At 48.5% G+C, this 72,089-nt stretch overlaps 1 protein-coding gene across 2 annotated transcripts; it reads left to right on the forward strand.

Annotated features, from left to right (window-relative positions):
- Positions 1 to 3,950: 3,950 nt before the first annotated feature.
- On the forward strand, positions 3,951 to 54,124 carry LOC122937860 (KAT8 regulatory NSL complex subunit 1-like). Of its 2 annotated transcripts, none has more exons than XM_044293007.1 (13): positions 3,951 to 5,075; positions 24,041 to 24,185; positions 30,553 to 30,762; positions 35,710 to 35,825; positions 37,738 to 37,942; positions 40,551 to 40,710; positions 43,273 to 43,431; positions 48,813 to 48,955; positions 49,459 to 49,577; positions 50,279 to 50,330; positions 51,219 to 51,331; positions 51,640 to 51,898; positions 53,083 to 54,124. In XM_044293007.1, exons 1-13 carry the CDS (start codon positions 4,420 to 4,422, stop codon positions 53,386 to 53,388), a joined length of 2,643 nt encoding a protein of 880 aa, XP_044148942.1. In that variant the 5' UTR covers positions 3,951 to 4,419; the 3' UTR covers positions 53,389 to 54,124. The 2 variants fall into 2 exon arrangements, with proteins under 2 accessions (XP_044148942.1, XP_044148941.1); XM_044293006.1 differs by having other exon boundaries at positions 3,953 to 5,075; positions 24,026 to 24,185.
- Positions 54,125 to 72,089: the final 17,965 nt, after the last annotated feature.

Here is a 72,089-nt window from a genome sequence, read left to right on the forward strand (position 1 = left end):
CATGTGCAATACCCGGTACAGCCACTATACAATGGGGGCGCTGGGCTTGGTGAGCTGCTAGGAGGCAGCTTCCTCAGATGATCGGTGAAGGTGTCAGGAGTCGACCCCCGCCGAAGGCACATTCTCAGGACAGGCTATAAATATGAAAATCCTGGAAAACCCCTTTAACCTCTTACGGACACAGGGCGTACCTGTACACCCTGATGTCCGAGTCCTTAAGGACACAGGGCGTACAGGTACACCCTGTGTATTTCCGATCACCGCCGAGGGGCGGGCGGTGAACGGAACGGGGTGCCTGCTGAAATCATTCAGCAGGCGCCGTGACAATGCCGAGGGGGGTCCTGTGACCACCCCGTATCGGCGATCACTGCAGATTAACCCTTTCTATGCCGTGGTCCGTGCTCACCGCGACATAGAAGTTGTTTGTGGTTGAGGGAGCCCATCGAGTCCCCGCGCTGCTGTGGCACCCGATGAGTGACAAGGCAGCCCGATGCCGTGCAGAGGCTGGCCAATGCCTTGCACGGCATAGGGACCTGCCTTCTACGGGTGCCAAGGAGATCCAGCCCCAGGCCTGTCTCCTAGGCAACCTGTTAGTGTATGACTCAGTGTAGTACATGAACAGGCAATGCATTACAATGTAATACAGATGTATTGTAATGTATTGCAGAGGGGATCAGACCCCCAAAAGTTGAAGTCCCAGAGAGGGACAGAAGTAAAGTTTAAAAAAAAAAGTTAAAAAAAAGTGTTTTCAATAAAAAGAAATAAAGTTTCAAGTTAAAAAAAGAAAAAACGCCTTTTTTATAATAACCCCCCCCACACATATTAGATATTTCCGCGCCCGTATCGGCCAGCTCTATAAATATATCACATGATCCACCCCGTCCGATAGACACCATAAAAAAAAAAAACTGTATAAAAACAAAGATATTTTTGTCACCTTACATACTAAAAGTGCAACACTAAGCGATCAAAATGGCGTATGACCCCCAAAATAGTACTAATCTAACCGTCACCTCATCCCGCAAAAAATGAGCCCCTACATACCATCGCCCAAAAAATAAAAAAAATATGGCTCTCAGACTATTAAGACACTAAAACATGATTTTTTTTATTAGGTATCGCCGCGTCCGTAAAAACCTTCTCTATAAAAATATCACATGACCTAACCCCTCAGATGAACACCGTAAAAAAACAAAATGGTGTCAAAAAATAAATTTTTTTGTCACCTTACATCACAAAAAGTGTAATAAAAAGCGATCAAAAAGTCATATGCACCCTAAAATAGTACCAATCAAACCGTCATCTCATACCGAAAAAACATTGCCTCTATATAAGACAGTCGCCCAAAAATAAAAAAAACTATGGCTTTCAGAATATGGAGACACTAAAAAATTATTTTTTTCTAAAATGCTTTATTATATAAAACTGAAACAAACAACAACAAAAAAGTAGTCATATTTGGCATTGTCGCGTCCGTAACAACCTGCTCTATAAAAATAGCTAAGATCTAACCTGTCAGATGAACGTTGTAAATAACAAAATATAAAAACAGTGGCCAAAACAGCTATTTTTTTGTTACCTTGCCTCAAAAAAAGTGTAATATAGAGCAACCAAAAACATCTGTACCCTAAAATAGTACCAACAGCACTGCAACCTTATCCCATAGTTTCCAAAATGGGGTAACTTTTTGGGAGTTTCTACTCTAGTGGTACATCAGGTGGTCTTCAAATGTGAGATGGCAAGTTAAAATTATCCCAGTGAAATCTGCCCTCCAAAAACCATATGGCGTTCCTTCTGCACCCTGCCGTGTGCCCGTACAGCAGTTTATAGGGGGTGTTTCTGTAAACTACAGAATCAGGGCAATAAATATAGAGTTTAGTTTGGCTGTTAATCCTTGATTTGTTAGCGGAAAAAAATGATTAAAATGGAAAATCTGCCAAAAAAGTGAAATTCTGAAATTTCATCTCCATTTTCCATTAATTCTTGTGGAACACCTAAAGAGTTAACAACGTTTGTAAAATCATTTTTTTATACCTTGAGGGGTGTCGTTTCTAAAATGGGGTCAATTTTGGGTGGTTTCTATTATCTAAGCCTCACAAAGTAACTTCAGACCTGAACTGGTCCTTAAAAAGTGGGTTTTGGAAATTTTAGGAAAAAATTTCAAAATTTACTTCTAAATTTCTAAGCCTTCTAACGTCCCCAAAAAAATAAAATGGCATTCACAAAATGATCCAAACATGAAGTAGACAATATGGGGAATGTAAATTAATAACTATTTTTGGAGGTATTACTATGTATTATAGATGTAGAGAAATTGAAACCTTTTTTCAAAATTCTTGGTAAATTTGGTATTTTTTTTATAAATAAAAATTATTATTTTTTAATCCATTTTACCAGTGTCATGAAGTACAATACGTGACGAAAAAATTAACTCAGAATGGCCTGGATAAGTCAAAGTGTTTTAAAGTTATTTACACATAAAGTGACACTGGTCAGATTTTCAAAAAATGGCCTGGTCCTTAAAGGGTTAAGGGTGTTAAAAGTGATTGATGATACCGCTGCAATGGAGTGTGGACCAGGGTGTACAGGTGAGGACCTACCTTGCAGGCAGGGCACATAACTGCAGTGCCACACAGAGAACCCCCTGTTACTCTGACATTGTCACAGCTGAGGTGACCACTAGGGGGAGCTCTAGGCATACAGACTTAGTACAGTGCCAACTGTATAGAGCCTTGTGTAATGACTGCCCCCTGGAGGCAGAGGACAGAATTACCTAGCATATCCAGGCCGGTGAAGACGGCTCCCTGTGTTCAGAAACCATTCATAAAGGACTGGTGGAGTTCAGGCAGCACAGTAACCAAGCAGAAGGTCAGGACAGGATCAGAAGCCCGGAGGACCATACAGCAGCATAGCGGGGGAAAGGCCCCACAAAAGCCCGGGTCAATGGACATTGGCTGGCTTATTGGACCTTGGAGGGCCCAGGCCCTATAAGAGCAGGGAGTCGACAAGCTGCAGAGACGGAGATGTTGGAGGACGATCAAATGGGACGGTCTCTTATGGGAACTTGGGTTTCGGAATGTCAGAAGTCAACGTAGCAGACGGCAGGCCGCCAAAAGATACGGAAAACTAGAAGAAATCCTGAAAATCCTCTGTACTGCTGGAGCAGCTGTGTATGCTACATCACATGACCCACATGAACAGGTAGGTCTCTCGATATTGTAACTTTCCCAGCTTTCCCCACGATTTTTGGAGACCCTCCCAACAGAGAAAGGGACCAATGTGACTGACAACCAGGAAGTTGTCAGGGAAGAGTTGTCAGGCGATATTTAACACTACATTCTATGGCATCTGCACCGTACAGAAGCCTAATTACGCTACTCAGCTCTTATTTGTGGTGAAAAGCATTAGCTGAGGTACCTCTGAAGTTACTGTCAAGCCTATCCGCCTTTAAGCCACACCCCTTTTACTAAAAGGAGAATACTAACATTTCTTAAATTACCAATAATCTTACTTACTATGATAAAAAAAAGAAAGTTGTGAAGAAACTTGAGCAGTTTTCTAAGATTTCTACCTCATTTTGCCTCTGATTTTGTGAGCATCAGGAGACATTATGCCACCTCCAGAGCTGAGACAACCCCTGTGTGGAAATAAAGGCGGGAATTGTGATCTTTCAGGTGATTGGTGGAAATGGGTGTCAATCATATTGATGGAAGGCGGGAAGTGAACCACGCCCATCGACTTCCAAGCGGCCAACCTGAAAGAAACATGTAGGGGGAAAAAAAACACAAGCGGTGAGACAAAAGAGTTCACGTCTCAACCAATCAGGGAGAAGGGCGGGGCGTTCTGTCAGCAGAGGGAGGCGGGAAAATGAGATTAGCCTAGTGCGCAATAGGGGTGAGAGAACGACGCCTCAGTCAGCGTGGACTATACCAACTAGCGGCGCAGAGAGGGGTGGATTATTGTTTTGTTTTTTGCCCCTCCGTCGGCTTTTGTTTCGCTTGCCGCTCTCATTAGTAATATATAGATAATACAGTAAACGAAGAAGGCGACAAACACTCATCTCAGGATTTTTGTTCATTTCTTAAATCGTGTCGGGATGTAGTGGTAGGTCCCGGGGCGCGGAGTGACAGGCACGGCACAAGATGGCGGCGGGCGGGGTAAGCGCGCAATGGAGGAGGAGGCGGGGGGAGGAGTAAAGGAGCTTTGTTCCCCTGGCTTCCCGGGTGGGGAGAAGGCCTTCGCCGCCGCGCTTTGGGCGTTCTGAAGAGACGCGGCTACGAGTTACCGCTTCGAGTGCCGGGGGTTTGAGAAGTGTCCCCCTCCCCCCGGCGGCCGGGCCATGAAGAGCCCGGGACCCCCGGAACCGTGACGCGTGAGCCGCCCCCCTCCTCCACCGGCGCCGCCGCCGGAGCTCCCTGTATGGCGGACATGGCCCCGGCGCTAACCGGAGCCCCACAGGAAGCTCCCCACCGGCTGAAGCTGAGCGCCTCGTCCCCGGCCACCGAGCGAGGTCTGCCCGTGTGGAAGCCGGAGCTAAACGGGGCGGGCAGCCTCCTCCTACTAAACGGGCGAAGCGAGGACTGTGCCCCGGAGCGGCCGGGCAAGAGCAGGTGGCTGCCGGAGGCCGAAGACAGGAGGCCGGAGAATGTGCCTGAGTCCGGGATTACTGCCGTGGAGGACAGGCCGGGGGAGGGCGCGGAGACCGGGGCCCTGTGCGCGCGGAGGGCGGCACGCATGAGCAGCCGGCAGCAGGAGCTCGGAGCCCGGGCCCGCAGGCTCTGCCGGAGGCTGCAGGTCATCCAGGCCAAGCAGGTGGAGCGGCACGTCAGGCAGCAGCTGGCCGGGCTGGTGGAGCTGCTGGCGGAGCGGGGGGCGGCGGGGCTGCCGGGGTCCCCGCACACCGAACTGGACAGGTTGGCGAGCAGCTCCACGGCCCGGCTGCGGGCGGCCCAGGGAGGCTTCGACTCGGACGCTACAGAGAGCAGCTCCGGGGAAGAGAGCGACGGAGAGGAGGCGTCAGAGAGCAGCCCGGAGCGGGGGGAGAGGAGCGAGGAGGAGCCGCGGCCAGCCCCGGGGTGAGTGCTGCACGTGTCCGCAGGGGATGCCCCTCTGTGTGTGTATACAATGCTGACCCCCCCCCCCTGTGTATGTATACAATGCTGACCCCCCCCATAATACTGGGCGCACACTGCCCCCCCCCCTGTGTATGTATACAATGCTGACCCCCCCCCCTGTGTGTGTATACAATGCTGACCCCCGTGTGTGTATACAATGCTGACACCCCCCCTGTGTATGTATACAATGCTGACCCCCCCCCCCCTGTGTGTGTATACAATGCTGACCCCCGTGTGTGTATACAATGCTGACACCCCCCCCTGTGTATGTATACAATGCTGACCCCCCCCATAATACTGGGCGCACACTGCCCCCCCCTGTGTATGTATACAATGCTGACCCCCCCCCCCCCCCTGTGTGTGTATACAATGCTGACCCCCGTGTGTGTATACAATGCTGACACCCCCCCCTGTGTATGTATACAATGCTGACCCCCCCCCCATAATACTGGGCGCACGCTGACACCCCCCCTGTGTATGTATACAATGCTGACCCCCCCCCCATAATACTGGGCGCACGCTGACACCCCCCCTGTGTATGTATACAATGCTGACCCCCCCCCCCCCCCCCATAATACTGGGCGCACACTGACCCCCCCCTGTGTATGTATACAATGCTGACACCCCCCTCCTGTCTGTATACATGGCGCACACTGCTGACCCCCCCCTGTCTGTATACATGGCGCACACTGCTGACCCCCCCCCCCCTGTCTATATACATGGCGCACACTGCTGACCCCCCCCCTGTCTGTATACATGGCGCACACTGCTGACCCCCCCCCCCCTGTCTATATACATGGCGCACACTGCTGACCCCCCCCCCCGTCTGTATACATGGCGCACACTGCTGACCCCCCCCCCCTGCCTGTATACATGGCGCACACTGCTGACCCCCCCCTGCCTGTATACATGGCGCACACTGCTGACCCCCCCCCTGCCTGTATACATGGCGCACACTGCTGACCCCCCCCCCCCCTGCCTGTATACATGGCGCACACTGCTGACCCCCCCCCCCTGCCTGTATACATGGCGCACACTGCTGACCCCCCCCCTGCCTGTATACATGGCGCACACTGCTGACCCCCCCCCCCTGCCTGTATACATGGCGCACACTGCTGACCCCCCCCCCCCCCCCGTCTGTATACATGGCGCACACTGCTGACCCCCCTGTCTGTATACATGCGCACACTGCTGACCCCCCCCCCCTGTCTGTATACATGGCGCACAACTGCTGACCCCCCCCCCCTGTCTGTATACATGGCGCACACTGCTGACCCCCCCCCCCCCCCTGTATACATGGCGCACACTGCTGACCCCCCCCCCCTGTATACATGGCGCACACTGCTGACCCCCCCCCCCCCTGTATACATGGCGCACACTGCTGACCCCCCCCCCCCCCCTGTATACATGGCGCACACTGCTGACCCCCCCCCCCTGTATACATGGCGCACACTGCTGACCCCCCCCCCCCCTGTATACATGGCGCACACTGCTGACCCCCCCCCCCCCCCCTGTATACATGGCGCACACTGCTGACCCCCCCCCCCCTGTATACATGGCGCACACTGCTGACCCCCCCCCCCCTGTATACATGGCGCACACTGCTGACACCCCCCCCCCCCTGTAACATGGCGCACACTGCTGACCCCCCCCCCCCTGTATACATGGCGCACACTGCTGACCCCCCCCCCCCCCCCCCGCCTGTATACATGGCTCACACTGCTGACCCCCCCCCCCCCCCCCCCGCCTGTATACATGGCTCACACTGCTGACCCCCCCCCCCCTGCCTGTATACATGGCGCACACTGCTGACCCCCCCCCCCCCCCCCCCCCCCCTGCCTGTATACATGGCGCACACTGCTGACCCCCCCCCTTGCCTATATACCGGGCGCACACTGCTGACCCCCCCCCCCCCCCCCCCCCCCCCCGCCTGTATACCGACACTAGAGACGAGCGAATTTCAGGTTATGAAAAGCTGAATTGCGTTATGGATTCTGTTACCACGGACCATAGCGCAATACTATGACGGAATGCATAACGGAATGTCTTTAGAGGCATTCCGTTGTTTGTTCCTCATAGTAAAAGTCTATGGGCTGCGAAAATTGATCCGTCCTGTTTCCGTTATGCAGGGGAGTCCTCTAAAGACATTCCGTTATAGTATTGTGTTATGGTCCGTGGTAACAGAATTTACCTTTTTACCAGTAAACGAATACTGTACACACTGCTGACCCCCCTGTATACTGACACCACGCAGGGTATATACTGTACACACTGCTGACCCCCTGTATACTGACACCACGCAGGGTATATACTGTACACACTGCTGACCCCCTGTATACGGACACCGCGCAGGGTATATACGGTACACACTGCTGACCCCCTGTGTCCGGACACCGCGCGGGGTATATACGGTACACACTGCTGACCCCCTGTGTCCGGACACCGCGCAGGGTATATACGGTACACACTGCTGACCCCCTGTATACGGACACCGCGCAGGGTATATACGGTACACACTGCTGACCCCCTGTGTCCGGACACCGCGCGGGGTATATACGGTTCACACTGCTGACCCCCTGTGTCCGGACACCGCGCGGGGTATATACGGTTCACACTGCTGACCCCCTGTGTCCGGACACCGCGCGGGGTATATACGGTTCACACTGCTGACCCCCTGTGTCCGGACACCGCGCGGGGTATATACGGTTCACACTGCTGACCCCCTGTGTCCGGACACCGCGCGGGGTATATACGGTTCACACTGCTGACCCCCTGTGTCCGGACACCGCGCGGGGTATATACGGTTCACACTGCTGACCCCCTGTGTCCGGACACCGCGCGGGGTATATACGGTTCACACTGCTGACCCCCTGTGTCCGGACACCGCGCGGGGTATATACGGTTCACACTGCTGACCCCCTGTGTCCGGACACCGCGCGGGGTATATACGGTTCACACTGCTGACCCCCTGTGTCCGGACACCGCGCGGGGTATATACGGTTCACACTGCTGACCCCCTGTGTCCGGACACCGCGCGGGGTATATACGGTTCACACTGCTGACCCCCTGTGTCCGGACACCGCGCGGGGTATATACGGTTCACACTGCTGACCCCCTGTGTCCGGACACCGCGCGGGGTATATACGGTTCACACTGCTGACCCCCTGTGTCCGGACACCGCGCGGGGTATATACGGTTCACACTGCTGACCCCCTGTGTCCGGAACACCGCGCGGGGTATATACGGTTCACACTGCTGACCCCCTGTGTCCGGACACCGCGCGGGGTATATACGGTTCACACTGTGACCCCCTGTGTACGGACACCGCGCGGGGTATATACGGTTCACACTGCTGACCCCCTGTGTCCGGACACCGCGCGGGGTATATACGGTTCACACTGCTGACCCCCTGTGTCCGGACACCGCGCGGGGTATATACGGTTCACACTGCTGACCCCCTTGTGTCCGGACACCGCGCGGGGTATATACGGTTCACACTGCTGACCCCCTGTGTCCGGACACCGCGCGGGGTATATACGGTTCACACTGCTGACCCCCCTGTGTCCGGGACACCGCGCGGGGTATATACGGTTCACACTGCTGACCCCCTGTGTCCGGACACCGCGCGGGGTATATACGGTTCACACTGCTGACCCCCTGTGTCCGGACACCGCGCGGGGTATATACGGTTCACACTGCTGACCCCCTGTGTCCGGACACCGCGCGGGGTATATACGGTTCACACTGCTGACCCCCTGTGTCCGGACACCGCGCGGGGTATATACGGTTCACACTGCTGACCCCCTGTGTCCGGACACCGCGCGGGGTATATACGGTTCACACTGCTGACCCCCTGTGTCCGGACACCGCGCGGGGTATATACGGTTCACACTGCTGACCCCCTGTGTCCGGACACCGCGCGGGGTATATACGGTTCACACTGCTGACCCCCTAAAAATATTTTACCCAAAGGCTATGAATATTTTCGAGGGCAGTTTTTTTTTTTCTTGATTGTGCTTTACTTATTTTGGTGTAAAAATCCTGTTTTTGTCTATTAAAATTTTCAGCATTTTTATGCTACATGATTACACATCAGCTGAGCTGTAGAGAATCTTGGTTTTGCCCTGAGCGGTCATGTTGCTTGTCTGATGGCTGGATGTCTAGCCTTTATCTCTGAGCTCCTGACGGCTCATAAACACTAAGCAGGTATCTTATCAGTTTCCTAACGTTTTAGCTCTGATTTCCACCAAAGGCGTAAAGCGCCATACTCCAGGGTCCCGTAGAGAGAGAATGGAGCAGCAGTGCGCATGCATGACTTCCGTCCATCAGAATAGGTAAATGGGATTCCTTTGGGGTCCCCAGCAGTTGGTTCCCCAGCAATCAGCCGAACAGAGGTCGCAGTTACACCTGTACAGGCAATCTACGCTTTACTAAAAATCTTAGGTTTTTCTAAGCATGAGGCTGTGTGGTCCACAGCGCTGGAAGCGGTGATCTATGCAGATATACTGGAGAGGGCCTTCTCTGCCTCCATCGAACGCATGGGTGGGTACAAAGCTTTTCCATGGCAGCTGGGGAACCCAACGAAAGGCCCTTACACCTGCCATGACTGTATGCGTGTTACATTGTGCTATAGACGACCTGCCACTGGTACAGTGATGGGCTGTAATGCACTGGTATACAATGTATACCAGTGCATTATGAAAGCTGTCTGTTAGTGGGCCTCCTCACGAAGCACAGCACCGTACATAGTATTGTGGCTGTGCTTGGTATTGCAGCTCAGACCCATTCACTTGAATGGGACTGAGATGCTCCTAGGCAGTACGATGTCACGGCTGGACATTGGTCCCGTCAGCCGGACACTGAGGGGACTACTCACCTTGATATGAAAGCACAATGAAATTCCAGCACTCACGATTTTGGTAGCTAAAATCTTCGTCTTTTATTCAGGCAGTAGACATATAGACAGGACATCCACCCACAAATGTAGCAACTTTGACGCGTTTTGAACAGTAGTTCTTAGTCGTAACTCACCTCACTACATCCACAGCCGCCCCTCTGTCCAGGCTACTACTCGCCTCACTACATCCACAGCCGCCCCTCTGTCCAGGCTACTACTCGCCTCACTACATCCACAGCCGCCCCTCTGTCCAGGCTACTACTCGCCTCACTACATCCACAGCCGCCCCTCTGTCCAGGCTACTACTCGCCTCACTACATCCACAGCCGCCCCTCTGTCCAGGCTACTACTCGCCTCACTACATCCACAGCCGCTCCTCTTTCCAGGGTTATACTCGCCTCCCTACATCCACAGCTGCCCCTCTGTCCAGGTTACTACTCACCTCACTACATCCACAGCCGCCCCTCTGTCCAGGGTTATACTCGCCTCCCTACATCCACAGCCGCCCCTCTGTCCAGGTTACTACTCGCCTCACTACATCCACAGCCGCCCCTCTGTCCAGGCTACTACTCGCCTCACTACATCCACAGCCGCTCCTCTTTCCAGGGTTATACTCGCCTCCCTACATCCACAGCTGCCCCTCTGTCCAGGTTACTACTCACCTCACTACATCCACAGCCGCCCCTCTGTCCAGGGTTATACTCGCCTCCCTACATCCACAGCCGCCCCTCTGTCCAGGTTACTACTCGCCTCACTACATCCACAGCCGCCCCTCTGTCCAGGCTACTTACCTCACTACATCCTCAGCCGCCCCTCTGTCCAGGCTACTACTCGCCTCACTACATCCACAGCCCCCTAGGACATATGAAGCACAGAGTTTATTACTACCAAGATGCAGAACTTTACATTGAACCTCATTTGCCAAGTTGATGCCCAACCACTCAGTGTTCAAGTCAGCTTGTAGTGTGTGGACATCTTCCATAGACCCTACAGTTCTACATGGCTTAGTGTCATCTGCAAAAATAGAAATGGTGCTATTAATCCTGTCCTCGATTATCATTAATAGAGGACCCAGCACTGAACATCAGGGTCACCACCTATAACCTGGGACCATTCTGAATAGGAATCATTGACCACAACTCTCTGGACACGGTCCTTCAAACAGTTTTCAATCCAATTACAAACTACACTTTCCAAGTCTATAAACCTTACTTTACTTATTAAGCGTCTATGAGGGACAGTATCAAAAGCTTTTGCAAAATCCAGAAACGCTACATCCACAGCCGCCCCTCTGTCCAGGCTTCTACTCGCCTCACTACATCCACAGCCGCCCCTCTGTCCAGGCTTCTACTCGTCTCCCTACATCCACAGCCGCCCCTCTTTCCAGGGTTATACTCGCCTCCCTACATCCACAGCCGCCCCTCTGTCCAGGCTACTACTCGCCTCACTACATCCACAGCCGCCCCTCTGTCCAGGCTTCTACTCGCCTCACTACATCCACAGCCGCCCCTCTGTCCAGGCTTCTACTCATCTCCCTACATCCACAGCCGCCCCTCTATCCAGGGTTATACTCACCTCACTACATCCACAGCCGCCCTTCTGTCCAAGCTTCTACTCACCTCACTACATCCACAGCCGCCCCTCTGTCCAGGTTACTACTCACCTCACTACATCCACAGCCGCCCCTCTTTCCAGGGTTATACTCGCCTCCCTACATCCACAGCCGCCCCTCTATCCAGGCTACTACTTACCTCACTACATCCACAGCCGCCCCTCTGTCCAGGGTTATACTCGCCTCCCTACATCCACAGCCGCCCCTCTGTCCAGGGTTATACTCGCCTCCCTACATCCACAGCCGCCCCTCTGTCCAGGCTACTACTCACCTCACTACATCCACAGCCGCCCCTCTTTCCAGGGTTATACGCGCCTCACTACATCCACAGCCGCCCCTCTGTCCAGGCTACTACTCGCCTCACTACATCCACAGCCGCCCCTCTGTCCAGGCTACTACTCGCCTCCCTACATCCACAGCCGCCCCTCTGTCCAGGCTACTACTCGCCTCCCTACATCCACAGCCGCCCCTCTGTCCAGGTTACTACTCGCCTCACTACATCCACAGCCGCCCCTCTGTCCAGGCTACTACTCGCCTCACTACATCCACAGCCGCCCCTCTGTCCAGGCTACTACTCGCCTCACTACATCCACAGCTGCCCCTCTGTCCAGGCTACTACTCGCCTCACTACATCCACAGCCGCCCCTCTGTCCAGGCTACTACTCGCCTCACTACATCCACAGCTGCCCCTCTGTCCAGGCTACTACTCGCCTCACTACATCCACAGCCGCCCCTCTGTCCAGGCTACTACTCGCCTCACTACATCCACAGCCGCCCCTCTGTCCAGGCTACTACTCGCCTCACTACATCCACAGCCGCCCCTCTGTCCAGGCTACTACTCGCCTCACTACATCCACAGCCGCCCCTCTGTCCAGGCTACTACTCGCCTCACTACATCCACAGCCGCCCCTCTGTCCAGGCTACTACTCGCCTCACTACATCCACAGCCGCCCCTCTGTCCAGGCTACTACTCGCCTCCCTACATCCACAGCCGCCCCTCTGTCCAGGCTACTACTCGCCTCACTACATCCACAGCCGCCCCTCTGTCCAGGTTACTACTCGCCTCACTACATCCACAGCCGCCCCTCTGTCCAGGCTACTACTCGCCTCACTACATCCACAGCCGCCCCTCTGTCCAGGCTACTACTCGCCTCACTACATCCACAGCCGCCCCTCTGTCCAGGCTACTACTCGCCTCACTACATCCACAGCCGCCCCTCTGTCCAGGCTACTACTCGCCTCACTACATCCACAGCCGCCCCTCTGTCCAGGCTACTACTCGCCTCACTACATCCACAGCCGCCCCTCTGTCCAGGCTACTACTCGCCTCACTACATCCACAGCCGCCCCTCTGTCCAGGCTACTACTCGCCTCACTACATCCACAGCCGCCCCTCTGTCCAGGCTACTACTCGCCTCACTACATCCACAGCCGCCCCTCTGTCCAGGCTACTACTCGCCTCCTCATAAAAACAAATCGGGTTAGTCTGACAACTGCTATCCATGCTGGTTATCACTAATATTTACAGTCACATACTCCTGTATAGAGTCCTTTAAACATTGTTTCCCACAACAGAAGTTTAACTGGTATATAATTGCCTGTTGAGGACCCTGATCCCTTTATGAATATGGGCACCACGTTTGCCTTGCGCCAATCACTTGGCCTTGTACCAGTACCTAGAGAATCTTTAAAAATGATAAACAGGGGCTCAGCAATGACTGAACTGAGCTCTTTATGCACTCTTGGGTGTAATCCATCTGGACCCGGAGCCTTGTTCACATTTACCTTATTTAACTTAGCTTGTACCATATCTACAGTTAGTACATGCAGTGATCTACTCAATTGGCTAACAGTCCCAGCACCACAGATATCAGCTCCTTTCTCCTCTTCTGTATACAGAGCTAAAAAAAAACATTTAGTAACTCTGCCTTTTCCTTATCTTCGGTGACTAACCCCCATTTACCATTATTTAGGGGACCTACCTGCTCAGACCTTGGTTTTTTTTATCATTCATATTTTTTTGGGATTTGTTTTGCTCTCTTTTGCCACCTGCTGTTCATTTTGTATTTGTGCAAATTTTATCTCCTTTTTTACAGATTTTATTAAGCCCTTTGTACACTTCAATGGCTACATCTGACCCCTCAGATTTGTATTTTTTAAAAGCCCTTTTTTGTCATTTAGTGCCCTTTTTTACAGTAGCTGTAAGTCATGGTGGGGCTTAATTTTAGCCGTTTATACTTGTTACCTAAAGGAATAAACTTTTTAGTGCAATTACTCAATGTGGATTTAAAGCTCTCCCATTTATCCTCAGTATTATGTGGCAGTATCTGCTCCCAGGGTAGACCATCAATATCAAATTCCTGGATAACCCTTTAAAAAAAAAAAAAGTCCTTCTCGCTGCTCCACTGCCGTCTTGTTCTTCCAGTTCCTGGGTTTTCCGCCAATGTCTAGTTCCTAGAAAATTGTCGACATATCCTAGTAAGGGCTCGTGCACACAAACTTATTTTCTTTCAGTGTCCGTTATTTTATTTTTTATTTTTTTCGGACCGTATGCGGAACTATTCATTTCAATGGGTCAGAAAAAAACAGAAGTTTAACTGTTTCCGTTCTGCAAAAAAATAGAATGTCCTATTGTCCGCATTGCAGACAAGGATAGTACCGTTCTATTAGGGACCAGCTGTTCCTTTCCGCAAAATACGGTCATGTGCATGAGCCCTAAGGCTCGGGCACCCGCAACTTAGGGCTCATCAGACAGCCGTAAGTGTTTTGCAGTCTGCAAATTGCGGATCTGCAGAACACTGATACTGGCCGTATGTGTTCTGCATTTTTCCATATATATATATTTATTAAAGCCTATTCTAGAATAGCTCATGCTCTGTATTTCCGGTGCAGCAGAACTGAACTGTGAATTTTTTGCGGCCCTATTGAAATGAATGGGTCTACACCCGTTCCACAATTTGCTGACACGCGCATACGGTGGTCTGAATGAGCCCTTACACTTGTCTCTAGGTTGTTTTACTCTTGGCTTTTTTTTGGCTGTGGCTATTTTACTGTTGTATCCTGTGAGGAAGGTCTGCAGCAGCTTGAAACGCGTGATTCCTGTATGTCACTTGGTTGATTGGATACAGATCCTGTTTTTTGATTCTGTGACTTTATTCCATTGATTTCGGTGTTTCAGCCATAACCCGGCAGGTCTGGATTCTTTGGCAGTGTCGCCACCACCTTTAACTGTCATTACTTGTCATCTTGGTGACCCGCTAGCCTTAGGCGGCTTCTTTGTGGTTTCTGTGGCTTATAGATCCATTTTGCCTGTGGTTCAATTGAACAGAGTGAACATCGCTGTAATATCATAAAGACTGCAGCTGCATCCCCCTCCTGCCCTCCCTCTAATCTGTTCCTGCAAAGAGCATTGAGAAGGTTTATCTATTTATATGTGCTAATTTATACAAGAGGGGTTTTTGGGACTTGGATATTAATGATCTACATAAAAAATGGGCCATTAAGAGTGCTCCGGGTCCAGGGCTGAACCCACATATAAGTTGTTTATTCTTTTACTATATATGAGTGGAGCATTTACTGTACCAGGCTTCACATCACTATGCTCGGCTGAGACTTCCTCCTAGCAGTGAGTCCGGTGACATCACAGGCACAGATGGGTGGTCTATAGCGCTGCTGGAGGCTACTTTGCATAGTGTCCTCCTCCAAACGGACAAGGCCTCACTATAGATTGCTTATCTGTGCCAGTGATGTCACCGGGTTCACTGCTAGGAGGAAGTCTCTGCCTAGCATAGTGATGTGAAGCCTGAATCTGGTGAACCCCTTTAATAACAGACTGGTAGGGGTCTCTCACCTGATACCTGTTTCCGGCATCTGATGCAATACTCTGTCCAATGCATAGGTTCCAGTGCTGGCATACAGCAGCTCATTGACTTGAAGCTGAGGGCCATTACTCAGTGGCCTTGTGCTTCTGCTCCTGTCAACTGTATAGTTTCCAGCCCGAAATAGCTACTTGTGGGGTGCGGGTTGTTAGAAAACACCAGAAAAGTAAAGTAGATCAGGTGACATTAGGGACATAGCGTAAGTAAGGGCTCATTCAGACGGCAGTATGCTGTCCGCAAAAATGTGGATCCATTTTTTTTTTTGCAAATTAGATACTGTCCCGCAAATTAGATACTGTCCCGCAAATTAGATACTGTCCCGCAAATTAGATACTGTCCCATTCACTTCTATGGGGCCCTTTTCTTCCATTGCTTGGCAAAAAAATGAAACCTGTCCTATACTTGTCAGTGAAAATCAGGACATGGTGCTATTGAAGTCTATAGATCAGCAAAAAAACGGAATGCAATCAGTTTTTTGGAGACCGCATATGGCCGTCTGAATGAGCCCTAAGCAGGAGGAGCACGGGTGCACAGAGTGCCCCGATCTCACCCTCAGTGCACTTTGCCCACTGTTCATTTGCATATGGATTAAAAGGTTTTACAGGGGCCCCCTCTGTCAGCCCACTGGTACCCTCACAGCGCAGTTAAACCTGCGCGTCACCTCGCTTGTTGAGGCAGCGCAGTGTAATAACAAGTGAATGGGACAAGAGGTTGTAGTTATGCTGCTGCTGCAAGGGAGATGGCGTGCAGGCAGTTTTGCAGCTGGCGTACAAGTGCCTCTACTCATTCAAATTGCCCTGCTGCACAACCCCTTTAAATTCCATAAAGCAGGGCCTAATAGCAGAAGTATAACTGGGGTCAGATGTAATGTATTCTGCACGTTCAATGCTCTACAGAAAAAATCATTATGCCAGAGTTGCTGATCATCTCTTCCTCAAAAAGATAAAAAATCTGAATCGCCCAGTGAGCTCCGTAACGACACAACCCAAGGAAACCGCTGCTGGACGGCTGTAGTTTTCCATCCGCTGGGCACGGAGCATATTTCTATGTTGAGACTTCTTAGGCCTCTTTCACACTTGCGTTGTCCGGATCCGGAGTGTACTCCACTTGCCGGAATTACACGCCGGATCTGGAAAAACGCAAGTGTACTGAAAGCATTTGAAGACGGATCCGTCTTCAAAATGCTTTCAAAGTCCTGGTTGCCATAGTAGGAGCGGGGGAGCGGTATTCTTAAAGTCCGCGCAGCTCTTAGGGCGCTTCAGAATGACGTCAGAGCGCCCCATGCGCATGGATGACGTGCCATGTGATCCATGCGCTTGGGGCGCCCTGACGTCACTCTGGAGCGCCCCGGGAGCCGCACGGACGGTAAGTATGCTGCTCCCCCGCTCCCCACTACACTTTACCATGGCTGCCAGGACTTTTGCGTCCCGGCAGCCATGGTAACCATTGAGAAAAAGCTAAACGTCGGATCCGGCAATGCGCCGAAACGACGTTTAGCTTAAGTCCGGATCAATGTCTTTCAATGGGCATTCATTCCGGATCCGGCCTTGCGGCAAGTGTTAAGGATTTTTGGCCGGAGCAAAAAGCGCAGCATGCTGCAGTATTTTCTCCGGCCAAAAAACGTTCTGTTCCGGAACTGAAGACATCCTGATGCATCCTGAACGGATTTCACTCCATTCAGAATGCATTAGGATAAAACTGATCAGGATTCTTCCGGCATAGAGCCCCGACGGCGGAACTCTATGCCGGAAGACAAGAACGCAGGTGTGAAAGAGCCCTTACTCAGTAGTGATCACTTCTCAGGAGTCATCTCATTATCCTCACAGGCGGGATTACAATGACATATTGCCTATCTTTTTAGATTGATAGCAAGAGACCCTATTCACAGTAGGTGATGTCACAGCTCACCTAGTCTCCCTCCCTGCCCAATGACCTCTACATGGGCCGCAAAACTTAAGTCAGTATGGTTCCTACCAGCCTACTGTTTCCATGGCCCCTGGTGGCTTGGAGGGAACCATGTGGCCCCTGTAGAGTCTCTCTTAATGCTGTTAACAGACGACCAGATGAGCTGCCAAATGAGAAAAGTGCTTATGTTTAACGATCTGGTGTTAATTGGCAGAGAAGATTCTGGGCGTCACATTTCCTTTTAAAAGCTTACACAAGTTATAATTCGAGCTTATATTTTGTCAAAGCAAAGTTCCACCTCATCCGTCATCTAGGTCACTGACGAGCGCGGGCTGCCGGCTCCGTAAACAGGCGGCTGATGATGTTTAGCTGAAAACAAGAGATGAGACTGATCCAGGAACAGAAGTGGGAGGAGCGATTGGGTGTGTCGGCTGCGCCGGTACCTGTCTGGAGCTGCGCAGGTCGCTTTACCTTTAGTCTGCGTTCTGTAGAACGGTAACCCAAGGGCGCCTCTGTGTGTTTGAAGAATACGTACAATCTGGTGATTTCTCACTTGCAGCCGATTCTGAAAGAAACAAATGATGGTTTTATGTCTGTTGTTTTTTTGATATTGCAGTGTCAGAGGTACGGCCCGGTCTTCTAGGTTATACGGACAGACTGACCAATGATCGCAGAAGCAGTTTGTGGCCCTTATGGCGAATCTTCATGTACGCTAAAAATGTTGGTCTTAGGTGTTCATGGGACATGTCCTGAGCTGATGCGGTGCCCGCACTGATCATACAGGCAGTGGCGGGTGAACTGCAGCTTTGAACAGCCGCACAGTTCTCTTGATTGGACAGAGTGCTGATAAAGAGCTCTGCCCAATCATTAAAGAAATGGTCTGACATTGCTGGACCTCCTTGACCCCAGATGTAGGGACTGTTCAGCAAGGTTGCTCTTGCATCGCTCTTGGTATGTTGGGCTCGGGCCCCACCGGGGTCTCTGCACCAAAATTTATCACGCGGTCAAAGATTGAATTGAATGAGGTTACAGTGGGGATCGGGAGTCGTCACAACCCCGGAATTCCCCAAAAAATCCAGCAGGGTTGAAGTTTTTGCAACTCTAGGATAGCGGCAACTTGCTGCACGGCGGTGGGTGTCGTGGCCATGATTGCCATGTACCCTCGGCTATAAGGGAATGTTCACATGGTAACTTCATCGTCACCGATTCTCCAGCAAATGCGTATCTGAAGCCTGAGGCGCAGACCCTTGGATTTCTGACCTGAATTTGTAGTTGTGCCACATTCACTGGGGTGATCTGGGCGACATCTGCCACAGGTTCCATGTGGAAAACCGCACCACGATGGACGTGTCACTTTTCTCCATGCAGATTATAAAAATCATGGAGAAATCACCATCGTATATTATACTGGGTGAATTTCCTGTTGAAAACAATGGGAGGCGGCTCTGTACAGAACGCGTGTTCCTGTGTGAACATGTCCTCGCTCTCATATTTGTGTTGCCGCTGAGGTGTTTTGTCTGAAAGGATTACCTAGACCCAAGGCCATTGTAACAGACCCTCACCTGTGGAATGACTTGGTCTGGATGACTGTTTCCATTCAGTGACTGCAAACAGATCTTGTCAGTGGTGAAATGAAAGTGTTTTTTAGAAATTTCATGTAAACCGTGATTAAAGGAATTTTCTTATCGCTGGCGTATCCTCAGGATAGGCAATCAGTATGAGATCGGTCGGAGTCCATCTTGCAGGATCTCTGCTGATCAGCTGTGTAAGGGAGCCGCGGCGCCCCCTGGTGCTCCGATGCCTGCTTCTAGCTTACTGAGCACAGCGCCGTCCATTGATGGTGGCTGTGCTTGGTATTGCAGTGCGATGTCGCTGGCCTAGGACGATGCCTATGCACTCATGGAGCACCTCCCACATCTTCTGTTGACCTGTCCTGAGGATAGGCCATCAGTATGAAAATCCTGGAAACCCCCTTTAAGCGTTCTTGCTGGTGGACTGACTATGCTTTGCAGGTTCATGTTACAGAGCCTGACTTGTCGGTGGTATACGGTGGAGCTTACTGTAGCTGCTGGTGACTGTCGTGGACTGCATCTTGCGCTGAAGCTTCCGTCCTGTGTATATGTCTGTGTTCACACTGTGTACGTGTGTAATACCGCAATGTCATCCTTAATAAACCCAGCCGGCTGTGCGCACTGGTATTGATCTGCGGCACAGCACACCCTCTTCTGCCGGTGACTAACCTCTGAAGTAATCAGGAAGGAGATAAGAGGACGAGAAGGAAATCCAGTGACTGCACAACAAGTCGTCCGGCCGGCTTTACGACTTTCTTTTTTCTTTTTTTTTTTTTTTTCCTCCAGTGCATATTAAAGTTAATAATCTGACCAGAAAGAAGGAGACAGACGGGAGGGAGGAAAACTGCAGGGTAAGGCAGATGCATACGGCCGTGAGCGGTCCATGGTATGCCGGCCTGGATTCCTGCTGACCGCAGGAGTGCACGGCATCATTGGTTGCTATGACGCCGTGCGCTTCATGCCGCTGCTGCACTACAGTAATACACTCGGATAGATCATTTAGATATTAATGTAGTGCGGCATGAAGTGCACAGCGTCATAGCAACCAATGACTTGTTGTGCATTCGTCCTAAGACTGCACAGGGTTAGGCTGTGTGTGCTCCGTATCACGGATGTGGTCACATTCACTTAAATGGGTCCCCAATCCAGGAGTGGTACTGAACGGAGGCACGTAACACCACAAACGGTACGAAGTGCTTCCGTGGTTTTCTGTCTGTTCGTCCGCACCGCAAAAATAAAATAAAAAAATAGAACATGGATCACGGACTCATTGAAGTTAAATGGGCATGCATCAGTTTGCGGCAGCCGCACAGATGGAGCCCGTCATACATCATGCTGGAAGAAACTAGAAATGTTTCTAATACCCTTAAAGGGCTTGTCCAGGGTTTTAATATTAATAGCCTATTCTCAGGATATGTTAGCGTTGTCCGATGGGATTCCGGCGACCCACACCGCCACTAAGTAGCTTTGTTGCTGCAACTACCCAGCTTCCTCTGCTGTGTATAGTAAGGGGCTGTACGGCGCCAGAGCTGCGATCGCGCAGCTAATCAGCAGCGGCACGTGATGTCGCTCCGCCGCTGATCATACACTGTTGGCTTGTCCTGAGGATAAGACATAGTATTAAAATCCTGCACATCCGCTTTAAAATTAAATTCTCCGGCATGGCATGCGTGGCATCTTCCACATTCACTGCTATGGGGCTTCCAAAAATGTCCGTGCTCGCTGGAATATTTTCAGCAGTCCCTTAGCAGTGAAAGGAGAAGACTCTGCACGTGGAGCGTCCTCTCATGGTAAGGACCCATCCTTGAGATAAAAGGGGTCTCAGAATCGGAGACTTATAGCATATCCTATTGATGGGACAACCCCCGTACGCCTCGCTGCCCCACCGTCTGGCACTTGGGCATAGCTCGCAAAAAGTGATAGATTTCTATATTTAACTTGCGTTACCGCCATATACTGGAACGAATCACAAAAATAATCATTGATCCTTGTGATGTGGAATTGTTTTACCAGTTGTCGTTCTACATATGACTGCAGTGAATGGCGATCCATTAACCAGTTCATGACCAATGATTACAGTGTATGTCATGGGTGATTTGTGACAGTTGTCGGCCTTCTTGGGACAATCAACGCTGGTCCCATCAGTTCAAGGCTAGGACTACACAGGGACGCGTCGCACAGAAGTCGCAGCGTGACACCACTGACTATAATTTTTTATGTCGCAGTGTAGCTGTACCCTTTTTGAGGGGCTGCAGCTATAGATTATTTTAGTAGTCAAGTATTCTATCGATTAATCCAACCATTAATAGAGTACTCTAATAATAAGAAAAACTAATTAAAAGAAACTTTTTCCTTAAAAATTTTTCATAAGTCCTCAGCGCCATCAGCCCCTTCCATACCCTCAGCTACCCCCAGTGCCATCAGTCCTCTGTCATTTTAGCTCCCTCCATGCCATTAGTTCCCCCTAGTGCCTTCATGTCTCCCCCACTCTCCCTGTAATACTTACTTTTCCTGGCAGGGTGCGCGGCTGGCCGGCCGATATGGAGTCCACAGGAGAAGGACTGCAGCATCTTCTTCTTCTTCCTAACATGCACTGGGACCTGACGTCACACAACGTCGGGCAGCGCACGCTGACTGTGCACGCCAGCACCGTGCAGCGCGGTGCCGACGGGAGACCACGGAGCGGTGAGTGATAGGCTTCACTTAACTCGCGCTCCGTGGTCACATGATCAAAACAAATCCTCTATGTAGGAAAACTGCATGGAGGATTTTTGTGTCGATTACATGAAGTAAACGTTGCAGCCCTAGTGACATTCGCCCAGGTCACCAGCGCAGTCTTGTGTGTGCCGATCAACACCTATTTGCTGTGTGCTCCGATATTTCTCCAGGTGTAAGTGAAGGAGCGGTGGATTCTGTACGATCAGGCGATGACGTGTCCATGTGGGTCTGTAGTCACTATAGGCAGTTGCAGAGATAAGTCGATCACTTACATAGATATGTCAGTTTCAATGGGTGTTTAGCTGGGACCTCCTAAGGACGCCTTCACAGACAGCAGATTGTTTGACAGAAGTCAGTTCTGTTCATTTGAATGGGACCTGCAGGAATCCATGCGCTTTCCTCCAAAACATCCCTGTTCACATGAATGGAGCTGAATTTGTCACACAAAATGCAACAAAATCTGCCTGTGATTAGTGCCCCAAGAGTGAAATAACGGAGTCCCGTTCTCATCTCAAATTAATTTTTGCTACCAGATATAAATATATAATTGGTGTCGTGAGGAGAGTCCGTCAGTATGTCAGACACCGGCCACCCCTGCCGGAGTAACCAACTCCATCCCCTGCACAACGGGCAGAGCTCCGATCTGCCCGAAAACCCCTGGTGGTCCGGAGGCCTAGCGGCGTCCTGTTCACTGCATAGGGTGGAGAAGAAACGTCACTGCCAGATCGCAGGAGCTTTAGTCAGTCATCCCTTATTGATGCCAGTCGCCATACGTGTAAGCCGCTATGAGCAGCTGTGGGGGGGGTTCTAGTCTGCAGCCCCCTATATCCTAAGGTTAGTCAGTGCACCTTGCCGTCTCATCTGCATTGATTTTGGTATTCTGTAGGTCAAGCTTATTTCTATTTTATGCACCCTGATTTTAGCAGACAGAAGCTGCATGTTACTGGTATTGAGCCTGGATTCATGTGAGGTCCACCGTGCTGTCGCCCCATTCTCGCCCCCTTTGTCAGTTGTGCAGGGTTTTTGTAAAGTGTCCTCGTTGCTCTTACCAGGGAATAGAACTGTCGACCTTCGTGCTGTATTTCTCTCCTGCACGGAGCGTCCGTATTGCTTTCCTGCGTGACTCCAGGACCTTGGCATTTCACGTCCCGTGGAGGTGCAGGCCTGGGGCTCAGTATTTCTAGGCAGGTAAGCGTTTTTATGTTAGGGCTTGTGTAGTCTGGATCGCATTCATACGTGTTCAGGGCGGTGCCTCTACTTCAAGCGATAACTTGCATGTCGGACGTTATTGCACTGCTGCCCCAGACACAATAGAGATAAGAACTTTATAGAAGTGTCTAGAGCAGCCTTGTTTTATCAGATTTAGAACAGAGCGTGTTTTGCTTTGTGGTCGGCCTGGGACCGCGATGCCAGTTCACTTCTGGGTTATAATGAAGCCGATGTGCGGTCCTGGGCTGACTGCTCTGTACAAGGAGGCGGCAGCAGCTTGTGTACAGGGGTCTGCACCATGTTCTGTGGTTGTCCTGTGCTGACTATACACATACAGTAGCTAATTCCTTCGGCCGATCCTTTTGCAGTTTGGGGTGAATTAAGACATACACATTAGGTGGTCGGCCTGTCCCCCTGCTTTAGTTAACCTTTGTAACCCTGAGCTCCCCCTAGTGGTGGCTGCAGCCAGAATTTTATCATTAAAGGTGTACTGGTTGTAACAAGTTTAGGTGGTAAGTGTTGGATTGGTGGGAGTCTAACTGCAGGGACCCCAACTAATCAGAAGAACAGGGATCCTGTACCCTGCCGGGCCCTTGAAATGAAAGGAGCAGCTGGTCATGTGTGCTCACTGCTGCCCCATTCATTGCTGCACGGCTGACGGAGATGGCAGAGGACAAGTGCTCAGCTATTTGGAAGAATAGAGTGATGGTGCATGCTCAACCTGATGCTCTATTCATTGGGAGGGGTCCTGGTTCTTGTGGTCAGACCCCCACCCATCTAATTGTTATCCCCTATCCTCTTCAGAGGAGATACCTTATCACCAGAATACCCCTTTAACTTCTTTGTGAAGGGCTACAGGGGAGTTGGAGATTAGTAAATAAAATGAGGGGCCATCCATTATAAAAATCTGTAAACTACCAGTGACCCAGCACTCAGTGGTCCCAAATCTAAATGTGACATGCAACAAAAAATGGCTCCATGCCTGCATGTAGGTTACGTTCAGGTTTAGTGAAATTTCATGGCGTCTGTTATCTCCTCGTGGTTTCCGCTCCTCGGGGGTCTCGTTCTCATACACTGCATGTATTATAACGATTGATCCTGAACATGGTCTTTCTTCTCAGGTCTCATCAGCGTGCGTCTCATCAGCGTGCACAGTGGAGGTGGACGATGGAGCGGGCGGCTATTATCTGTCGCTGGACCTGGTTACAGGCTCAGGTTTCAGACCTCGAGTTTCGGATAAGGCAACAGACGGAGATCTACAAGCAAATCCGATGTACTAAGGTAACTAGGAACATTTTCTGTAAAATAGGAGACATCGGCCAGACCATTAGATTTAGGGCCCTGTCACACAATGGTATTTCTGAGTCTGCATCTATTCCGTATCTTTGCATAACGGATGTGGACCCATTCTTTTCGATGGGGTTGCAAAAGAGGCAGACAGCACACTTCCATTCCGCGGCCCCGCAAAAAAGATAGAACTTGTCCTATTCTTGTCCTCAATTGCGGACAAGAATAGGCATTTCTATTGGCCATTCCGTTCCACAAAATGCTGAACGCCCACGGCCGTTATACGTGTTGTATGGGTCGTCTGAATGAGCCCTTATTCTGGGAGATCATATACATGACTTCAGGGGGTGCTGTGTTGGGTCAGACAGTTATCTTGTCGTCACAGACCTCAGATTGCCGGCAGAATATCATATAAAAAATGTCTCCACACCGGCCATTCATTAATCGCAAGCCTGGCAGCTTGTATTCTGGGCACCTGTCGGGTCTACCTTAACTTTGCACATGTAACGTTTGGGCATCTCGCCCGTATGCAGCCACTAGATGGCTCATCCAGGGGCACAGGGCAGGTTTGATGAAAGCTGCCATAGACTTTATGCTCTAGTAACCAGAGTCGATGGATTGTGTCAGATCCTTCAGCTTAAGTGACTCGTGCTGCCTGCTATCTAGGGTTAGATATTACATCTAGATGAGAACATGAGTGAAGCTGAAGGAGGCAAACAGGCATGCATTCACATCTGGCAGCTACAGAGCCACCCTGCATGGGAATATCTGCACCCCCACCAGGTCTGCAGACTCACTCTATGGAGATCTGTCAGCTAGTTGAACTGAAGTATACTGCAGTCAGTGATGGTTTTGTGACCGCACCGGTTGGGAAACTACTCTGGATTGCTGCACATGTGTGAACACACCCTTAGATGGTGGTTTATAGTGCAGCTAGTCCGCTGCAGGTGAAATATATTAGCAGACGAGGCCGTTTTAATCGTTATGTTAATGATTATCTGAGCCTCTTTAAGCTGTAGTGCTTATTTTATTATCTACTCCCAGCGACGCTTATCTCTATAGGCGCCGCTGATGTCTAGTCAAGGGAAGAATCTGACACCCACTTGATCCACTACTATGGGGAGTCTGAAGTTACAGCAACATGTCGGGAATAGCAATATTAGATCTGTGGGGGTCTGACACCCTGGACCCCTGTCTCCACCAGTCAGCTATTTCGGGACAGTGCTGGAAACTGTACAGTTCATAGATGGTTCTGTCCACTGTAGTCTCTGCATACTGCAGCTCAGCTACCATTTACCGGAATGGGATCTGAGCTGCAGGAACCCGACACGGCCACTTCAGTGCCGTGGAACCTTGTGGTGTCTGACACCCACTGCGCTGACATTGATGGCCTATCCAGAGGACAGGCTATCCGTATCAAAGTACTGGAAAGCTCCTTTAAAGGGGTTCTCTGGGCTTTTTTTATTGATGATCATCAATATTGGGTTGGTGGGGGTCTGACACCTGGCACCCCCGCCGATCAGCTGTATGAAGGGAAGGCGCACGTAGTGTGCACTTGCCGTCTCCAAACTGTCTTCCTGCTTGCCATAGACATAGCAGTAGCGAGCAGGAAGAGAGACGGCACATACACACGGGACACACGCCTTCCCTTTATACGGCTGATCGGCGGGGGTGTCGTACCCCTGCTGATCTGATATTGATGACCTATCCTGAGGATTGGTCATCAATATTAGGACCATGGAACCAAGAACTAATGAACTTGAGTGCACAAGTTTGAGGTCCATTATGTACACACCAAGGGTTGTTCCGAATTAATTTCTTCCTCTTTATGGTGATTTCACTTCTTCAAAGATATGCACGCTGCTGCTATATTTTTACATGGCCGTGTTTCTGTCCACACAATATACTCTCCATATGTGGGACTTGTGGTTCTGTGAAATATGTCCTCTTATACCTGCATTATGTCAGGGAGTAGACAACATGATCGGCGCAGCAAAAATGGGCCGTCTCTCTGCCGGATCTCCGAGGCCGATTGTACCATAGTGTCTTATAGATCTCTGATCTGTTCAGTTCAAGAGATCAATGATCAGACATGAACTGACAGTGTCTGGGGAGTGCGTTCGGCCCAGGGGATTGGTTTCCACTTTCACACTGCCTGGTTTTCCCGGGATGATCACATTTGTGTGGAACAGCCCTTAAAGTCTGCAAACTGTCAGGAACATGCGGGGCACAACCATAAGAGCTGCCGGGGCCCTGAGCAGATGGAAGCCGTCTATAACTGCCTCTGTCCTCCCTACAGCTTTAATAGATCTCAGTGAGAAGCCGGCGATCACAATGACTCACCATAGGAGGCTGCTCTACCACGGATGACCCAGTTACAGTGGGAAAACTGCAGAATAAGTGACTGTCCCCATGACGTCAGAGGACAAAGCAAATGTATACAGAGTGATAACAAAGAAAATCCCAGAATACGAAATCCAATGAGCGCAGGCGCCCTGTTCACCCAAGATGTGTTGTCAGAATGACTGACTAAAATATAGATTAGAAATCCATAATTTATGTGTCAGTTTACAAATGGTGGAACATTTTACCCCTAATAAAACCAAATAAAATTTCCAGTAAGCCTATTAATCGGGTTATCCAGGGCTTTAAAAGAGCTTAGAGCAGCCGGACCCCCAAGGGAGTTCATACTTGCCTGATCCCTGCCACCGGGTTCTGGCAGCATTTCTCGACAGCTGTCTGAGGCTCTGTGATACTGTGGCATAAACACCCTGTTGACAGGTTCCACATGACCACTGGACACGGCAGTAATCGGTCACCCGTGTATCACGTGACCCAATGACGTGCTGCACATGTGACAAATTACTGCTGCATCAGTCATCTGGCACCTGTCAACAGGAGGTTTATGCCAGAGCTCCAGCGAGCAATGGAACTGGAGCCCAGTGTCGGGGACCAGGTAAGTATGAACCCCCCTACGAGCCGGCTACTCTAAATAACCCCTTTAGAGTCTGATGGGTTTTTAGAAAAGGTGCAAGTGTTTTGTGTAGCCATTCAAAGTTAGGGCATTTCCAGAAGTGTCTGGCTGTTGGGGGTCCTGCTGATCACTGGTACAATGCCTGTGTTCCCCCATGTGAATGGAGCAGCAGATATGCCTGCTTGTCCACCGCTCCACTCGCCTCCATGGTGCTGCTGGAGATAGCTGAGCGTTTATAGTTGTCTCCGGCAGGGTGATCGGTGCACTTCTACCTTCAGCAACACATTCGCTCAGATCTGGGCACCTTCACATGCAGCGTGTGCCGCCAGTAAGGCTACTTTCACACTTGCGTTTGGAGCGGATCCGTCTGGTGTCTGCACAGACGGATCCGCTCCTATAATGCAAACGCTTGCATCCGTTCATAACGGATCCGTCTGCATAACTGGTTTTAACAGATCAGATTTTTCACTTTGTGAAAACTCAGATCCGACAGTATATTCTAACACAGAGGCGTTCCCATGGTGATGGGGACTCTTCAAGTTAGAATATACAAAAAAAAAACTGTGTACATGACTGCCCCCTGCTGCCTGGCAGCACCCGATCTCTTACAGGGGGCTGTGATCCGCACAATTATTGTGCGAATCATAGCCCCCTGTAAGAGATCAGGTGCTGCCAGGCAGGAGGGGGCAGACCCCCTCCCTCCCCTGTATTAAATGGGACCAGTGTGGCCCCCCTTCCTCTATATTCATTGGTGGCCAGTGCGGCCCCCCTCCCTCCCTCCCCAGTATTAAATGTGACCAGTGCGGCCCCCCTCCCTATATATTCATTGGTGGCCAGTGCGGATTCCCAGTATTAAATGTGACCAGTGCGGCCTCCCCCCCCTCCCTCCTAATTAAAATCGCACACCCCCATCATTGGTGGCAGTGGAGAGTTCCGATCGGAGTCCCAGTTTAATCGCTGGGGCTCCGATCGGTTACCATGGCAGCCAAGACGCTATTGCAGTCTTGGCTGCCATGGTTACTTAGCAATAAATAGAAGCATTATACTTACCTGCGAGCTGCGATGTCTGTGACCGGCCGGGAGCTCCTCCTACTGGTAAGGTCTGTGCGGTGCATTGCTTATAGCACAGACCTTTCACTTACCAGTAGGAGGAGTGTCCGGCCGGTCAGACATCGCAGGTAAGTATAATGCTTCTATTTATTGCTAAGTAACCATGGCAGCCAAGACTGCAATAGCATCTTGGCTGCCATGGTAACTGATCGGAGCCCCAGCGATTAAACTGGGACTCCGATCGGAACTCTCTGCTGCCACCAATGATGGGGGCGTGTGATTTTAATTGGGGGGGGGGGGGAGAGGGGAGGTCGCACTGGTCACATTTAATACTGGGAAGCCGCACTGGCCACCAATGAATATAGAGGGAGGGGTAATTGTGCCGATCACAGCCCCCTGTAAGAGATCGGGTGCTGCCAGGCAGCAGGGGGCAGTCATTACACAGTTCTCAGTATATTCTAACTTGAAGCGTCCCCATCACCATGGGAATGCCTCTGTTACAATATACTGTCGGATCTGAGTTTCACGATCTAACTCAAATCCGATGGTATATTCTAACATAGAGGCGTTCCCATGGTGATGGGGATGCTTCAAGTTAAAATATACCATCGGATTGGAGAAAACTCCGATCTGATGATATATTAATAGGGACTCCTGACTTGACATTGAAAGTCAATGGGGGACGGATCCGTTTGAAATTGCACCATATTGTGTCAACGTCAAACGGATCCGTCCCCATTGACTTGCATTGTAAGTCTGGACGGATCCGTTTGGCTCCGCACGGCCAGGCGGACACAAAAACGCTGCAAGCTGCGTTTTGGTGTCCGCCTGCTGAGCGGAACAGAGGCCAAGCGGAGCCAAACTGATGCATTCTGAGCGGATCCACATCCACTCAGAATGCATTGGGGCTGTACGGATCCGTTCGGGGCCGCTTGTGAGATCCTTTAAACGGAACTCGCAAGCGGAACCCCGAACGCAAGTGTGAAAGTAGCCTAATTCGTCCACTTAATGCAGTCTGAAGGTCCCCGTAAGAAGGCCTAATGGAGTGCTGCCTCCTGGCCTGTTGGCACTTCTGACACCTGCCATTTATTTCCTGAGTGACTATTAACATGTCGGGCCTTGTTGTCGGGCGCTCTATTGATTGCTCTGCTTTACACACTATAGTATTGGCCGTGCCTGGCACTGGTCTGGGAGTAATAGAGACGAGGTATGATGGGTGCCAGTACGGTGAATCAGCAGTGGCTCTTATTACACCGAGCTGTCAGTGACTAATTATAGAGTGAGCGTCTCCTATGGACGGCAAAGGCCGGTGCTGTCTCCGGTTTATACATAGTGGGTACATCCTGCATCATCGGCCTCTGGAGCGCAGTCTGACATTGTGTATAAATGATTGCAGATGAAGGACCAGGGACGACTGCTCTGCAGATTTAGCCTTTATTGAAGGCTTGGATTTATCAGGTCCTTCAGAGCAAGTAGGACATGTGTGGGTAGACCGCGTGGAGACACAATGGAATCCACGCTGCACTGACCTCATTGTTAGTCGCAGGTTTAATTTTTTTTTTTTCCAGTTTTGAACTTTGGTGCACAGTGACCTACATGACAGGCGCAGGGATTGTATGGGGCGGGTGCTTGCTGTATTATGGCTGACGTCTCTCTGCACCTCAATAGTGAAGCATCCATTTGGTTATATAGATGGAGCAGGGTCCCTCTGTCATGTCCCCCCCCCCGCACAACATGATTGCAAGGTTCAGAATGGTTTTTGGAGCATCCAGGTCAGCCTATTGAAGGCCTGCCATCTCAGTAGTAGTCCTCTTAAGCCCCGCCAAAGTTGAGGATTAAAGGGGTTGTCTCATTCCAGAAATGGATCCCCTGTTCACAGGATTGAGTATTAGCATCCTATTGTCGAGGGTCGACCCCTAGTCATGAGAAGGGAGGTTGTAACCCTAATAATCAGACAGACATACATACATACATGTTCGCCACGTCATACAGCTCTGTGAAACCGCTGGAGATTGCAAAGTACTTTTATACGAGCGCACGTTCAGACCAGAAAATAGGCCCCTATTCTCATGACCAGCGGGGGCCCCCACAGTCACATAGGCACTTGCATCTGTCCTATGGCTAGGGTGTAAGTTGTTGTAATGGGACACCCCCATTAAGAATTGGTGATAAATACCCTATAAGTCGGTGCCCCGTCTGGAAGTCCTCACTATGCAGGATGCTGCACTGTATAGCCCTTGTCCTGATACTAAGGTAACTGATCTGAATCCCCCTCTGTGTCATCTTCTGTATTGTAAAGTGGCGGATCATGTTGGTGACCTTGTTCTGTTGTTTCAGGGAAGTGTTGTGCTTGGGGACTCTCCGCAGAGCGAGGACACCACGCCGCGCCAGTCCGCAGGACCTTCAGCAGTGCTGAATACAAGAGGCAGCCGGTTGCCTTCTTCCTCGTGTTCCCCATCTGTCGTTAAAGCCCCATCCGGTAACAGTCTATGTCAAGCCTCGTCTGTCACTTCTTCCTCCTCCGCTCTGCCGAGTGCAGACAAACAGGTAAGTGTCTCCGGCCATTGGTGGGAAGGTTTATAGTTTTACCTCTGAATAAGGAGGTTTTGCAGCAGCTCTAAGCTGGCCATACACGTAATGAGAAAGTCAGGCAGATCAGACTTTTATTGCAGTTTCAGACGATCATCTTTAGTCTAAAAGCGGACTACTACCTGATGAGAGGAGCATGGCATGATCGACCAGTTACAGCACAAGCCCTCCATGTCCATTTTAGTTCCTCATGTTGATGATTAGACTGGTGATCACCTTGTAATATCGATTCAACCTATGCCCAGCCGCATTGTCAGATTTGCACACAGCCGCCATAGGTTTCTCTACATGGGGTCCCATTAACTGAGAATGAAGAGTGGTGTCTGGCTGTGATATCAGTGGGGGGTCCTGTCTTGTGTATCCAGTGCTGTCTGCCCTCAATGTGGGCACAGTCTGCTCCAAAAATCTCAGTATTATCCCAGCAGTGATCGTGTCAGAGACATCTTGTAGTGCCTATAGGTTGCTGCATCTTTGTGTTTGCAATTTCCAGTCACAGTAGGTTTGCACCGGCAGATTTATTTGCACATTTGCCATAAAACCTGCTTACAATGAGGATTTTCTATCTTCTGGCAATCGCTGCATAATGAAGAAAAAGACCTTTGCCTATTGCATTCAAACTCCATTAGGGAGTCATCGGGGTGCAGCCTTTACACCATATACCTTCTAAGGTAGACGTGGATCTGGCGATACTGGCCTCGCCTTCAACCGCACACTTGCCACCTGCCACTTTAGAAGGCTTGTGGTGATATAGCTATTCATATATGCAGTGATGGCTAACCTTGGCACTCCAGCTGTGTTAAAACTACAACTCCCAAGATGCCCCCCTTGCTTGGCTGCTCCCAGAACTCTATAGAAATAAATGGAGCATGCTGGGAGTCGTAGTTTCACCACAGCTGGAGTGCCAAGGTTAGCCATCACAGCTATAAGGCATCGGCCAGCATGACTCCTTGAGAGCAGCTCCACCCCCATGACTCCTTACTGGCGTCTGTATGAATTGGGCAGAAGGTAGAGGGTCATCTTTGGAAACCTATCACCATAATGCATAAGTTTGTGGGGAAGAGAGGGTTAATTCCTGATAACTGGTTCCCTTTAATGGTACGCTATCTTGTAGACTGTATGGATACCGTGCACAAGATATAGCAGGGGATCAGCAGTGTGGACAGTATGGCTGCAGTGCCCAAGGTATAGCAGGGGATAAGTGGTGTGGACAGTATGTATGCGGTGCCCAAGGTATAGCAGGGGATCAGCTGTGGACAGTGTGGATGCGGTGCCCAAGGTATAGCAGCGGATCAGCGGTGTGGACAAGTATGTATGCCGTGCACAAGGTATAGTGGGGGTATCAGCCGTGTGGGCAGTATGGATGTCGTGCCCAAGGTATAGCAGGGGATCAGCAGTGTGGACAGTAGGTATGCGGTGCACAAGGTATAGCAAGGGAGCAGCGGTGTGGACAGTATGGATGCCGTGCACAAGGTATAGCAGGGGATCAGCGGTGTGGACAGTATGTATGCGGTGCACAAGGTATAGCGAGCAGCGGTGTGGACAGTATGTATGCCGTGCCCAAGGTATAGCAGGCGATCAGCAGTATGGACAGTATGTATGTGGTGCACAAGGTATAGAAAGGGAGCAGCGGTGTGGACAGTATGTATGCCGTGCACAAGGTATAGCGGGGGGATCAGTGGTGTGGACAGTATGTATGCCGTGCACGGGGGATCAGCGGTGTGGACAGTATGTATGCCGTGCACAAGGTATAGCAGGGGATCAGCGGTTTGGACAGTATGTATGCGGTGCACAAGATAAAGCAAGGGAGCAGCGGTGTGGACAGTATGTATGCCGTGCACAAGGTATAGCGGGGGGATCACTGGTGTGGACAGTATGTATGCGGTGCACAAGGTATAGCAGGGGGATCAGTGGTGTGGACAGTATGGATGCCGTGCCCAAGGTATAGCAGGGGATCAGCAGTGTGGACAGTATGGCTGCCGTGCCCAAGGTCTAGTAGATCAGCTGTCTAAGTCTTTACTGTAGTAGTTTCGTGCCTTGTCCTGGTTTACGTCCTTATTAACCTGTTGTAGGAAGCCTCTTGCAGAGATGAGCCCCAGCTCCTTGGTATCTGCTGTACCCCACTGCTGCAGTTGCCCTGGTGTGCTGGGTCAGATGTGGGGCAATCGCTTGTCTGGCTGCAGAATATCTCGCACTGTACAGGAGCTCCCTGCTTGTTAGAATATTCATTAATGTCACAACGTGAGCAAAGTCTCCGAAGCCCCAAAAATGTGGCAGAAAATCTAGAGATGGCGGTATTTTTTCTTAGGCCCCTTACAGACCAGCGAGTTCCACACATTGGCCTTGCAGCGTGAGTATGCAGCAGCTCCCGTCCTGACCTCCCAGCACTGACTGGGCTAAATAGAATTATATTGATTTATGATGCTATGTAACCCTCACAGTTCTGGAATGTATTGGATCACACTGACATAATACTGCGAGTCCGATGCGTGGAACTTGCTTGTCTGAAAGGGGCCTTAGTCTCTGAGGCAGTGGCGCTGTCAGCGGTGATGTTGGATCTTACATCCTGTTCAGCTTCTGTTGGGTTCTTGTTTCTTGCCCTTTCCAGATGCCCTCGAACAAGACGACAGGATTTTATAATGTGATGTGTTCATTTATCAGACCACACGGTGTCTCAGTAATTGTGGTGCCTCTGTCTCTATAAACCTGTTCTCTCTGTGGGAGATGATTAACCTCTGCGGCGTCACACTAAAGGCGGCTGCAGGCGGTGTTTTCTGTGCCATTCCTCTGTGGATTGTTTTCTGACTTCATCAGTCATGAGATATAGACCTAATCTTCCTCTATAATCAGCATCTCCCTTCTAAAGAACCTTCAGCAGATGGGACGCTGAGATCACACGTGGTGTCTTTACTGACGCTTGAGCCAAAGTGGATTTAAAAGCAAGAAGAAATCTAAAGGGGGGGACCTGGGGTAGGTTCTCGCAGGGGTTTTTGGAGGAGGTTTTGAGGCAGATTTGATTTGAGAACCGAAGCGGATTTGAACAGAGCTGGAAATAAAAAGGAAGGACTTGCTCTTCTGGATCCGCTTGTGGCTTTGGCTGCAGTTACAGATGTTTGCAGCCTGAGGGGCCACAACACTTGGATGTATGGGATGTGCAGTGCCATTCCCAGCTCCATGTGCCCAAACGGTGACCTAGCCTGAGGATAGGCGAATAATAATGTCCCAGAGGGCCCCTTTACCTCAGAGCTGAAGTAAAGGTCATTCTGCACTTTAAAGGGGTTCTCCGGCTATCTAATGCTCTGAAATAATAAAAGCTGTAATACTCTGCTTACTGATTCCCCGGTCCCCTCCAGTCCCTGGATCTACTTGGTGACCACAGAATTAATTATTTTTTCAAGTGCTGGATAAATAAGGTGTTTTTCATTTTTAACGCAGCAATGCCATTTTTTTTTTTTTTTTTTTGTGAAACGGGTTTCATTAGATTTTTATTTTTGAAAAACTCAATTTTTACTGTAGTCCCGCTATGGGGCTTGAACACTGGTCCTGTGGCTGCCATGTTAACTGCTCACCACGATTGGGGTCCATTCACACGTCCGTGGTGTATTGCAGATCCGCAATACACTCGCCCGGCAACCCCCATAAAACTGCCTATTAAGAATAGGGTATGTTCTATTTATTTTTTTGGGCAGAGCCGCGACCCGGAAGTTTAGGGCAGCGCTCCCGGGTTGCGGAGAGCACATGTCTTCTGGCCCCATAATGAATGAATGGGTCCGCACCCGATATTGTGGAACGGATGCGAACCAATTTATGGACATGTGAATGGACCCTCTTTACTCTAGACTTGGATGTCATGGTCAGTATTTACCGCTGTATATGAGGGGTTAAGTGGCTGAGATCATAGGTAGCTGACACCTGCAGCGGCCACGTTTGGAGTCGCATGGTGCGGTGTGGTCGTATGAGCTGCAGTGGGACTTGTTAATGTCACAGCTCAATATAACACACTTGATGTAAGTGGATCCAGCCAGTTAACCTACTGCCAGGCACCGGCTCCCCGTGGGTTTATATGCTTCCCCCAGGTAGACCCTTCACACCGAATCGACCATCTGCCTGTTTGCAGGCTGCTTACACTATTCAGATAGTGAGTCACTATGGATTAGAGGCCCGCGGGGTCACGCTCCCAGTGTGATCTCTTTGCCGAGCCTATGATTGGGTCTGTGGTATTCAGTTTAGACAGTCGTATACGCAGCTTTTGCGTCAGACTGCTGGTAAAGGATGGGTCTTGTATATTTGTTGTGTCCAGCTGTTTTCCAGTTACTTCACGATGTTTTGTATAGGCTCTTGTTTCTGAGCACCATTTAGATATCTGACCCCACCGATCATCAATATGTAAGCCCTGGAAAAAGTATGGCTGCCTCCACAGGGATGTCACTGGCTTTTTTTTTTTTTTTTTTTTCTCTCCTTTTGCAATGATACACCCCACACCCCTGTATCACTGGATGAATAGTAGAACATAGCCATAGATGATCAGATTTTATATTGGTAGAAGCCTTGTCTGTGCAGGGGTTTTGCAGAAAGATTTAAAATGTAACTTTCCAGCTGCCACCACTAGAGGGCGTGGTGAGTTCAATGTATGTACAGGATGTATTAAGCTCCCTCTAGTGGTCACTGCAGGTAATTGGCATGGAATGTGTTATATCAACAGCTGTGCAGCGGTTTACAAGAAATTCCATCCTATTTAAATAAAGGCAAGATGCTGTGAGGATGTGCGTCCACTTTAAGGGGCTCTCTATGTCCTCTGTTCATTTTAATGCAGGTAGAGCTGATGTCTGGAAGAATCTTGTTCTGTATGTGGGATGGTTCCTCATTTTCGTGCTGCATAAGTGAGATTTCTTGCCTCTTTTCTTGCAGTGTTCCCGCCTTACACAGTCTGAAAATGTTGCGTGTCAAAATCCTCCCACCAAGTCAGTGTGCGACTTCCCCGGATCCCAAAAATCATCTCGTCAAGTCAACGGATTCATAAATTGGTTAGTATTTTAAGGTTGCTTCTAAGCATGAATGTGGCTGATGGTAGAGCAGGCTGTCAGAAGGTGGCCGCCGTCTCGGGCCGGGACGTGCAGCTGTCTGGATGGCGGGACATTTCCCGGTATTCTGTATAAGAAAGGAAGTTGTTGTCCCACCCAACGGGAATTAGAAATCGACCACTGTCCTCTAGATTCCTGCCGGTTATGGCACCTATATAGTGTGGCGGTCGGGCTGCAGTATCCTTCCCATCGCCTTCAGGAGGGAGACTGAATGCTGGTGTTAGTAGTCCTGAACCAGTGCTGTCTGGATGTACCTGCACATCAGCCATTGCCATGTGGTTATTCTGATTATTTCAAGTTACCATCTATACATAGATTAGGGGATATTGACTAAAACTGGTGCCATACCCTGCAGGGCCTTCCAAAACTGAACGGAACACAGGATTTCACTGCTGCTCCATTCATTTCCTTGGCACCTGCTGGAAATAAGTGTGGGTTCTGGGGCTCCCATTCTTGTGATTGGTTGGGGTCCCATCAGATCTAAGGGTCCATTGACACGTCCGCAGTGTTTTTGCGGATCTGCAAAACACTGGACCCGCACCTTAATAGCAGCTCCAGACAAGAATAGGACATGTGTGCTGTCCGCATCTTTTCCGTCCCTGTTAAAAATTAATAGGTCTGCACATGTGGCTAGAGGATAACTTAAAATATCCTGGATACAACCTTAAAATTGACAACTGAGGGGCTGCCACAGGATCGATACATGTAAGAGAGGATCTATAATATAATATGCTGTTTATGATGTGATGTTTGCAGGAGTTGGGGGTGTCCTTTGAGAAAGATTCCCCCCCCCCCCCAACCTGATTGCACAACGATGTGTTGCCTCTAAACAGAATCACTTGCTCTACTGCAGCTGGGATTCCCCTGGAGAACCCAAAGGTACTGAGGAGGAGCCAGCCTCTTCTCCAACAAGCCCGGACAGTCTTCTGGGGCCCACTTTAATGTTTTTGTGGCTCCCCCTGGTGGAAGGCTACTACAAAAGAGCGTTCGCAATATAGAGGACTTGTATGAATCTGAACTTTCATTTCCGAAGCAAAGCACCATGCAATCTGATAAACGTAGCTGACGTCTCGTGCTGTAATTTTCTGCACCTCGGCTCAGATTTTTTACAGTTAAGACACCCCCATCCTCTCCGTCTGAAGGGATCCCTGACAATAATCTGTCATTACATGGCTGGAGGAACGCCACACGTAGCTTCTCTGAATTGGGAGATGAGGATGCAGTACTTCAGGGATTGTCCTGTATCACATCCATGTACATTTCGTAAAGGTTGAACCATTTATTCTGACATTCTAGGGCAGGGACGGCCAACCTGCGGCACTCCAGCTGTTGTAAAACTGCAAATCCCACCATGCACGGCTGTAGGCAGTCTTTGCATGCTGGGAGTTGTAGTTTTGCAACAGCTGGAGAGCCGCAGTATGGCCATCCCTGTTCTAGGGTTTCTTCCAGCTGCCGTAGTGCATATGTATGGCCGCCCTATCCCCACTATGATGGAAACCGGCAGGAAACCAGTAGAATTGTGAGAATAAAGCCTTTTATGTAAAAGCAGCAAAGGGTAAAACCGATGATATGCGGATACACTCCAGTATGGCAATGGAAAATGAGGATTGTACAAACCTGGTCGCAGGCGTGTACATGCCCTTCAACCCCTTTGAAGAGTCACTGAGGTTCAGGATAATTTTTTATATTTCAGAGACATACCAAAAGTTTTGATCGGTGGTGTCTGAGCACGGAGACCACCAATCACTAGAACGAGGAGGGCATGTTCTATCTTTTTTACGGGGACATGGAATGACGGAATGGACATACGGATGTGGACAGCACACGCGTCACTGACCTCTCGTCTCCTTTGCAGTGTGCGTCCCAGTCTGTCTTGTAATGGTTCCTCAGAAGATCTGGATCCTGAAGAAGTGCTGGGGAAAAAACGCCGTGTTGAGGGCCTTTCTGCAGCACCAGCGCTCCCCGACTCCTCCTGCATGGCTGCCAGAACACGACCCTTGCGCGGGCACAAGAAACGCCGATTGGTCAGATCCAGTGAGGTGTCGTCTCTCAGCAGGAAGGTAACGGCTGTGTTCTGATTACAGATCCTGTTCTCAGGCCATTAAAAAAAATATATAAATATTGAGCAGCGGTTCCTAATAGTTTTGCTATTTTGGAGACCATTTTTACAGCAGGTGGTGGAGGGTCCCCTGGGCAGACGCTGTAGGTGCGCTGAACCCACTGTGGCCTCTGATCTGCACATGCATTGCATCTGTGTTCTGTAGGCAGCACCCGTACGGCAGCCTTGCAGGATTTATGTTGGATTAGTATAACTTAAAATGATTGTTCTCATAATATGTAGTATAAAGAGATTGTCCATGATTAGAAGGACATGGCTGCTTTCTTCCACAAACAGCACCACACCTGTCCATGGGTTGTGTGTGGTATTGCATCTCGGTTCCATTGTAGTCAAGAGGGCAGAGCTGCAATACCCCACACAACCTGTGGACAGGGATGGGGTTGTTTTTGGCAAAAAGCAGCCATATTTTTCTAATCCTGGACAACCCTTTTTATGTTATGTCGTTCCCTTAGGACACTTTTTAAAGGTTTTCTGAGATTTTCATATTGATGGCCTTTTATCAAGCTATGCGATCAGTGGCGGCCTGACTCTCGGGACCTCCGCCGATCAGCGGTTTGTGGAGGCTGCAGCGCTCCAGTGAGCACTGTGGTCTCTTCCTAGGCCAGTGATATGTTCAGTGGGCACTGTGCTTGGTGAGCTGCCAGGAGGCATCCTTAGGCTGGGCACACAGGAGCGAGGTCAGTGTGAGGTCCCGTTCTTACCTCTGCTCCTCTGACAGGATCGCACAGCTTTATAATAAGTTACAATGCAGTGTGACCCTGAGTCCTTGAATCTTCTGAGTTGCGCAGACTTAGGGTACCTTCACACTAGCGTTATTTTGTTTCGGTATTAAAATCCAGTAAAGGATCTTAATACCGGAAAAAAACGCACCAGTTTTGTCCCAATGCATTCTGAATGGAAAGCAATCCGTTCAGTATGCATCAGGATGTCTTCCGTTCGGTCCCTTATACGGTATTTGACCAGACAAAACACCACAGCTTGCCCAAATTCCGGAGCACTACTGCACTTGCCGGATCCGGCATTAATTTCCATTGAAATGTATTAATGCCGGATTCGGTACCAAGTGTTCCGGAAATTGCTGTATCCGGTTTTCCAGTCTGCGCATGCGCAGTTCTTTTTAGCTTTGAAAAAATTAAATACCAGATCCGTTATTCCAGATGATACCGGAAAGACTGAACCAGTATTTCAATGAATAAGTCAAACTGATCTGGAAAAAAATATCCATTTGCATACGGATTTCCGGATCAGCACGCAGTTCCGGCAACGGATCCTCACAACGATAGTGTGAAAGTACCTTTAATGCTGTGCGATCCTGTCAGAGGAGCGGATCTCAGAATGGGACCTCACACCGACACATTCAACTTGCTGTTAGTTGTTTGCCGGGGTTGTCTGATATTGATGGCCTAGACCAGTGGTCCCCAACCAATTTTTTTCCACCAAGGACCAGTTTCATGCAAGACAATTTTCCCAGGGACCGGTTGGGGGGGTGTTCTGGAGCGGGGCTTAGGGGTGCTGGGCGGCGCTGACTCACGCACATAACAAAACGCAAGGTGCATATTAAAATATAGAACACTATATAACTATGGGGATAATGGCATCAAGTACATGCTGGAGTAACTTGCTGTTAATGAGGCACATTGTTTTATCAATCTAGACCTGCATGTGCCTCTCATTAATGGTAAGTAACCTCATCGTGTACCTCACATTAATGGTTAACCCAATGTTGCCCATTATTTGAGGTGCTTGGGGACACTTTTTTATTGTGAGGTACATGGGGGTACTAATGTAATAGCACCATGTACCTCAGATTAATAGGTGACCCTATCTTCTCAAATTATGGCTACTGGCAACATTGCGGTTAATGAGTCACATTAACCCCAAATCTTGCCGGCTGCTTGATGCATGTTTTTTGCTTGTCTTTATTTTGAGGCAGGCTAATAATCTTGCAGTGTGTGGGCCGGGTACCTGCGCCCTAGGTACTAATGGCTGGGGACTGGAGAACACAAGACTCGGGAGGAGGAGCGCAGCTGTAAACCCTCCCCTGTCCCCCCTCCTACTTTAATATTGGCCACACATTCATTCGTGGCAGTGGTGCGGGCAACCATCAGAGCCCGCTCATTTTATTGCGGTGACCGTGTCATGGGAGGGAGGGATTCCCTCAGTCCCTCCCTCCTTCTCCACTGACTGGCAACTCCGATGTGCGCGCATGCGCCTGGCGTTCCCCGTTCCTCTCTCCTCTGTGGCCCGGCAAACTATCTTCCAGGGCCTGGCGGTTGGGGGCCGCTGGCCTATACGATCTATGAAAATCTTGCAAAACTGGGCCAATCACCGTATGTTCAATGGTAATATCCATCAATGGTTCCTCTTTCAATTTGCGTGGTGTCCTGTTAAAAGCACTGAGAGCCAATAGCCTTGTATACTGTCTATCTGCATTGTTTATTACCCGGCATCGTCCCATGTCGGCGCCCCCTAGTGGCTATATTGTGATCACTGAGACCTCTCCTTCCCGTCCCCTCTGTGTATTTAATTGTCTATTGTCTTGTTTTTAGCCACAGAAGCAGCTGTCCACGAAGTGTGGCTGTGAGCCTCCAACCACTTGCATTCTTTGCGGATGCAAGACTTACTTGAAGACTACACATCCCAGCACCATGAGCGAGCGCATAGCACTAATCGATCCATGCTACCACCCCATCCTCTCCTTCCCCTACGGTAAGCTACCAGCGGAGGGGCTGTATCCTCTGTAATGTGGGTGGACCTGACGTTATAGCGGTTCTCCTGGTGAAGCTGCTGTTTTACTCTTGGAGTTGATCCTTATGGTTGTGATCCTGGTCTCTCCCTCGCTGCGATCCGCAGGCTTGTTCACAAGTGAGATACCACATTTACCTGGTGTCCCAGAGTTATGATAGAAATGCACATTGCTGTATATGGGGAGCACTAGTCATACAACTGTAGGTGTCAGCTAAGCATTCATTCACTATATACATGCATGCTCATCCAACTGGACATGTGCTTTGAATGGGAGAATTATGGACTTATGTCCCTTGGGAACAAAGAATCCAGCGCTTTGAATTACAGCTAATGGATCCTCCTTATGCCCAACATCTGACATCAGAGGGAGCCTCAAAATAGTTGCCTCGCTGCATTTGGCAGGATTGGCCGATCTTCATGTTAAGATGCTTTTATGCTGCGTTTGCTTAGTACTTCTTTCCTGATGTAGACATTTGATGTCGCTGTAGAGGGACGTAGCGTCATCTAGATGTCGCTGTAGAGGGACGTAGCGTCATCTAGATGTCGCTGTAGAGGGACGTAGCGTCATCTAGATGTCGCTGTAGAGGGACGTAGCGTCATCTAGATGTCGCTGTAGAGGGACGTAGCGTCATCTAGATGTCGCTGTAGAGGGACGTAGCGTCATCTAGATGTCGCTGTAGAGGGACGTAGCGTCATCTAGATGTCGCTGTAGAGGGACGTAGCGTCATCTAGATGTCGCTGTAGAGGGACGTAGCGTCATCTGGATGTCGCTGTAGAGGGACGTAGCGTCATCTGGATGTCGCTGTAGAGGGACGTAGCGTCATCTGGATGTCGCTGTAGAGGGACGTAGCGTCATCTGGATGTCGCTGTAGAGGGACGTAGCGTCATCTAGATGTCGCTGTAGAGGGACGTAGCGTCATCTAGATGTCGCTGTAGAGGGACGTAGCGTCATCTGGATGTCGCTGTAGAGGGACGTAGCGTCATCTGGATGTCGCTGTAGAGGGACGTAGCGTCATCTGGATGTCGCTGTAGAGGGACGTAGCGTCATCTAGATGTCGCTGTAGAGGGACGTAGCGTCATCTAGATGTCGCTGTAGAGGGACGTAGCGTCATCTAGATGTCGCTGTAGAGGGACGTAGCGTCATCTGGATGTCGCTGTAGAGGGACGTAGCGTCATCTGGATGTCGCTGTAGAGGGACGTAGCGTCATCTGGATGTCGCTGTAGAGGGACGTAGCGTCATCTGGATGTCGCTGTAGAGGGACGTAGCGTCATCTAGATGTCGCTGTAGAGGGACGTAGCGTCATCTAGATGTCGCTGTAGAGGGACGTAGCGTCATCTAGATGTCGCTGTAGAGGGACGTAGCGTCATCTGGATGTCGCTGTAGAGGGACGTAGCGTCATCTGGATGTCGCTGTAGAGGGACGTAGCGTCATCTAGATGTCGCTGTAGAGGGACGTAGCGTCATCTGGATGTCGCTGTAGAGGGACGTAGCGTCATCTGGATGTCGCTGTAGAGGGACGTAGCGTCATCTAGATGTCGCTGTAGAGGGACGTAGCGTCATCTAGATGTCGCTGTAGAGGGACGTAGCGTCATCTAGATGTCGCTGTAGAGGGACGTAGCGTCATCTAGATGTCGCTGTAGAGGGACGTAGCGTCATCTGGATGTCGCTGTAGAGGGACGTAGCGTCATCTGGATGTCGCTGTAGAGGGACGTAGCGTCATCTAGATGTCGCTGTAGAGGGACGTAGCGTCATCTAGATGTCGCTGTAGAGGGACGTAGCGTCATCTGGATGTCGCTGTAGAGGGACGTAGCGTCATCTAGATGTCGCTGTAGAGGGACGTAGCGTCATCTAGATGTCGCTGTAGAGGGACGTAGCGTCATCTAGATGTCGCTGTAGAGGGACGTAGCGTCATCTGTTCCCGAAGGCCCCTGTGTTAAAGCTAACCTGTCATCAACTTTTCGCTGATCTCACTGAGGGCAGCATACAATAGTGACAGAAATGCTGATTTCAGCGCTGTGTCACTCATGAGCTAAAAGTGGTTGCTGAGAACCAGCATCATAATCATTGCAGCCCAGGCCGCTGAAATCAACTCGCCAGTTAATAGAAGGCTCTTCCTAATGTATTGGCATTCTCCCTATTGCCTCCTTTGGTGGCTGGATTAATTTTTCCATCACATTATACACTGCTTCTTACCATGGTTATAACCACACTGTAATCCAGCAGCAGTGGTCATGCTTGCTCACTATAGGAAAAAGAACCAGCCTATTTGCACGCCTGTGGTTTGGGCATCCAGAGAGGCTTTTTTTTTATTTTTCCTTACGACGACCACCACTGGTATTAACCATAGAAAGTGTGTAATGAATCAAGCCAGCAAAGGAGGCAACATGGAGAATCACAATACATTAACTTGCTGTACATGATAAATGCCATTTGCTATATATATTATACATACATACATATATGTCCTAAATTTGGCCCGACTCTTCCTGACTGTGCTTTCTTTGGCTGCTTTTTTTTTTCCAGATACACCCCTTAATTTGCACTTTGAAGCATTGCTGAAAGAAGACAGGCAGTTCCGGGTCTCTCACAAACTCAAAGCTCTCAAGTTTTCTCAGCTGAGCAAAAAACCCTCAGAAAAGTTGCGTAGAGACTGTCATAGCCCGACGCCGGACTTCACAGGCAGTAAGTGCCACAGGATCCCGCTTTATGGAAAATACTTCTCTGCCTGCCAGCAACTCTCTGTGGATATTTCAAACCCTTTTAAGTGTCATTTGTTCTTCCTCCGAGACTTTTCTGTTGATTATGGCTACTTATCCATAAAATCCTTTCTTTTCTCCTCTTTGCCAGTCATATGTAAATTGTATTTATTTCCCCTTTTCACCACCGGAGGGCACCAGCTACAAATGATCACGTTTGTGCAGCAGGTGGCTTTAATGGTGGTAATGACCAGAAGAGTCTAAGCCCTCGACATCTTTTAGGAACTAGAATTGTAGTGATCCTTCAAGATGTAAAGTGTGCCTGTGCTAATCTATTAGTATATACTAATTCATTAGCCACCACTAGACCTTTTAAGGGTCCTTACTCGAACGCAATATTTTCACAGCACTCTGGGGTAAGTTAGGGTTGGGCGATATCAAAAATGTTCTCATGATATTAAGAAATGTATCACGATAATGATATATATATATATCACGATAAATGCCCATTTAGTAGGAAAAAACCATGTGACTCATGTCCTCGTGCTTCTTTGTTGCCACCTTACAGCATACAGTAATATCTCCTTGATGCCCCAATAAGAACGGGGTTCCTGTTCTCCACATCTGATTGATTTTCCGGTTGGACATGCACCCTGCTGCTCCACTCATTCTTTATGGGACTTCAGGAGATAGCATAGTACAGCGAACAGCCAACTCCGGCGCTCTCCTAGAAAGTGCTACATGCTAGTGGAAAACCTTGATAAATGGGTTTGCCCATCATAAGCGCTCATTGTCAAAAAGAGCATGTTGGCATCATAAACATGACTTTCAGTCAAATAAAACATTGGATGTCATTTACTATAGTCCGGCGCTTCACGGATCTGTTTTAGTAACGATCACGCTGGTCAAAGATGCCATCAATTCAGAGGCTTATGCACTTGCGCCTCTTACTAAATTTGTTGTATGCTCTGCTGTTTGTGCACCAGAACTGGGTTAGATATAGAGAGAGATCCCTCTACAATATGTCATCCAAGATAAAATGAAGATTTAAGAAAATAAAGCAGATAACTAAGACAGATTCTAGTCCTGACCTGTTACAATCCGGAATAGCTGCTACCTAGCCACTAATCCAGCTATTATACCAGAGAAGTGGCCTCGATTGATTGAAGCGGAGTCTGAGACATTGTATGTGGATTCTGGTTTCAACTTACGATGGGCCAGAAATTACCATTTTATGTTGACGATATTGTATCCTGAGGCCATTGTATGTTGAGGGACCACTATATATATATTATATAATCTCTCTCCCTAGCAGTAGGTCCTATTTCATGGTGAGGTAAAGGACCTGAGATGACGTTCTGCCCATGTGACCATACTTTTCTGTGGGCGCAGCCATGCTGGGAAGTTTTCTAGGTAGCGTGATTTGGGCAGCTGCTGGAGACGTCTACACTGTAGATGCGGGCGTTCTAATGTGAACTGGGTGCCGGACGTATTAGAAGCAGTTAGCACTGTCAAGTGCGACTGCCCCTATGGTGCCGCTAAAATACTGCGATATCGCCGTTTCTTAATACTGTGGTATATCGCCCAACACTAGGGTAAGTGCAGCATGGGTGTCTTGTGCCATCCTAGAGCGGATGCTCGGCTATATCGCTGCAGCTTAGGCTAGTTTCAGATTGGCGCTTAGGATCCGGAAGTGTTTTTCTCCTGGCTGATTCTTGGCATATTTACCAGGTTGCAGCTGGATCTCTGCCAGTCCCCATTATAGTTAATGGACCCGGATGGCGATGTTTAAGCTTCGAGCAACGGCAGAATGCAGACAGATCCTGCAGGCTGTTCCTTTCCAAGAAGCTTGCCGCATCCCAAGAGCTAATGTAAAGCCTTGGCTCCCGCTCTAATAGAGTAATGGTGGCATAACCAAAGTGCCCCCACCCACTTAGATGGGTTCACAGGGTTTCCTGGTGGCGTTATTAAGCCTCTGTGGGACCCTTGTATAGCTGAACCTAGGAAGGATACAAGGAGTTACCCTAAAAAAAAAGTGTGCTAGCCTAAAGGAAGATATTGCTGGTTGTAAATACTCTATTAAAAAGTTATAAAAATTGAATTTGTCTGCAAAAAAAAATACAGTGTAGGTTTAGTATGAAATATACTACATAAACCCCTGCACCTATTATGTACCCAACTGAAGACTCGCCTTGTCTTAAATAAATAAAAAATAAAAAATTTGCAAAGGTTTATCCCGCATAACACTAGTTATAGCTGCAGAAATGCAGTGGTGAAAATGACATGTAGCCGGTCAAACCCCTGTCTTGGGCAAACCCGTGAAGGGAAAGGATACTCACCTGCTTCCTGTCTATGCCCTCGGCTGCTCCTCTGAGCTTCTAAGACGTAAAGTTCCTTTTTGACGCTGCTGCAGCCAATTGCTGGCTACAGCGGGGACCTGCTCACCTTCCATCATGGCAAATGGTCACGTGGCACAAGGGAATCGGGTCACTGCTGTGGCCATCAATTGGCTGCAGTTGTGTCAAAATAAACCTTTTACATCCAGGGATCGCAGCGAAGAGGGGATTGGTGAGCTAGTGATAGGAAGTGGGTAAGTAGGCTTCCCTTTCCAGGGTATGCCAAAAAAAAAAAAAACAACCCCCAAAGGTACAAAACCCTTTTACAATCCAAACCAGCTTAATCTTGAGGGTTTAAGGAGATCTTCTGGCTTGGAAAAGCCAGTTTTGTTGAGTTTAATATCGCTAGGTAAAGCTGGAATACCATCATCGACATTGATGGCATCCCACCTCATTCAGATGGAGACCAGCGGGATCTGATGGTGAAAAAAAGCTGCACCGGTGACATGAAGTTCCAACCATTGACGAATGCCTTCCCCCCGGAAGCAGTCCGCTATAGAGGTTAACAAAATAAGGCTGTTGCCACACAGCTGTCAAAAGCTGTTTGGAGCTGTCAGCAGTTCCTTCAGATTTGGCAGAAAAAAATAACACAGCATGCAGCACTATTCTTCCTGTCAAAATGAGTCCATATTAGGGCCCCATTAGAGTTTGTATGTCCTGTCACCTGAGGTTAGTATATGTGACTACCTCTGCCCAGAACCTTAGTAATACTGATCAATAGTGTGAGCTGTGTTAACACTGCAGACCAGTAGCGGAGGCACGCAGATGCTGGTCTGCTTTGTTATAGAACTGTAGCAATGAAGAATGTTGGTTCTGTGCAGCATCACTACATTTTGGCTAGAGGTGGTCTCGTATAATGACCTTAAGTGACACGACGCCTCTCCCAGCTATATCTACCTCTCCCCAGTTCACCTCCCAAATATGTGCATTACTGACCTAAACCAGTCACCTGGCTAGGCCAGGCATTGCACTACCCTATGGACATAGTTTTTGCCGAGGGACGTAGCGGTGCGGCCAGGGACACCCACCGGCACAGCACGGCCATACAGACTATGCTGACATTGAAGCGGTTATCCAACTGTATCTGATCTATCTTCTATCCCCCCTCTGCTGATGGGTCATCAGCATCTCATCTTGGGGGTCTGACACCGGGGACATCTGCTGATCTGTTTGGCCAGTGACATTATAACTAAGGATGATCAAAACGATTCTGCGAGTTCGGATTTCTACTTTCCCAAAGAGCTTGGATTCTAACTAACCCAATTTTCTTTTGTGAGTTGTTTTGGGTGAATCGCAGAGGGAGGATTTTCTGGGTTATCTGGGGAGTACTTGCTTATTATGGAGAGCTGTAGAGTATTACAGGCCAAGTAGTGCCCCCTGGGTTTCTGAGAAAGCTATTCAAATGATGCCAGCCTTTATTAGAAGAAATAGTACCCCCAACCAAGGCCTCTCAGGGGGCATCAAGCGCATGGATTCTAACAAACCCAAATATTTTGTCAATTCTTTTCAGGCAACTCAGGAGATATCCACATGTGGAAAACATGTCGTTCAGCTTTCTTTCCTAAAGAATTTAAAAAGCTGAACATTTCACAACTACAGCGTAGCTTTCTAATTATTGCTCTTCCATTTAGTCACCGTTCACACGTTCGTAACGTCGCCGGCACTAATAGAGTATGCCTATTCTTGTCTGCAATTGCGGACAAGAATAGGACATGTTCTATTTTTTTCGGGAACGGAAATGCGGACCCGGACGTGTGAATGGGGCCTTAAACAGACTTGATAGCATAGCTAGATAATGGCTTAAACCAGCCTCACGTTGGCAAATAGCTCTTCCATGACAAAAGCCTTTCTGGTTGAGAGGCCTTTGGGGGGGGGACTCTGGCTGGGTGGTATTTCTAATATGTGATTACTAACATTAGCTGCCTTTTAGAAAGTAGTATTTGCTAGAAAAGCAAATTTGCATAGCTTTGAATATTTTTTCCCAAAACGTTTTTTTTTTTCTGAAAAAAAGGATGTATTTTTTTTGTAACCCCTTCGGCCTCCTAAAACAAATCTAGAAGCTATTGGGTTCCATAGCTGCATTATCTGAAAGGGGCTCCGTGGTCATTGGGAATTTAATTTCCTAGCAAACTATGGGCTCTAGGAGTGACCCAGACCTGTCTGTATTTTCTTGTCACAAGGACCAACTGCTTATAAGCCATGTGAGGAGGCACTTCCTTAGGGAAATGTTCCTTTCCCACCCTCCCTAGATTTGCCAGGATCCATTTAAGGCTTTGAGCGCTCAGTATCAGCCTGATGCTGCACAGACCTAGAAAACCACGTAGGTTGCTTTGCAGGAGCAGTCCCTAAATCTCTGCACACTTCCATGCAGTTTTACATTTGATCGATAGGTTGGCAGTCCTGCTCCCTTTGCAGCGGTGTCCACCCTACCTGGCACGGTGCTGCTCGGTAAACATTTAGCCGGTCTTGATACTATGGAAGGCTTTTTATGCTCATGGTGGTGACCCTACAGCCATGCATGCTGCAGACCCGTAGCTCCATTATGCATACTATCTTGGGGTACTTTCACACTAGCGTTTTTGTTTTCCGGTATTGAGTTCTGTCCTAGGGGCTCAATACCGGAAAAAAACTGATTAGGATAAAACTCATGTATTCTGGATGGGGAACATTCCGTTCAGGATGCATCAGTTCAGCCCCTCTACGTTTTTGGCCGGAGAAAATACTGTAGCATGCTGCAATTTTCTCTCCAGCCAAAAATCCTGAACACTTGCCTGAATGCTGGATCCGGCATTAGTTTTCATTGAAATGTATTAGTGCCGGATCTGGCAATAAAATTGCTGCATTGACGGATCCATTCTTCCGGTCCGTGCATGTGCAGACCAAGTGTGAAAGTAGCCTTACCTGATGCATAATCTCTGATCTCATGTCCTCCATCTGAAAAATGTCATGGATTTATCTTTTTGCCCGGAAGGGTCTCTGTTCCGAGAGGACAAGCAGCACAGAGGAACGCCGAACTCCAGCATACACATATCCAGCCCCGTGACTCCAAGACCAAGCAATGCAGCCCAGCAGCTTTCATCCCTCACAGAAACTCCCCCTTCATCCAACTCAGCGGTACGTAAACTTCATAAACATCTGATAATCGCATTAAAGCGTTTGGCCAACTCTTTACAAGGTATGTCCTCGGGATAGGCCATTACTACCTGATGTGAGCAGGTCTGACGCCTCTTACCCCTGCCGATCAGCTGTTCTGCAGTTGCACCAGAAGCACCCTGCCCGATCTAGTGGACGGAGCTGGATACTAAAGTGCTGCACCCAGTCACCTTAGTGGTAGCCGCACTGCAGTAACCAGCTCTGTCCACTGCACAACAGACAGAGCTGTGTAGTTCTGACACCAAAGCTGCTGCAAAACAGCTGATCTGTGGGCATGCTGGGTGTCAGACCCCCTCCGATCAGGTAGGTGATCACTTATCTTAGTATAGATCCACGTAACCCTATCGTTTTTCTGTTATCACTGTAGGAAAGATGTAAAGGTTATAGTAACCCAGCATTTATAGAATCTAAATTCCCTTTACCTGTAGATGAGCGTTTCATGTAATTAATGTTTTGTCTTTTAGGCTCTCAAGCGGAAAAGGTTTGAAAATTCATATGACATAGATAACATTGTCATTCCAATGTCTATGGCGGCGGCAGCTCGTGTGGAGAAGATACAGTACAAGGAGATCCTAACCCCTAGGTATGTCCTAAGTTACATCTGCGCTTGTTCTTGTGCAGTCATTTTATTAAAATTGCTAGAGAGCAGCCCCAACCGGCAACCAAAAGCTGGCGTCCTCGTATCTATGAGCTGCCAGGACCAGAAGAATACACAGACTCCTGAGCGCATGCATTGCATTATATCCCCACTTGAACTACTCAGCAGTGAACTATTAAATACTCCCCAGAAAGTGAATTATCGGGGTCTCGCACCAGGTTCTGCAGCCCTCACAGAGGCATAGTCCTTGGGGACTAAAGTTTTAAAGGGTTTCTTTGGGCTTTTATTAATAATGACCTATCCTCAGGATCGGTCCTCAATATCAGAACAGCAGGGGTCCAATCGGATCCGTTCAGCCGTATGAAATGATGCTCGCAGTATGCACGTGCCGTCTCTCTTCCTGCTCATCGCTGCTGTGTATGGTAAAGCGGCAGCGAGCAGGAAGAGACGTCAGACTGCGCACACAGTCTCCTCATACAGCTGATCGGATATTGATGACCTGTCCTTAGGGGATAGGTCAGCGATGATTAAAAGCCTGGGGAACCCCTTCAATCAAGGTGTTCATTATCCATTCTGTGTATGAAGTCTTGCTAGCTTATGATGTATTCTTGTAGTTTTTCTTGTAAATTGTAGCATATTTAACTTTTTTTGTTTTTATGGTGACAGCTTATCTCTTATCTCCTCAGTTGGCGAGAGTTGGACCCTTCAGAGCAAACATCCCTGGAAGAAGATCCACAGGTACGTGACCACACTGCGTGCTGATGGTTTTTACAGTGGATTTCTCTGCTGTCAGATTTGCCTCGTACTTTAAATCTTCCTACCTGTAAATGAAGTAAGAACAGCCACTGTGGGGTCAGTCATTCAGATGAGGAGCTGTCTGTGTAATACTGGAGCAGGTTGCGTCCACAATCGTGCGAGCTGGTGGTTCCAACCTGACCATAAAGGGGATCCTATGCCCATATAGAGGGGTATTTTTTGTGACGACCCCTAGAAGTTATTTAACCAATGGCATTAATGACCTGAGTACAGTTATGTTTTGTTGGGTAATTAACTATTATTCCTCCTCACAATGTAGAGTTAAAGTGGTATTCCCATCTGAGACAATGGGGGCATACTGCTAGGATATCCCCCACTGTCTGATAAGTGCGGATCCCACTGCTGGGACCCACACCTATATGGAGAACGCAGTGGGCAGGGTGGTGGCTTGAGGACTTTGGTTCGGCCACCACCAAGCGTACTCCCCATAGAAGTAAATGGGAGCGCACAGTGTGACCGCCCACCGCTCCCATTCACTTCTATGGGCCTGACGGAAATGGCTAAGCCAGTGCTTTATTCTCGGCGGCCTCAAAGAAATAAGGGCTCTCAGGGCTCCTTTCAGGAGATAGGTGTTGGACATGCACCTATCCGACACTAGGGGTATAGCCTAGCGATATGCTCCCATTGTCTCAGATGAGACGACCCCTTTGACTTGCATTTCCTGGTAGATTGCGCTGGTTTGTCTGACATTGATGCTGCTTAGTTTCCAGTTTAGGACAGAGCCCATCCAGTCTATTAATTTCCCACACAGTGAGCAGACTCTGTGTCCTGACTTCATCTAGTTATGTTGACTTCTCTGTGTCTCTGCAGCTTGAGGATCTGTCCGCAGAGGCATATCAGAACCGCCACAGTGCATACGAGGATATGGAGCGTTCCCGCTGGGATTCCTGGACTTCAGCTGCTTCGCAGAGGCGAGGAAGCAGGTACGTAAATTTCATTTTACAGAGCAGAACACAGAAGCAGACAGGACTGTGATTTCCAGGTCACCTTCGGTGTAGATGACACACTTAGAATGCTGCTTGAACGTACGACATATCAAAATAAATTTCCTTGGATGATGTGCAGTGTGTAATGAGCAGCAGGCCTCATGAAGAGGCAGGAACCTTAGTCGGGGCGTCCAGGTGTCCCAGTTGCCTTGCTTGGCAGAAGCTTCAGAGTAGTGGTGAAAAGAGCCCGGCTCTCAATTCTTTGCTTGTGGATATTTGAAACAGGTTATTTTTCTGTTCATTAGATCCTCTAACAAATCTGATGGTCGATGGACGCCACAACCCTCATCCAATAGCCAAGGGTCGTTCCAACAGCCAGCCTCTCCGGACTTTGGTTTCCACAGCCTTAATGAGGTCCCACTAACCCTGTCATCTGCTGCAACAGACAACCAGGAGCCTTACAGCACTCTCCAATGCCTCTCTGTCTACAGCCGCACCAGGGGGCTTTCCTGGAGTGAAGACACCAGATCTTCCACCCCTGAGGTCCCAGATGAAGAAGAACAGGTTTGTTTCATCTTACATGTTGTTGTGTTTTTTTTATTTTTTTATTTTTTTTTTGCATTTCTCGTTTTTCACTTTCTGCCTTCCCGTAGACATTTACATTTTCTCGCCCATTCCATTGGGGGACACAGACCATGGATATAGCTTAGGCCATGACTAGGAGGAGACACTATGCAAATAATAAAAAGCAGCTCCTCAGTTTTAGCGTAGACATTTACATTCTTTCCTTCACATAGTGGTATGAGGATTTGTTTTTTGAGGGACAAGTTGTACTTTCTAATGGCACCATTTGATATTGCATATGATGTAATGGGAAGCTGGAAATAAAATGCAAATAGGGTGGGGAGAAAAACGTAATTGTACCACAGTTTTATAGGTTTTGTTTTTAGGCGGTTCCCTATGACGGTGTTTCCCAACCAGTGTGCCTCCAGCTGTTGCAAAACTACAACTCCCAGCATGCCCGCACAACCAAAGGCTGTCCGGGCATGCTGGGAGTTGTAGTTTTGCAACAGCTGGAGGCACACTGGTTGGGAAACACTGCCCTATGAGGTAATACGGACTTGTACTCTTTATTTTCCGGGTCAGTATGATTACAGCGAAGCTGTATTTGCATAGTCAAAAATTGAAAACATTATTTTTCTTTTCATCACCCTATTCTGACCCTATTAACTTTTTAATAGTTATGTCTACGGAGCTGTGTGAGGGCTAGTTTTTTTCGGGACAATTTTTATACTATTTTGGGTCACACTATATTCAATTGTTTGTGGGAGGTGAAGTGATTGAAAAAAGGCAAATTGGACATCTTGTACCGACCACCCCCCCACGGCATCTGAGGGTTTAGATGTCTGCAATCGGCATTAGCGCAGATCGTGGACATTAGCCCCAGCTGTCTGCTGTGTGAAAGCACCATCTTTAACAGATTTGACATCCACCGTACTTTTACAGTAGATGTCCCGTCCTATCAGATTTTTGGGTGTCCTGCTCTTCACACCCCCATCGATCAGATAATTGAAGGGGTCATTGCACTCTAATGAATGCTGCATCCCCATCATTGCTGACCAGGCACAGTACTTTAATGGTCGCTGTGATCATTTTTGCACTTTGTTGGTAAAATGGTAATCAGTGTTACTTACAGGCTATATTGTACACTAATTACCTATAGTAACACTTTCTTCCTCCTTCTGCAGACTGTTGCACCTTGGGAACATCGCTCATTTCCCCTCTCAGACCGAGACCATCGCGTTCTCCAGAGTTCGCCAGTAACTGCACCGAACAGAAACAGGAATAAGCCTGATGTGCTGTGTAACGCAGGGAGCAAGTCTGGCCTCCAGGCTGAGGGCATGGACTCTGGCATGTCAGCAGAAGACCTCATCACCACCTCCAAAGATCCCCCTCTACCCAACAGCATTTCAGTTGTTCGATTTCGTGCCCATAGCGGTGAGAAAATCGCAAGCCTGGAATATTTTCCCACTAGGCCGGTGAACAAGAGATGAGAGCGCCTCCTCTTTGTAAGACGTGTACGACCAGAGAATGCAAATCCCATGTACTTTATTTCAGTATCAAGTGCTTGGCTGACTTGCCGGCCCAGGCAGAAAAGTAGGAGCCACCAGTAATTGGTCGGGGGTCCTGGGCTCAGCAGCACACTGAAGTAAAAGGCCTATGATGAGGTTATAGCAGAGAGCAAAGGCCACAGGCTGAACCTCATGCCATTTAACGTAGGCAGTGGGAAAGTCTCCCGATGTGGACAACGCCAATATCCTGCAGCTTCATGAGGTGCAAAAGGCAGGGTAGGTACATGGAGCAGGCTGAGGAAGGCAGAGAGGGGGAGGATTTATAGGCATTTCTGAATGGGGGGCAAAAATCGGGTTTAGACCCTTAACCGCCACAAGGAGCGCTCTTCAGCTACAGATGGTAAGATGCTCTTCGGGTGTCAGTTTCCGTCACTAGTTCTTAGCTTCTGTTCTTCATCACTGTGTAACCTTACAGCAGGAGAAGCCGATTCTCCACATGTCTGGCGGCACATCCACAGGACACAGCGCCGTGAGCGGCCACAGCCTCGACAAGGAGAGAAAATAATGAAGCAGCAAAGCGACTGGACTGAGATTCCTCTCCCTTTCCCTGGGAACAAAATTGTGTAATTGAATGAGTGGGAAGAATTGTCTCCTGTCTGAGAATAGCCGGGTGTATATGGAGGTAGATTAAAAATAATAAATTCTAAATCATATTGGACCAGTTTTCCTGTGTCTCACTTTTTGTTTGTGGTGTTTTGATCATTACTTTACTCCAGCATTAACAGGGTTTTCCAGTTACAAGTTATTCCCAGTCTGTAGATTAAGGGATGTGTTGGTCAGTGATGGTCCCACCGCTGGGACTCCCACCGATTTCGAACTCTAGTCTTGTGTCCCCTGTTTGTGAGCAGGGTCCCATATTTAGCTCTGTGGGATTAAGATTGCAGAGGACGAGTGTCTTATAGTTCCATAGCTTGAATGGAGCGGCAGTGCACCTGTTTGACCATCAATCAATTGTAATCGGGGTCACCGGACCTCCATTCTTGAGCATTAGTGTCCCGGCGGTCAGGCTTCCACCAACTTTTTTTGTTGTGATTCTTTTATAAATTCTATGAGCTGATCAGAGCGCTTTAGCGTAAAGTGCTCTGATCAGCTCATGGAATTTTTAAAAGAATCACAATAAAAAAGTTGTATTATCTGTAGTGCATGTGCTGGATTATTCTGTTCCTGAAGAAATTGTTTCCCTGGTCCGGGCTTCCCTGCACGCCTATGGAGTGGAGCAGGTGAGCTGGAAATATTTTGCTGTTTGACTAAATTAGAGGAATTTTTTAGTTTTTTTTCTCAATGATGGTAAAATCTCTCTTTGGGGGGGAGAGAGATACAGGAAACCATGAGTATGGGCTGATGCCACTAAGGAAAATCTGCAGACTATACCCAGCCTACAGGCTTGGCATTAATCTATCTACTGCAAACAAGGAAAAACACAAATTAATGGATGTCTAATATGAAAAATCCTTTTCTCGTACGTATTATTGGAGACAGTTCTCGTGCAGTCCTCATGGTATGAATTGTACCTCGCAGTTTCACTAGGGGGGTGGGAGCTTTGAAGTCCAGCAATCTTCTGTTATCCTGGAGGGGTGAGAGGACCCTCGTGCCTTAAAAGATGCAGACAAAGCCAGAGGGCTTTCAGCAGAGGCCACACAGCTCTTATAACAGTCGTGACAACTTTATGCAGAATCACCTTGACCTGGAGAAGGATAAAAAAAAACTAGATTTTTTTGTGAACTCACCCGTAAAATCTTTCTTGCTTAGTTCATTGGGGGACACAGGACAGTGGGTATAGCTGCTGCCACTAGGAGGCGACACTAGGCTGAATAGTGATAACTCTTCCCCTGCCGACTATGCCCCTCCAGCCTGGAGAGAGCATATCAGTTTGTGCCCAAGCAGTAGGAGAAAATACCATACGTAAAACCACTAATAACCCAACAAATGTCAGTCAGATTTAATCAGAGCTGAGGACCATACTGGCAAATCAACCATCATTACTTGCGGTAACATAGAAATCAATGGGGGGGAGCTGCCCCCCCCCCCCCCCCCCAATGAACTAAGCGAGAAAGATTTTACAGGTTAGTTCACAAAATCTTGTTTTCTCGCTCTTATCATTGGGGACACAGGACCGTGAGATGTTCCAATGCAGTCCACGGGGAGGTAAGAACCATACGCCCATAGAAAACATCCTCGCGGAAGTTTGCGCCCCAGAGCAGCGCCTGCTGATGCAAAAGTATGCACCTGGTGAACGTGTACAAGGAAGACCAAGTCACTGCCTTACACAGCTGTGAAGTGGAAGCATGGTAGAAACGAGCCCAAGAGGCGCCCACCGCCCTAGTCGAGTGGGCCATAATACTGAAGGGCGAGGGACAGAACTAAGCGAGAACAATGTCTTTGTTGACATGGAAGGCAGAAACTACCTCCGGCTGAAAATATGGTACTGGGCAGAGCACTGCTTTATCTTGGTGCAGAATAAGAAGAGCCTCCTTACAAGAAAGCACCGCCAAATGCGAAACACGCCTGATGGATGTGATCACCACCAGGAACGCAACCTTCCAGGAAAAGATACAGAGGAAAACTGCGTCAAGAGGCTCAAAAGGAGCAGATTGGAGGGAACCAAGGACAAGGTTTAAGTCCCCAGAGGGGAGGGGGGGGGGGCGATCCCTAGTAGAAAGGTCTTGACCGGGGCCTGTTCTGCTAAAGGACGCTGGAATTGTTTTTTTTTTTAGTGCTGACACCTGTCCCTTTAAGGACTTTTGAGAAGCGCAGAAAGAACCCCCAAGTTCTATAATCGTGGATGATACTGGTTTCCTGGCCTTGATCATGGTGTGGATGACATTGTGAGAGAAACCCCGCTGCTTTAGAATGTCGGTTTCCACAGCCACTCCGTCAAACGAAGAGACTCTAAATGCTGGTGGAAGACAGGTCTCTGAGAGATCGACTTGGAGCGGAAGAGGCCACGGCGTGTGTCTCCTAGAAGGAGGTTGATGGGGCCAATCCAGAGCGAGGAGAATCGTCTGGATGCCCTCCATCTTGATCCTGCGCAGAACTCGGTGCAGGAGGGGAATAGGAGGGAAGACGTACAGTAAAGAGAACCCGTCCCATAGTGCCACCATTGCGTCTACGGAGCACACCCGGGGATCTCTGGTCAGAGAGAAGAAGGCGGGGAGCTTGGATGCCATCAAGTCCACTTCCGGTTGACCCCAATGGAGTCTAACACCTCCGGGCGGTAGGGACCACTCTCCCAGGTCCACGGTCGCCCAACTGAGGAAATCCACCGTCCAATTCTCCACTCCCGGAATTTAGACTGCTGATAGAGCTGGAACATGTGTCTCCACCCACTGCAATATTCTGTCAGATTCCTCCATCACCGCTTGACTGCGGGTTCGCCCTTGATGATTGATGTAAGCCACAGCCGTAGCGTTGTTTTGACTGGATCCGAATAAGCCGGCCCCTCAGGAGGGGTCCAATGGAGGAGGGACAGATGAATGGCCCAGAGCTCCGGGATGTTTATTGACAGTCTGGATTCCGACCATACGCCTTGGACTGTCTGGGGCGGGAAGACTCCACCCCAACCCTGAAGACTGGCATCAGTTATGACCGTCCATGAGACCGGGAGAAAGGATTTCCCTGAATCTAAAGTTTGGACTGAGTGCCGAACTCACCCTTTGGGACCAGGATGATGTGACAGTCCAAGGATTCCGTTGACTTGTCCCAGGACGACAGTCACCCGTTGAATGGGACGGGTGTAAAATTGTGCAAACGGAACTGCCTTGAAGGAAGCGACCGTTGTACCGAAGACCGTCATGCAAAACCGGATTGATGTGCACCTGTGCTGGAGGAGAAGCTGGACCAACCGCAGGAGGGCTAGCCGCTTGACCAGAGGGAGGCACACTAACGTGGCGTCCATGTTGAGAACCATCCCCAGAAACGTGATCCCAGGCGGATGTAGGAGCATTTTTTAGAAGTTCACCAGCCAGCCCAAGCGTGCTAGAGTGATCCAGAGTGATATGTAGACTGTCCTTGTTTTGACTGAAAGTTGCTGCTTGACCAAGATGTCGTCCAGATAAGGAAAGGGTGATAAACTGGTAGTAGTGGGGCCCTATCGCAAAGCAGAAGAAGCGCAGATGCATCGGAGCAATGGGTACGTGTAGGTACGCGTCCTGAATGTCTATTGATGAGTGGCATTCTCCCCCACTCTAGTGAAGCAACAATGGAGCTAAGGGACTCCATTCTGAAATGTTGAACCCGGTTCAGCAGCTTGAGATCCAGAACCGGTCGAACGGATCCTTCTTTCTTGGGGATGACAAACAGGTTTGATTAAAACCCTGTGTACTGTTCCTCCGGGGGAACTGGGGAGATCACACCTCGAGTGAGGAGAGACCGAATTGCTTGGAAAAAAGTAACGGTCCGATCCGAGTCTCTGGGTGGCTGGGACAGAAAGGACCGTTCCAGAGGAGGGGAAGCAAACTCAATCTTGTAACCCGAGCTTACCACTCGAGTGTCCATGTGTCTGAGATGTGGGCCCGCCAAATCTCCTAAAAAGAAGACCCCCCCCCCATCAAGGGGGTGGGGGGGTGCTCCTTCATGCGGAGGACTGCTTGTTGGCTAATGGAAGAGGGGGCTGTGCTCGCGGGCGCAGTCTGGTTGAGGCCTTAAGAATGGCTTTTTCTGCTGGTCTTGCGTGGAGGCCTTGGGAGGGGCTCCTGCCACCGGACGTGTACCTGAGAAACACACGCTTTGATTTGCCGTGTGGGAGGTGTACTTTCACTGTCCGTTGCCTCAGAAATAGTCAATCCGCTTCCCAAACTTTAAGCCACAGTTCGCGCCGTAAGGCTACAGCAAGAGACAATGAGCGGGCAACGAGCGCACTCACGTCCAAGGAAGCCTCACAGTGATACTTCTCCGCTTGGGAGATTTGCAGGGCCAAGACTTGGTGCCCAGTTAGAGGGAGGTCCGCCGCCAAGTCTTGATTTAACCGGAGTGCCCACTTCGAGACCACCTTAGCTACCCAGGCCGAAGCCAAAATGGGAAGTGTTGAGCCACCTGCTGTGAAAAACGGACTTAGAAAAGGACTCCATATGGCGATCCACGGGGTCCTGGAGGGATGAGCCATCGGCCACAGGAATGGCGGTATGTGAGACGTGCAACCGGAGGATCCACCTTAGGAGGAGACGACCGCTTAGTCACACACTCCACCGGAAAGGGATAAAGTAGATCAAGTCGTTTGGATGTGGTAAAGCGACGATTTGGACCATCCCACGCCTTCGCAATGACCACCGAAAAGCCGTCATGTAAGGCTTTAGGCGACTACCTGGAGTGGAGAAAAGATACTCCCTGGTGGCTCATGGAGGGGAAGTCATCCTGTACCTGGAAGGTGTCATGGACAGCAGTAACTAGGCTGTCCACCATGGAAGCAATCTTAAAAGAATGTTACGGATCCGTATCAGTGCCACAGTCTCCAATCTCCCCTTCGGACAGACCTTCCCCTGGAAGGGAGGATGCATCTGAGCACAACCCCGGTGAGGGTGTAGATTCCGAAGCGTCAGAAGGAATGATGTCATGCTCTGGGCCGCTTGTGTGAAGATCTGCCCATAAGTTGACCGCCACGAGAAAGGTACGGACTGTGCAGGCGGGGATTCATCAACCAAACGACCCATGAAGAGAGGGTGGATTGGGATATTTCTGAGAGGTCCTCCACTGCCCGGGATAAGGCACGGGCCCAGTCCAGTTCCACTTGGTCAGGGTGGACATGCGGTTGCGTAGGCTCGGGGGGCAGAACCTGTCTGGCACACAGCCTGCGGTATCAGTATATGGAGTCTGGCTGGCTGCGATGGACTTAATCTTGCATTTAGTGCATGCATAATAAGTAATGGCCGGTGGCTCGGACATGACTGCCAACCAAACCCAATACTGGACTCAAGGCAGGAGATGGGTACAATTGTCCTACCAGCTTGCAGGGAACTACAGGTCCCAGTAGCAGCGTGAGTCGGGTGAGGGAGCCTGAGTCATCACGGGGAATCAAAGGATCCTCCCCCTGGGCCGCAGCGGGAAGCCTAGCCCTGCCCCCTGTGTCATAAAGGTAGACGGCGATGTGTGGCCTGCATTTCCAGAGAAGCCACGGCCTAAACGTGCTACCTGCGGCCGACCGCGATGCAGTTCCGGTCGGCCGGGGAACGGAGGGACCCGGAGCGTTGCCGAAATCTGCAGCGGGAGCTTCCCGGCGGCCCGAAGAACGAGCCGGAGGCGGGTGCGACCCAAATCGTGGGTAGGTCTGAAAAAAAGCTAGGGCCTGAGGTAGTGAGTTGGCCAGCCTGGATAATGTTGGCTCCAGTGAAGAGCGTGAGCCTCCCTAAGTGCTTCCCTGTGGCGCATTAGGCAGGGGGAGGGGGGAAAATACCCCACTGTGGTCCAGTGGAGAGGATGAGACCTGGAGGGAGAGGGGAGGGTAAAATACTCACCCAATCCCGATTACTCACCCCATCTTCATCCTCTTCTCTACACCCTCCCTTAATGGACCAACAGGGTCACCTCTTCAGCAGCTGGCACCGAAGTGGTCGGAGTCTGTAATCGCGGGAGGGTCTTCACGGATACAGGTGACCCTTTGGCTGGCAGGGAGCGAGGCTGCCCTGGTCTACCTTTTCTTCTTTGGGAGGTCGGTTGGTGAGGGAAAACTACACCGGTCTTGCTCCCCGGGTAGACAGAGAGGCTAGGAGACTCTGTTTCCCATACCTAAAGGGAAAAGAGAAAAAGTAACAAAATAAAGCAGGGAGGTCTGCCTCCTATGACACTAAGCTAAAAATTGATATGCTCTCTCCAGGCTGAAGGGGGTATTGCCGGCAGGGAGGAGTTCTCTTTTCAGCCTAGTGTCGCCTCCTAGTGGCAGCAACAGCTATACCCACGGTCCTGTGTCCCCCAACGATACGAGCGAGAAAGAAGGGGCACTGCTCTTGTGAACTCAATCTGTGCCGGAAGGAGCTGTACATATGTGGCTTGCAGATGGAGATTGGCCACTACAGAGGACTAAGGATAGCCCTGCAGCCGAATATCTACCTGTCTATGTACCACCAATTTAGGACTTCCATATACCACAGACATCTTGCTTAGATCAGGGTCTGCTTGACCTGAACACAAAAAAAAAAACAATCTAATGAGACCGTGAAACTTGGAAACAGGACCTGAACAATTGCGATCTGGAAGGTGCCAGGGGACTCTGAGGGTAACAGCGACTTCGTGCAAGGGGTGTCTCAGCCAGTCCCATGTCACTAGGATAAATGTTGCCTAGATCTTTTCAAACATCTGAGGGGGTAGCGAGAACTGAGCTCACGGGTACTAGAATCTGTCACTACTGCTGTGAGGTCATGGTTATGGATATGAAAAATGTAAACTCATGGAATATGTAGAAAACAATAGGTTATGACTGAGGTACCCCAACACATATGAGGAAAAACACTGGGGGTCTCAATAGTCTAGTGCAGGGGTCAGCAACCTTCGGCACTCAGCTGTTGTGAAACTACTAATCCCAGCATGCTTCATTTATTTCTAGGAGTTTTGAGAAGGGAATAGGAAGTATGAATGCTGGTAGCTGTAGTTTCACAACAGCTGGAATGTTGGAGGTTGCCTAGCCCTGGTCTAAGGCCGAATGCACACGGCCGTGAGCGCTCTGTGGAACCGCGGCCTGGATTCCTGCTGAGTGCAGGAGCGCATGGCGTCATGGGTTGCTATGACGCTATGCGCTCCCTGCTGCTGCCGCAGTACAGTAATACACTGGTATAGATCATACCAGTGTATTACTGTACTGTGGTGGCAGCAGGGAGTGCACGGCGTCATAGCAACCAATGACTTCGTGCGCTCCTGCTCTCAACAGGAATCCAGGCCGTGGTTCCACGGACCGCTCACGGCCGTGAACAACGGCCGTGTGCATTCGGCCTAAAGCAAATGGTTTATTTATATATATATATATATATATATATATATATATATATATATATATATATATATATATATATATATATATATATATATATATATATAAAATATAATAATAATATAGATCAAAAGAAAAAAAATTCTAATGATATTGATCCGCGAGGTGGACATATAGACACCTCTAAAATAGTTTGATTGAGAACCTAATTATTTTAGGCAATCAGTAAGAACAGGGTACAAGTGTTTATGCAAAAATATAAATGATTTATTATACAATAATTTAAAATAAAATTAATCAATGTAAATTTCAATGATACACAATGACATGCAGTACTCAAAATTCGCCACTAGATGGTGCCAACAAAACACTATTCAACCAACACAAGAATATTATGCAATTCTGCTTAAAATTATGAGAGCTATAAAATCTGTTGATTATGCACAGAAACTCAATCAAGAAAATGACAGGTACGCGCCCTTTCTCTGCCCAAAATGATGACCAATCTTGGATTGTATAAGTAGTATTATAATAAAACGTATAAATTATCGGCTTTATATAAAACTAAGGAATATAAAGATTCCCAACAGAGAAGCTCTCGTTATCAATATCAGATCTTGTATTCAATGATATGCATTTTCACAAAATGTCGCCGATACTGACTTAGTACTAACACTATACGTCAGCAATAAGCTGGATTTGGCTAATTATCAAGCCAATTAATTTATCAAGCCAATACTACATAAAACAAAAATATACGTTACCCAAGGGTCAAGTTATGTGCAGAGTCTCGGGAAGTCAGCTCTTAAAAGTTTTTCTGATAATCCAAATCCTCCAGAGATCTCCCTTTCTTTCTCTGTTTTCCCTTTTTGTGTTTTTTTTTTTTTTTTTTTCCACCACCCCTATGTTTCTTAACCAAAACTTTTAAGATGAACACACCTTCCTAGTTTAAAACGTTCCAATCATTGTCGGATAGGCGTGTACATTGATAAGAGCGTGATGTCATAACACTACCCAGAATGCACTTTTGCTACTGGTGTAGTGTTACCTACTCAGCCCCAGGAAAAAAAATAGAACATGTCCTATTCTTGTCCGTTTTAGGCATTGTTACAATGGATCCGTCAAAAAAAAACAAATGGCATACCGATGTCATCCATTTAGTTTTTTTTTTGCGGATCCTCAATTTGCGGACCGCAAAACACATTCGGTCGTGTGCATGTAGACTAAGCCAGTTACTTACCCACATACAGACCTTTTCTCTAAATTCCAGGAATTCTCACTAGAGATGAGCAAATTTCATGTTATGAAATTCGTTCATGCTTCGTTTGGTGGTAAAAGCAGAATTGCGTTATGGATTCCGTTACCACGGACCATAGCGCAATTCTATGACAGAATGCAAAACGGAATGCCTTTAAAGGCAGGAGAAGACTCCCCTGCATAACAGAAACGGGACGGATCCATTTTGCAGCCCATAGACTTCTACAAGCCGGATTCCCAAAAAGTTGGGACACTATACAAATCGTGAATAAATACTGAATGCAATGATGTGGAGGTGCCAACTTCTAATATTTTATTCAGAATAGAACATAAATCACGGAACAAAAGTTTAAACTGAGAAAATGTACCATTTTAAGGGAATAATATGTTGAATCAAAATTTCATGGTGTCAACAAATCCCCAAAAAGTTGGGACAAGGCCATTTTCACCACTGTGTGGCATCTCCCCTTCTTACAACACTCAACAGACGTCTGGGGACCGAGGAGACCAGTTTCTCAGGTTTAGAAATAGGAATGCTCTCCCATTCTTGTCTAATACAGGCCTCTAACTGCTCAATCGTCTTGGGCCTTCTTTGTTGCACCTTCCTCTTTATGATGCGCCAAATGTTCTCTATAGGTGAAAGATCTGGACTGCAGACTGGCCATTTCAGTACCCGGATCCTTCTCCTACGCAGCCATGATGTTGTGGTTGATGCAGAATGTAGTCTGGCATTATCTTGTTGAAAAATGCAGGGTCTTCCCTGAAAGAGATGACGTCTGGATGGGAGCAGATATTGTTCTAGAACCTGAATATATTTTTCTGCATTGATGGTGCCTTTCCAGACATGCCATCTGCCCATGCCACACGCACTCATGCCACCCCATACCATCAGAGATGCAGGCTTCTGAACTGAGCGTTGATAACAACTTGGGTTGTCCTTGTCCTCTTTGGTCCGGGTGACATGGCGTCCCAGATTTCCAAAAAGAACTTCGAATCGTGACTCGTCTGACCACAGAACAGTCTTCCATTTTGCCACACTCCATTGTAAATGATCCCTGGCCCAGTGAAAACGCCTGAGCTTGTGGATCTTGCTTAGAAATGGCTTCTTCTTTGCACTGTAGAGTTTCAGCTGGCAGCGGCGGATGGCACGGTGGATTGTGTTCACTGACAGTGGTTTCTGGAAGTATTCCTGAGCCCATTCTGTGATTTCCTTTACAGCAGCATTCCTGTTTGTGGTGCAGTGTCGTGTAAGGGCCCGGAGATCACGGGCATCCAGTATGGTTTTACGGCCTTGACCCTTACGCACAGAGATTGTTCCAGATTCTCTGAATCTTCGGATGACGTTATGCACAGTTGATGATGATAGATGCAAAGTCTTTGCAATGTTTCGCTGGGTAACACCTTTCTGATATTGCTCCACTATCTTTCTGCGCAACATTGTGGGAATTGGTGATCCTCTACCCATCTTGGCTTCTGAGAGACACTGCCGCTCTGAGAAGCTCTTTTTATACCCAATCATGTTGCCAATTGACCTAATTAGTGTTAATTGGTCTTCCAGCTCTTCGTTATGCTCAAATTTACTTTTTCCAGCCTCTTATTGCTACTTGTCCCAAATTTTTGGGGATTTGTTGACACCGGGAAAATTTGAATCAACGTATTATTTACTCGGATTAAACGTTTGATCTGTCATCTACGTTCTATTACAAATAAAATATTGACATTTGTCATCTCCACATCATTGCATTCAGTTTTTATTAACAATTTGTTTAGTGTCCCAACTTTTTGGGAATCCGGTTTGTATTATGACGGAATGAATAATGTAATGCCTCTAAAGACATTCAGTCATAGAATTGCGCTATGGTCCGTGGTAACGGAATCCACAACGCAATTTTGATTTTGCCACCAAACGAAGTGTGAACAAATTTCAAAATATGAAATTCGCTCATTTCTAACCTATTATACGGCACATTATCAAATGATTTAGCAAAACCATACGACATCCACGACCCCCATCCTCCCTTACCTTCTCTTAGAGATTGATTAGATGAGTCTGACAGGACCGATCCCACATGACGCCGCTGGTACAGCGTTATACACTGATTATCACTGAGATTCTCCAGGATAGCATCTCTTAGAAAACCTTCACTCAGTTTACCCACAATAGAGGTAAGACTTACCGGCCTATGGCGGAGTCAAGTCCAATCAGTATGGAGAAGGGGTCAGCAACCTCTGGCACTCCAGCTGTTGTGAAACTACCACTCCCATCATGATCAATTTACTTCTGTGGGAGTTCTAAGAGCAGCAAGTTTGCATGCTGGGAGTTGTAGTTTCATAACAGCTTGAGTGCTAAAGATTGCTAATCGCTACTATGGAGAGAGGAGAAAACACACATGACAATGTCTGCAGATAATACTGCCCCCTGTGGTACCCCCCTACTAATACTGCCCACTCCAATACTGCCCCCTGTGGTACCCCACTATTAACACTGACCTCTCCAATACTGCCCCCTGTGGTACTCACTATTAACACTGCCCTCTCCAGTACTGCCCCCTGTGGTACCCCCTATTAACACTGACCTCTCCAATACTGCCCCCTGTGGTACCCCACTACTAACACTGACCTCTCCAATACTGCCCCCTGTGGTACCCCACTACTAACACTGACCTCTCCAATACTGCCCCCTGTGGTACACCACTATTAACACTGACCTCTCCAATACTGCCCCCTGTGGTACCCCCCTATTAACACTGACCTCTCTAATACTGCCCCCTGTGGTACCCCCCTATTAACACTGACCTCTCCAATACTGCCCCCCTGTGGTACCCCACTACTAACACTGACCTCTCCAATACTGCCCCCTGTGGTACCCCACTACTAACACTGACCTCTCCAATACTGCCCCCCTGTGGTACCCCACTACTATCACTGACCTCTCCAATACTGCCCCCTGTGGTACCCCACTACTAACACTGACCTCTCCAATACTGCCCCCTGTGGTACCCCACTACTAACACTGACCTCTCCAATACTGCCCCCCTGTGGTACCCCACTACTAATATTGACCTCTCCAATACTGCCCCTGTGGTACCCCACTACTAACACTGACCTCTCTAATACTGCCCCCTGTGGGGAATCACAAACCAGAATCGGCAGTCTGCAAAGAGTTGAGAAACACAGGGACACTATCAGTGTCTGCAGAGGAGAAACCAGTTCACAAACGAAGCTGTGTTGATATGAGAGCTAGTGCCAACAGCAGCATCCTGGAAACACAGACCTCACATTTAGCATGTAACACACTGATAGAAATAATCCTGCTCCAAGAAGATGTTGGAATGAAGCTTTCTATGTGTGAATGTAATGTCATAAAGTCTGAAAGCAGCGGCAGGTTGTGAACTGAATATCAGGGGTCTGAACATGAAGGAAGGAAGGAATGAAGACTGCAGCCAGGAACCTAATGACCTTTAGTAAAACATTGCACTGAGGTTGTCCACTGCCTTCAATGCATACGGTTCTCTTGTGTAATAATACTGACATACAGCGTCAGATAATATAATACTGCACAGTACCCACTGCATTCATTCATTCACATGGAGCACCACCTAGAGGTACAGTCCTGATCAAAAGTTTAAGACCACTTGAAAAATGGCAAAAATTCATATTTTACATTGTTGGATCTTAACAAGGTTCCAAGTAGAGCTTCAACATGCAACAAGAAGAAATGGGAGTGAGACAGAACCTTTTTTGAGCATTCAATTAATTAAAAATAACGATTAAACTGAAACAGGCTGTTTTTCAGCTGATCCAAATTTTAGGACCACATGCCTTTAAAAGGCCAAATCTGTGCAAAGATGTGGATTCATTGTCATTCTCTGTCAGGTAGTCACACGTTGTGATGGCAAAGGCAAAAAAACTCTCCCTTTTTGAACGTGGTCGGGTTGCTGAACTGCATAAGCAGGGTCTCTCACAGCGCGCCATCGCTGCTGAGGTGGGACGCAGTAAGACAGTCTTTTGGAATTTCTTAAATGATCCTGAGGGTTATGGAACAAAAAAGTCAAGTGGAAGACCCAAAGAAATGTCATCAGCACTGAGCCGGAGGATCCAATTGGCTGTCCGTCAAGACACTGGACTATCCTCGACCCAAATTAAGGCCCTTACTGGTGCTGACTGCAGCCCCATAACCATCAGACGGCATCTGAGACTGAAGGGCTTCAAAAACAAAAAAACATCTTCAAAGACCTCGTCTCCTTGAACGCCACAGAACTGCTCGTTTGGACTTTGCAAGAGAGCACCAAACATGGGACATTCAAAGGTGGAAGAAAGTTTTATTCTCTGATGAGAAAAAATTTAACCTTGATGGTCCTGATGGTTTCCAACGTTACTGGCATGACAAGCAGATCCCACCTGAGATGTTTTCTACGCGCCACAGTGGAGGGGGCGCCATAATGGTCTGGGGGGCTTTTTCCTTCAGTGGAACAATGGAGCTTCAGGAAGTGCAGGGGCGTCAAACGGCCGCTGGCTATGTCCAGATGTTGCAGAGAGCATTTCTCATGACTGAGGGCCCTCGTCTGTGTGGTAACGACTGGGTTTTTTAACAGGACAACGCTACAGTACACAATGCCTGCAGGACAAGGGACTTCTTCCAGGAGAATAACATCACTCTATTGGCCCATCCTGCGTGTTCCCCTGATCTAAATCCAATTGAGAACCTTTGGGGATGGATGGCAAGGGTAGTTTACAAAAATGGACAACAGTTCCAGACAGTAGATGGCCTTCGTGCGGCCGTCTTCACCACTTGGAGAAATGTTCCCACTCACCTCATGGAAACGCTTGCATCAAGCATGCCGAAACAATAACGGCGGAGCTACTCATTACTGAGGTCATGTTTGGAAGTTGGATTTCTGTTTTGAGGGGGTTTAGTTTTTTTTGGGAGGTGTGGTCCTAAACTTTTGATCAGTTGAAAAACAGCCTGTTTCAGTTTATTCGTTGTTTTCATTAAATTGAATGCTCAAAAAATTTTCTGTCTCACTCCCATTTCTTCTTGTTGCATGTTGAAGCTCTACCTGGAAGCTTGCTAAGATCCAGCCGTGCTAAATAGGATTTTTTGCCATTTTTCAAGTGGTCTCAAACTTTTGATCAGGACTGTATATTATGTATGGAGTGCCCCCTGTATAATTACAGAAATATGATTTTTATTGAGCGATGCTTCTTGGTTTCTCTTGTGGAGGAAGAAGTGTTGTTTTTCGGGTCATTGGATATCTTTAAGTGCCCCCTGTATGCAGTGTCTATATAATACTGCACCATGGTATATGTCTACACAGACACGGGGGGCACAGGTCATAAAAGGGGGACAAGGAGAGGCCACACCCGGTTTGTGCTCTGGTTCCTGTTACCAGGGGTTACCATATGTTGATATTCAGGGGTGTTACATAGAGATGATCGTCCCCTATGTCGGACCCGGATACCGAGGGCCCACCGTACAGATACATTCAAATATAATAAATTATCTAACAAGTTTTTATATGAACATCGGCTGGTTGAGGTGCTGTACACTGAATATATGTCTGTAGTGCAGTCAGTCTACTGTGTTATGTGCCACTTGTGCAGGGGGTGGGAGTCTAGGGGCCCACTGGGGGATTCCGCTGTACCCCTGTGGGCCAGTCCGAGCCTGCCTGGACCACCAGGGATATTACTGCAATGATTTCCTATCTTATGTGGGGTCTATACCCGAACTGCCCCCTCGCCCTGTGGCCCCATCACTGACCCCATAGCTGCTGCTTGCATGGTACATTAACCCTTTGTTAACATTACAGATCTGCAACGTGCAGCTGTTGTGGAGCTACAAGTCCCAGCATAGGTTGACAGTCTGCATTTTCCATGGCATGCTGGGAGTTGTAGTTACACATCAGCTGTAGAACAACAGGTTACACATCACTGGTTCAGGTGTCAGTGACACAAAATAACGAATCAGGAGAAAATTGTATCGATGTCGAGAGCGATAGATACAATGATAATATATGGAGCGGGGATGGCGCCGGCTCAGGGGCGGAGGGCTATACCACTGATATCCCACTGCTGGGGAATAACTCCCATCATGTATAAGGAAGACGGACTTATGGGACGCTATGGTTATGTGCCTATAGGCCCCAGTGTATTGTATCTGTGGAGAAATGAATAAAGTTTATTGGAAAAAAAACAACAAACATAAAAAAGTTTTAGGAGAAATAGCAGCAGGTCCAGAAACAAGCGTCTATTATACAGTAGAATTATCTATAATGTCCTGTCTATATACCGCCTACATATACATTATATATACAGTCATCCATTGTACAGGGCCAAAGTGGGAAATTTACATACATTCAATATAGATTACACCTGATTGGCTGCCTCCTCCGGCCACTTTATGATGTCACGGAATACTGTGCTGTTGGCTCCTCCCCACACATTCTGATTGGCTGCCTCTTTATGATGTTATGGAATGTTGTGCTTTTGGCTCCTCCCCCGCACATTATGACATCACACACATTATATAAGGGTCTGCAAAGCTGACACTCCCCTGAGGGTTGTAGTTAGTGCTGGAGGTAAGTCTGCTGTGTCCTCAGCTTCTGTTGTGTCTGTCATCTTCTTCTATCATGTCTCCTCCTCTTCAGTAATGGCCGCCTCTTTCCTTTTCCTCTTCTGCAGCTTTGGTTGGTGAATTGCGTAGAGTCAGGTAAGTCCATCTTTCCTGTAAGTGTACAATATGTCTGATTTCTCTCAGCAACTGAGTATAACCGCATGTAGAAGCTTCACAGATGGACCCAGTAGAAGGGATGTGGGTGGCAGTGGTGTACCTACCGCAGAGGGAGACTTGGTGACTGCTATGGGACAGGGGCCGCTATATGCATTTGCTATTTATGCTTCCTGTTGTGTTTTCCTGCAGTGGTCACTAGGGGGAGCTCACTGTATTCAGCTCACATGCCGTTTGATTGTAGTTTTATAAATCTGTATGCAGTGAGCGCCCCCTAGTGGTGGCTGCCAGCTGCTGTGTTAGGGAAATAGGAGATTTGGAAGGGACACTCTGTGTTTTGCTATGTGGATCAGGAATATAACTGCTGGGTTTGCAGACATTTCAGTTGCTATGTGGTCAAACAACTGAAGGCCCATTTCCAGTGAGATATAAGGTGCAGTTAATGGTGACTATAGAGGATGGAAGGGGGTGTGGAAAATAGAATGTGGCCCCGTCCTCAGTGTTATTATAGATGCCCCATGGTCATCTCTGCTGTGTGCATCATTCCTGTGCCTGAACTTCATTATGTTTTCACCTATACAGAGTCTCTGTACTGTGACATCACTGTGTTTATTATCTCTGTATTACCCCAGTACCTTTTGTGTATCGGTAACAGTAAGTGGGTCCTTAGGGTTTTGAGTGCTGGGGAGTTCCTCAGTCGCTGCTATAGGTTAGGGTTTTGATGGTCAGATAAGGGATAAAATGCAAGGACCAATAAGTGAAGACTGAAGATTTGAGGATAGGTCTTGAAGTTTAGATAATACATAAATATTGTTAGAATTTTTTTTTATAGGCTCAGGTCCTGAGGTATGGGTACAAGTTGAGAATGGATCTGGTAAATGGGGCTTGTCCATTACTTATTTCCACACGACTATTCATAATTTCTATATCAATAGAGCACATAGAGCATGTCCTGGACTCTCACTGTCTTCTCTAATTTTAGATTGGAGGAAGTCAAGGAGGAGAAAAAGGAGGAGGAGGAGATTAAGATTGAAGAGAAGGAGATGGAGGAGATTAACATCGATGAGGAGGTGGAGTACGGTAACATCAAGAAGGAGAATGAGAAGATTAACATCTTGGAGGATATAACCATGGAGGATGAGATAGAGGAGATTAACATCGAGGAGTTGCAGGAGATTAACACTGAGGAGGAGTTGGAGCAGATAAACATCAGGGAGGTCGTGGAGGAGATTAAGGTTGAGGAGGCGGAGGAGATTAAGATCATAGAGGCAGAGGAAGTTAAGATCGAGGAGATGGAGGTGATTAAGATCAAGGAAGTGGAGATTAAGATCGTGGAGGTGGAGGAGGTTAAGATGAAGGAGGTGGAGGAGATCAAAAATATGGAGAATAAGATCGAGGAGGTAGAGAAGGTTATGATCAGGAAGGAGGAAGAGATTAAGACTGAGGAGGAGATAAACATCGAAAAGCAGGAGAAAGTGGAGGACAATACAATCAAGAAGGTAGAGGAGAAGAACATCAAGGAAGAAGAAATACTGGAAGTGATGGTGGAAGTTATCAATACTGAGGAGGAGAATGAAGGTGCGGTGGTGGAAGAGGAAGAGTCAGAAGAAGAAAGTGAGGAGGAAAAATATCAGGCTATCATGTAAGTACATCAATGTAAAGTTCTGTGTATTGAGTTAGGACAGTGATTGAATTGATTAATCAAGAATATGGCAAAGACCCTGTGGAGCAGTTCTCCATAGCAGCTAATCAGGTCACAATTTACATTTTCCAACTGGCTTTCAGAGCTCCAATCTGATCTTGCAGTAGTTTGATAAATCTTCCACACTGTGTAGAAGAATTACTGATCCACAACATGCGACATTTATTGTCCTGAACATCACCCCACATTCTACCTATAGGTAAAGCACGCCAAGGTCAAGAGGTCATATATAATCTATAATATTTCTATCTCTAGATCTGAATATTAATAGATCAAAGTATTCTTCATCCACAGCTCCACCTTCATATATGAGACGTCCATAGTGGAAAGGACACAGAGTGCACAGAAAACACACATCAGGCAACCACAAAACATTTCATACAGTCATCAGGCCTCATTCATAAAAATGCGGGAAAATCAACACAGAGATCTGATTGGCTGTTACTATGGAAATCTCAAATGATGACATATTGTATCATGTCTATGAATGAGAATATTCCTAACCTGTAAATATAATCTCGTTGTATTTCCCTAACAGGTGGTGGTGGACGGTGGAGGGCTCCGAGCTGCCAGTAAGGTGATTATATCATAGAATAATAGGGCGATATAGGCGTCTGCCTTACAAGGTGATGGATGAGTTGTCCCCCACCATATGTGACATGTATATTTATAGAAAGGACAATTCTCCTGTGTCCTCTATAGGAAGGTAGAAGGAAAGCTTCTGAATTTGATATCAGTATATTTATCTGAGAGACTCGCTATATAGACGACATTCCCATCATAAAACATTCCAGATGCAAGGGGTTAATTATGTTGTGATGTCATGGATATTAATTATTACTAGTAAATGTGATAATGATCAATGGGGGCACCAGTCTTCCCGCATCTTATATTTGGGGTGTATATTGGGTAGTTCCAGTAACCAGAGCTGTTTTCTATTATAGGATACGAACAGTGAAGAAATTGGAGCCACCCTTTAAGATGGACACTATGTAAGTGTATAAACCGGGCAGGAAGGAACTGGC

The sequence above is a fragment of the Bufo gargarizans genome, chromosome 5, assembly GCF_014858855.1.
Source record: "Bufo gargarizans isolate SCDJY-AF-19 chromosome 5, ASM1485885v1, whole genome shotgun sequence".
Taxonomy (NCBI): Eukaryota; Metazoa; Chordata; class Amphibia; order Anura; family Bufonidae; genus Bufo; species Bufo gargarizans.

What these genes read in the sequence shown, in the direction of transcription:
- LOC122937860 (XM_044293006.1), top strand. Translation starts at nt 4,420, where the DNA reads ATGGCGGACATGGCCCCGGCGCTAACCGGAGCCCCACAGGAAGCTCCC. An exon ending in TGCCGAGTGCAGACAAACAG is followed by an intron (nt 30,763 to 35,709) that starts GTAAGTGTCTCC and finishes CTTTTCTTGCAG; the next exon opens with TGTTCCCGCCTTACACAGTC. An exon ending in TCCCAGATGAAGAAGAACAG is followed by an intron (nt 51,899 to 53,082) that starts GTTTGTTTCATC and finishes CTCCTTCTGCAG; the next exon opens with ACTGTTGCACCTTGGGAACA.